The 57,147-nt window shown below is 41.7% G+C and overlaps 1 protein-coding gene, 1 long non-coding RNA gene and 1 other non-coding gene across 6 annotated transcripts; 1 reads left to right on the plus strand and 2 right to left on the minus strand.

Moving 5' to 3' along the window:
- The first annotated feature begins 6,361 nt into the window (after positions 1 to 6,361).
- Positions 6,362 to 25,568, plus strand: LOC117048709 (interleukin-20-like). Of its 4 annotated transcripts, none has more exons than XM_033152892.1 (8): positions 6,362 to 6,567; positions 10,466 to 10,547; positions 12,186 to 12,427; positions 14,014 to 14,196; positions 16,351 to 16,413; positions 17,600 to 17,752; positions 18,881 to 18,952; positions 19,147 to 20,660. In XM_033152892.1, the coding sequence occupies exons 4-8, from the start codon at positions 14,056 to 14,058 to the stop codon at positions 19,219 to 19,221; spliced, it is 504 nt and encodes a 167-aa protein (XP_033008783.1). In that variant the 5' UTR covers positions 6,362 to 6,567; positions 10,466 to 10,547; positions 12,186 to 12,427; positions 14,014 to 14,055; the 3' UTR covers positions 19,222 to 20,660. The 4 variants fall into 4 exon arrangements, with proteins under 4 accessions (XP_033008783.1, XP_033008784.1, XP_033008781.1 ...); XM_033152893.1 differs by lacking the exon at positions 19,147 to 20,660 and adding an exon at positions 25,444 to 25,568 and having other exon boundaries at positions 6,363 to 6,567; positions 18,878 to 18,952; XM_033152890.1 differs by having other exon boundaries at positions 6,366 to 6,567; positions 18,878 to 18,952.
- On the minus strand, positions 24,932 to 28,437 carry LOC117048710. The gene is made up of 3 exons (XR_004426868.1): positions 28,332 to 28,437; positions 27,087 to 27,239; positions 24,932 to 25,016 (listed from the first exon to the last, which is right to left on the minus strand). It is a non-coding gene; the product is annotated as an uncharacterized LOC117048710 (long non-coding RNA).
- LOC117049307 lies at positions 25,218 to 25,401 on the minus strand. The gene has a single exon (XR_004426937.1). It is a non-coding gene; the product is annotated as a U2 spliceosomal RNA (small nuclear RNA).
- Positions 28,438 to 57,147: the final 28,710 nt, after the last annotated feature.

Consider the following 57,147-nt stretch of genomic DNA (forward strand, 5'->3'; position numbering starts at 1 on the left):
GCCAGGCACGCCTTTCCTTCACTGCCTCTCGCAGTTTGGCCAAACTCATGTTAGTAGCTTCAAGAACACTGTCCAACCATCTCATCCTCTGTCGTCCCCTTCTCCTTGTGCCCTCCATCTTTCCCAACATCAGGGTCTTTTCTAGGGATTCTTCTCTTCTCATGGAGGTGGCCAAAGTACTGGAGCCTCAACTTCAGGATCTGTCCTTCTAGTGAGTACTCAGGGCTGATTTCTTTGAGAATGGATAGGTTTGATCTTCTTGCAGTCCACGGGACTCTCAAGAGTCTCCTCCAGCACCATAATTCAAAAGCATCAATTCTACGGCGATCAGCCTTCTTTATGGTCCTAAGATTTACTTAGATTTGCTGAAATAAGGTACTATATCATTAAATGATAGCTAAGGAGCTTCCTGATAAAACTTACTTCCTAACCATATTTAACTTAATTGCTAATTCCCTTTATTCCTTTTCCACTCTCCGTCGCCCCACTAGGTACTGTACACGTAGCTGGTTTCCTTTTAGCCACCTGGGTTCCACCTCAGCGACTGCATGAACAGTCCCTTCATTGCTGATGGTGTGTCTTCTAGAAAAGAAGTGTAGACTGCCAGGGTCCCAAGCAGAACTGGAAATACTACTGAGCAGGTAAAGGTATGACGTTATGGGATACTGCTCTCTACCCTGCAGCCCAGCCCACCTAAACAACAAAAGAGTTACGGTGTTGAATAGCAGAAAGACAGGCAGCAGTGGCTTCAGTAGTAGTAGGAATGATCAGATAGGTTCTTTCCATTGTCTACCCAGAAGCCCAGTTCACTGCACAGGCAGTTCATGCAGCAACCCTCCAGTCCAGTTCTTTCTTTCTTTCTCTTTCTTCTTTCTTTCTTTCTTTCTTTCTTTCTTTCTTTCTTTTTTCTTTTCTTTTCTTCTTCTTCTTCTTCTTCTTCTTCTTCTTCTTCTTCTTCTTCTTCTTCTTCTTCTTCCTTTCATGCACACTGCTCATGTATCTATTGCTAACCAAACAGTAACAAAGTAAAACAGGAAAGAGAAGAAGGTAAATGACGAATACAAAAAAGGAGAAGAGGTAGGGAAAAGAAGAGTAGGGAAGGAAAACAGAAAGAAAGAAAGAAAGAAAGAAAGAAAGAAAGAAAGAAAGAAAGAAAGAAGAAAAGTAGAGGTGCCTTGCATGGAATGGGGAGTAAGGAAAGGTTCTAGTGTATGAGAGCCAAATCAGATGTGTTCAGAATCAGGCCAAAGACCCCTTTGGTCCACCGTCTTGTTCTTACTGTGGCCAACCAGATGCCTATGAGAAGCCCCCAAGTGGGACCCGAATGCAACAGCTGTCTCCCCACTTGTGATTTCCAGTAACTGGTATTCAGGGCTATACTGCCTCTGAGAGTGGAGGCAGAACATAGCCATCATGACTAGTAGCTGTGGACAACCTTATCCTCCAACAATATCAGTGCATGATTCACACAAACCCTCTTCATGTGCTACTCACATATAGAAGGTATGTTGAACAGGGGCTTGGGGTCATGCATATAGCCCTACCCAAAAAATTATGCCACTCCTCCTTCCCCCATATTTGCTATATATGAAGGCTTCCCACGTGATTCACAATGCTGCAGCTTGGAGCCTCCATTCAACATATGTACCCTTTACATGCAAGTAGCACGTGAAGAGTGCTTTGGCAGTTTTATTTTCAGTACCTTTCCTAACGATTCCTAACATGGAATTCACCCTTTTCAGCTATAAAAGAGAGGGTAGGAGTTAATTCTAAGAGGAGCATATAGGGAAGCTCACTCTCATGACCCCACACTTTGCTTTCCCTTGCTTTAACACAATTTCCCCCATTTCCAGTACTGGAGCCAAGCTGGAGAAAAGAAGTCTTAAAGCAGCATAGTATTGGATGGCAAGAGTGAGAAAACTGGCAGCTTTAGTTTTGTTCTCTACTTTTGCATTATAAATGAACTGGCATTTGCTTATGGGTATCTGATTTGGCCCTTTAGGATGCAAAGATTGAAAGGAAACAGTTCTCATCTTTACGTTCAATTTCCCTTTATCTTCTCCCCAACCCCCATGCTATTTCATTTTAAGAGAAAGCAAAGTCCTTATTACACTCCATATAGACCCAGTGGCACCAAAACTTTGTTCCTATGGCATAAAACTCCCCCCTCCCCACTTTTCTAAGTATGTCCAGCTGCATGTTAGAACAGACCCCGGCACCAATAGAGTAATGCCAAGCAAATTGTAGCAAGTGTGGAGACAGCAGGCTGTGAAGTAGATTGCTTGCTTGATGACTGCCACTTCAGATGGCTTTTGGGGAGGCTCCTCCATGCAGCACACATTCCAGAGCAGTGGCTTGTCATGTTGATTAAGAAATTTTCCCATTGCCATTGCAATCTGCAAACCTAGACAAAAAACCAAAACAAACCACTGTGGGGTGTCATTGTTTTTCTTTTTGTTTAAAAGAAATCCCCACTGCATGGAAATAGCTTGTCACATAGAAAATACTGTCAAGGGTGTGTCTTGTCAACTGCCTAAGCTCCACACAGGTATTTGTAGCACAACCGCATTCTTAACAGAGTTAAGGGCTCTTAAACACAAGGCCACAGTGGTGTTTCTCATAAGACTACGGATGGGGCTCTCCGGGTGATGTTAGACTGCACCCCAAATCCTCCCTGATCACTGGCCATGGTGGCTGTGACTGAAGGGAGTTGTGGATCACTGTTACTTTCCCGTTAACAGCAACCTGATAAAGCAATAAGTGCTAGGATTGGATTAACTAATTGAAACAAATCACAATCAAGAAATTAAGCAGGGGGAAAAATACTTCATATCACTCTTTGTCGATGCTAAAAAAACAAAACCCGCTCCTGTTTAATTTCTTGCTGTTGATCTGCTGTTTGAGGCACAGGAGCAAGGCCAGGGGGGAAAAGGTAGCAATCCGGTAGCCATTGCATGAAATGTGAACACAAATACATGCTAGTCAGTAGCACTATTTACATAGTCAAGGAATGCCTGTGGAAAGAGGGCATGTGTGCTAGCTTGCCCTCTCCCCCCCCCCCCAGTCAACATCCGTATCCCTGCCAGCTCTACCTTGATGTTCCTTCATTGAGCAATAAGGTATGGTGGGGAATTATTGACACATTTGGCTTAGAATCTTCCTCATGAGCAGGATTCCTGATTGATTGGGATCATGAGGAGGATTCTAAGGGCATCCAGGAGATCATGCAAAGAATTCCCCTATAGTAGTGGCTGGTAAAGGGACGCGGGTGGCACTGTGGTCTAAACCACTGAGCCTCTTGGGCTTACCAATCAGAAGGTCAGCGGTTCAAATCCCCACAATGGGGTGAGCTCCCATTGCTCTGTCCCAGCTCCTGCCAACCTAGCAGTTTGAAAGCATGCCAAAAAAGTGCAAGTAGAAGGAGGGAAGGTAAACAGCATTTCTGTGTGCTGCTCCAGTTTCAGTGTTAGGTTGCGCCAGAAGCAGCTTAGTCATGCTGGCCACATGACCCGGAAAAACTGTCTGAGGACAAACGCCAGCTCCCTCGGCCCGTAAAGCGAGATGAGCGCCGCAACCCCAGAGTTGTCTGCGACTGGGCTTAACTTTCAGGGGTCCTTTACCTTTACCTTTTAGTGGCTGGTAAGGTGGGGCAACATTGCATACCTGGCTGCACACCTGATGGAGGTTGATGCAGGTAACTGAGAGACTGAAAGGCAAGGTGGTTGATGCAGTGCAGGCGCAGCAGTGGAAATAGCAGATTGACTATGTGCTGTGCCATTCATGACCTACAGACTTTTGGCTCCAGTGCATGAAGACTGGGGGGAGAGATGGGGGGGGGACATGGGCACTACAGAGTGATGTGTGCAGCCCCATACCCTGCGCTACTCTTTAGGAAGCTGCCTTATGCAAGTAAGACCACTGGTCCATCCAGCTCAGTACTGTCAGCTCCACTGACTGGCAGTGGAGAACATAAGAAGTGGCTGCTGGATCAGGCCAATGCCCCATCTAGCCCAGCTTCTTGTTCTCAAAGTGGCCAAATGGATGCCTGTGGGAAACCATCAAGCAGAATTAAATTTGGTGCCCCCAGAAGGGACCCAACACATTGACTCTACTTGGGCATTCAAAGAATGTACAACTAAACTACAGTCTTTGAATCCCCAAACAGAGTCAGTGGGTCCCTTCTGGGGGCAACAAATTTAATTCTGCACTGACAAAGACAGATACAGCTATTGTAAGAAGGTACAGCTATTGTAAGACCAATGACCACTAGCTGCTCTGGACAACTGGTAAAGGTAAAGGGATCCCTGACCGTTGGGTCCAGTCGCGGATGACTCTGGGGTTGTGGCGCTTTACTGGCCAAGGGAGCTGGCGTACAGCTTCCGGGTCATGTGGCCAGCATGACTAAGCCACTTCTGGTGAAACCAGAGCAGCACACGGAAATGCCATTTACCTTCCCGCTGGAGCGGTACCTATTTATCTACTTGCACTTCGTGCTTTCGAACTGCTAGGTTGGCAGGAGCAGGGACCGAGCAACGGGAGCTCACCCCATTGCAGGGATTTGAACCGCCGGCCTTCTGATTGGCAAGCCCTAGGCTCTGTGATTTAACTGGTATGAGGCTGCAAAGAGCAAGCTAGCAATAGACCTGAGCACATCTTTTCTACATTCCTGCCTATGATACTGGAATTTCCAGTAAGCACTTAACAGGTCCATAACCTAGGAGACCAGTTCAACAGCAGGAGTACAAACTTCTTCAGCTTTATATGTTATGTCATTTCTAGCACAAACTCTTGCGCCAAATAAATAACAGAGTTTGCTTCCCTCTAGTGTTACAAAATGGAGTTGGTAGTAGTAACAGAAGGAAAACTTTCTCACTCCCAGGCCTGCCTCTCTCTCTCTCTCTCTTTCTCTCTCTCTCTCTCTCTCTCTCTCTCTCTCTCTCTCTCTCTCTCTCTCTCTCTCACACACACACACACACACACACACACACACCTTTAAGTTTTGTCTCAGGCTATGATAATGTGTGTGTTTGTTGTTTGCTCTACTATTACAGCATAAAGGCCCTCAAGACAGGAAATTTGCAGGCATAGTAGCTCATTCAGAGGTGTTGAATCCTAACAAATTCCAAAAGGATAATGGCAGCATTTTTTGTTATATATTTTTTTTGGAAGAGCAGTTTTTGCAGCAGGAATAGAGAACTAGATCTGGATGGTTGGCTGGATTCTTACCCCCCCCCCCACCTCCTGTGGCCTCTTTGTCAGGTGGGTGGGTCAACAGGTATCCAAGGAGCTCCCTCAGCTACATCTTTACTTGCCCCACACCTGGCATCACATATGATGTCAGACATCAGACAGGTTTGGGGAAAACAACCTTATGGGCCTATTTAGGACTCCCACTGAGCCTGATTGGACCAGAGGTTATATGCCTCTATTTTACAGTTTGGGGTTGATTTTTTAAAAAGGATTTACTTAATATTCTTTATTGTTTTGTGGATAATTGGATAAAAATAGCACACAAGAATGGTCCTGCTAGCTAAGAAACTTGCTAATTACAAACAAATAGGTCTAGGGTCTTTTTCCTCTTCTTTTTATCTAGGCATGTTTAAAGTTGATTTTGTTTTTTAGAAGATGAGAAAGGTCTAAAGAATATTTGCTCCCATCCTTAGGGCTTTGTGGACAATGATTTTAGTAAAAGGATAACTGAGCTCACTGTTAAAAATCTATCTGCCCCCATTACAATAGTCATATATATTGCAACTTCCAGTTGATTGATTTTTACCAGTATTTTTTGCTGGACTTCAACCTTCTGCTTCTGTTCACATGTAGGTTATAAAAATAAGTGATTATAATGTCTGTTGTCATCATCATCTTCTTCTTCTTCTTCTTCAAAAACTGTAGGGGAATTTTGGGGAGATGGACAAATATAAAAATTCGGAGGGAAATGTACTGTATTTTGCTTCTTTTGGTGTTTCCCCAACATGCACCAGCTGGAAACTCAGGGAAATTTATGTTGCATTTACAATTATTTAAGGCCAAACATTGCTGAAGGCTTTTAGATAACTTTTCAGCAATGTATTGAGAACAAACCACACCCTGGCACTGTTAAAATGTACCAGTAGCTTCCTTGTTACAGTTGCTTTATAACTGCCCCACTGATCTAAGCAGTGCAAATTTCTGCACTATGCGAACTATTTATTAATTTTCCATTTTCCACATGCCCTCCTTAACTGAAGAAGTCCTGCCTTTGCCATCAAAAGTGTGGCAGAGGCTACCCAGATGTCTAGCACTTTCACTTGGGAAATCTTCACCGAGGGGGTGGGGTGTTCATTGGGCTGATTCTCTTTAGACCAGAGTTTTTCAAACTGTAGGCTGATACCCACCAGGAGCCCTAGGGCCACATTTGTGTGAGCCTTAATGCCACAGCTTACTCAATATTTCCTTACTTGCCTTCCCCAGCTACCTATGACATAGCCTTTTGGTTGCATCAATGCTAGCACCAGCACCCACAACTCTTTGCATGCTGAGGAAAGATGGTCAGGAGACAGAGAAGTTCAGAGCTGAGGGGGAAAGGTAGGTGTTCCTCCTCTGAGGTGAAAGTGCTAAAGGACCTATGCCTATGAGGCAGACTGCAGCAGCCACTTCAGGTAGTGGAATCCCATGGGGCAGCACCTCCATGAGTGTTGTGCCCATCCCTGCCACTGTTGGAGTTGTGTGGTGGCGGAAGCTTCTGGAGAAATTTTGCAGAACTCTTGCAAGATACAGCATTGCTTACTGGAAGTTACTGCCATAGCTGCACAACCCTGGTAAGCGGGGTGGGAGTGGGGCAGAGTGGTGAAACAGGACAGTCCATCCCAGGGATCTGTTGAAGGATATGAGAAAAGTGAGATTAAATGTTAATAATTAATTTCATACCTTACAAATAGCCTTACAAATAGCGGTGGAGAGAAGGCAAGCAAAATGCGAGAGAGATAGTGAAAGATACAGGAAATTGAATGCAGATTTCCAAAGAATAGCAAGGAGAGACAAGAGGGCCTTTCTAAACGAGCAATGCAAAGAAATAGAGGAAAATAACAGAATGGGAAAAACCAGAGATCTGTTCAAGAAAATTGGAGATATGAAAGGAACATTTTGTACAAAGATTACAACAATTAAGGACAAAAGTGGAAAGGACCTAACAGAAGCAGAAGACATCAAGAAGAGGTGGCAAGAATACACAGAGGAATTATACCAGAAAGATATGGAGGTTTCATACATCCCAGGTAGTGTGGTTGCTGACCTTGAGCCAGACATCCTGGAGAGTGAAGTCAAATGGGCCTTAGAAAGCCTTGCTAACAACAAGGCCAGTGGAAGTGATGATATTCCAGCTGAACTATTTAAAATCCTAAAAGATGATGCTGTTAAGGTGCTACACTCAATATGCCAGCAAGTTTGGAAAACTCAGCAGTGGCCAGAGGATTGGAGAAGATCAGTCTACATCCCAATCCCAAAGAAGGGCAGTGCCAAAGAATGCTCCAACTACCGCACAATTGCACTCATTTCACACGCTAGCAAGGTTATGCTTAAAATTCTACAAGGCAGGCTTAAGCAGTATGTGGATCGAGAACTCCCAGAAGTGCTAGCTGGATTTCGAAGGGGCAGAGGAACCAGAGGCCAAATTGCAAACATGCGCTGGATTATGGAGAAAGCTAGAGAGCTCCAGAAAAACATTTACTTCCGTTTCATTGACTACGCAAAAGCATTTGACTGTGTTGACCACAGCAAACTATGGCAAGTTCTTAAAGAAATGGGAGTGCCGGATCACCTCATCCATTTCTCTATGTGGGACAAGAAGCTACAGTTAGAAATGGATATGGAATAACTGATTGGTTCAAAATTGGGAAAGGAGTACGACAAGGCTGTATATTGTCTCCCTGCTTATTTAACTAATATGCAGAATTCATAATGCGAAAGGCTGGGCTGGATGAATCCCAAACTGGAATTAAGATTGCTGGGAAAAATATCAACAACCTCAGATATGCTGATGATACAACCTTGATGGCAGAAAGTGAGGAAGAATTAAAGAACCTTTTAATGAGGGTGAAAGAGGAGAGCACAAAATATGGTCTGAAGCTCAACATCGAAAAAACTAAGATCATGGCCACTGGTCCCATCACCTCCTGGCAAATAGAAGGGGAAGAAATGGAGGCAGTTAGAGATTTCACTTTCTTGGGTTCCATGATCACTGCAGATGGTGACAGCAGTCACGAAATTAGAAGACGCCTGCTTCTTGGGAGAAAAGCAATGACAAACCTAGACAGCATCTTAAAAAGCAAAGACATCACCTTGCCGACAAAGGTCCGTATAGTAAAAGCTATGGTTTCCCAGTAGTAATGTACGGAAGTGAGAGCTGGACCATAAAGAAGGCTGATCGCCGAAGAATTGATGCTTTTGAATTATGGTGCTGGAGGAGACTCTTGAGAGTCCCATGGACTGCAAGAAGATCAAACCTATCCATTCTTAAAGAAATCAGCCCTGAGTGCTCACTAGAAGGACAGATCCTGAAGTTGAGGCTCCAGTACTTTGGCCACCTCATGAGAAGAGAAGACTCTCTAGAAAAGACCCTGATGTTGGGAAAGATGGAGGGCACAAGGAGAAGGGGACGACAGAGGATGAGATGGTTGGACAGTGTTCTCGAAGCTACTAACATGAGTTAGGCCAAACTGTGAGAGGCAGTGAAGGATAGGCGTGCCTAGCGTGCTCTGGTCCATGGGGTCACGAAGAGTCGGACACGACTGAACAACTGAACAACAACAAAAATTTCATACGATGGTGATGACTAACTGGATAAGAGAGAGTGGGGGTATGGTACAAACTGAGTGTGAAGGGAGAGAAGGAGAAGAAATTACCAGAGACAAGTAAAAATAATTTGGGGTGCATGTAAGGGGGAAGTACAAAGGGGGGGAACCTTCTCCATGTACAGCCTATAAATGAGCAAATTCTGCTTCATTTGTCAGGAAAGAAAATGTATTTTCAAAAGTTGTTGGGAGATTCCACAGTTTAATATCACTTTCCCTTGCGGGTTTGATGTGTAGTGTCTGGCCATGCCTGAATGCATTTAGTCAACAGAAAAACCAAAGGAAGAGGTCCCTCCCTAATACAGTGGTGCCCCGCTAGACGAAAATAATTCGTTCTGCGAAAATTTTCGTCTAGCGGGTTTTTCGTCTTGCGGAGCGGCAATGGCAGCCGCGCTCCGCAAAACGAAAAAAGAAAAAAAAAGACGAAATTTTTTTGTCTTGCGAGGCAGCCCCATAGACTTTTTCGTCTAGCGGGGCAGCCTTCCGCTAGACGAATGCTTTCGTCTAGCGAGTTTTTCGTCTAGCGAGGCATTTGTCTAGCGGGGCACCACTGTATAAGAAAATGACCAAGTCATGGAACAATAAATGACAAGAATAAAAAAATATATCCTTCCAGTAGCAGCTTGGAGACCAACTAAGTTTGTTCTTGGTATGAGCTTTCGTGTGCATGTACACTTCTTCAGATACACTGAAACAGAAGCCACCAGACCCTTATATATAGTGAGAGGAATTTTTTATTTTTTTATTTTTATTTTGTTTCGACTACGGCAGACCAACACGGCTAGCTACCTGTAACAAGAATAATAAGTGAATTATAAGACACATATACAGCAGAGGACTCAACTCCCAATTATATATGTGGTTGAGTGAAAAATAATAAAAAATACTGACATATATGTGGTTGAGAAAAAGTGGACCAAACCGAATTAGGTGGTGCCATCTTTATTGTACAGCCTGACCATCCATAAGGGGCCTAGTTGTGTGGTAAAATACTCCTCAGACCACTGGTGTATAAAGCAGTCCCTACAAAAACAGAAGACAGTCATCCATGTATGGATTGATGGACCAAAGGACCCAACCCCACAAGTTTCAAATTCTATGGAACACATTGCAAATCTCAAAGCTCCAGAATTATCCTTAATCAGAACTATTAACTTTTGGGCACCCTGGGCTTCAACATGAGGCAAAAGACTTTTCAAGAAGGTCTTTAATGTTAGAATTCTAAATGAAGATTATTGGAACACCATACAGCAGAGACATTATGGAAGAAAGGGCAAGAATCCGATTTATATCCTCAAACTCTCCTTCCTGTGTTCCTTCATAAAATGCAAACATTCTCACTGTGTTTTAGTTCTTTAGGTGGCAAACATATTAGTTTGCCATGCAGTGGTTTGATTCTATTGAAAGGAAGAGAGCAGTTTGGTGTCCTGCTGAGTACCAGATAGTCTGATGTTCTCACTCATGGTGCTTCAAAAACCCATTTTTTTAAAAAATAAAATATTTGGATTAAAGATTTCTTAGTTTAAAAAAATACGTACATAGTCTCTTTTTTCAAATTGTTTTTTCTGCAGCATTTGCAAACAGCCTTCTTTGACATACAGTTGCCTCATGTTAATTTTCCATCTTCCTTGCAGGCAGAGCAGCAGCTGAAGTGATGAAAGAAGGAAATTCTCAGGTGGATCAATCAATATTTTAAGAGAAGGTCATTTCTAGCAGGTAGGCTGCCTAAGGAACAAAATGGGTGGCACAATCCAAAATAATGCCTCTTGTAGGAACCCCCTTTTCTCATGCACCTCTCTTCCTGGAGGTACCCGCCCTCTCCTCCACCTTAGCTCCACAATGCCAAATAGACCACGATGGGAAGTGCCAGCAGAACACAGCCTACTATGTTTGATATCATATACATGAAATGCTGTTTTGTACTAGACCAAGCAAAGTAAGCTAGAAGAGCTGAAAATTCCTAGTGGCCTAAGTATTTAAATGAGGGGTGTGTGTGGAAACCTCACATCCTAACAAGCTAATTGCTAAGAAAGAAAGAAAGAAAGAAAGAAAGAAAGAAAGAAAGAAAGAAAGAAAGAGAGAGAGAAAGAAGGAAAGAAAGAAAGAAAGAAAGAAAGAAAGAAAGAAAGAAAGAAAGAAAGAAAGAAAGAAGTAAGTAAGTCATGGCAAAAAGACTTGTAATTGAATATCAGAATGTAAAGCCTTGAAGATGAAAATGATTTTAGTTACAGCTAGCCTTCAGAAATGGTGTTTGCGGATAAAAATGTGGAAAGAATGGGTGGGGGGATAGAAATTATACTTAACATGAATTTTTGTTTGAAGAGTGGACTGGAAGGCATTCATTGAATAGGAGAGCCAGTCGTCCCTGTAGCCCCTACTGGTTGCTCTGTAAACTGAGACCTTGAAGCAGGTGGGAAGCACAGATAGGGAAGAAGGGGGAATTTTCCATTGCTCAAGTAAAAATATGTGCACTGATGGAATATCTTAGTTGATATAACCAACAATTAATTTGAAGAGAGTTTGTCTTGTCTCCAAATAAGAGCTAGGGTCTTCTGAAAATTCTGAGCTGCATAGTCATGGTAATCTATAGTTTGGATAAGAAACTATGTGAAACATGAGTATTGGGGCATGAAGGGTCATCCTTGGCATAAGGCAATGCTGCCTGGCCCCATCTCTATATGTCTATGTTTTACTGTGGGTGTCTACAAAGATAAAAGGTTGTGCAATGAAAGTTGATTTAGCGCTCTTGAGCAATTAAGGAAGAGATCTTTATTCAGGCATGTAACAGTACAGGCTCAGACACAGAATGAAGGAGTCATGGTTCAGCAACTCAGGAGCAGAAAAAGAAGTTCAGAGCTGGACACAGGCAATGAAGATGTCCCAGCAAGTTTCCACACCCTTCCTGTCCAGTTTTTAACAATGAGACACGATGTGGTTTAAGGCCTGGTTTAAGAAGAATGTTCTTGCCTGGCACCTAAAGATATATAATGAAGGCAGGCACTCTGGGGAGAACGTTCCACAAATGGGCTCTCTGGACTGCCCATGGAGTGGACACACAAAGAAGTGCCTCAGATGATGATTGCAGGGTCTACGTCTAGGTCTGTTCATATGCGGAGAGGCGGTTCTTGAGGTATTTGTGTCCTGAGCTGCAGAAGGTTTTATAGATCAAATCCAGCACTTCAAATTGACCTTGGAAACTAATTGGGAGCCAGTGCAGTTGGGCCAGGACTGGTGTCATATTGGGTGGGTAGAATTCTGTTTTGCCAGTGTTGGATACAACCCTCTGCTCCTGAGACAACAGCAATGACAGGTGTAGGATTTTGGAATTCACTGCAATGTATGCCTGCTAAATAGGTAAGACAAAAGGGACAGCTACGTGAAGCTCAACCTTTCATCTTGGAGGGAATCAATACAAGGAAACTCCAAAATTCCCACTCCCAAATACAGGAAAACTACATGGAAATGGAGTACTGAGAAAAGGACGCGTGGAAAAAACCTCAAAGACTTATTTCCGCTCTTCACCTCTATAAAACCATCAGACATTTTCAGATTCATCATCAAATCAAGAGGCAAGCACCTACATATCAAAGCCTAAGGTAAGACACTATCCAAGATGTATATCTATGCATTTGGCTTACTTTTCGGTAATTACAACATGCCTCCCTGCTTACATGCATATGCAGTTATACCATATTTGTATCTAGTTGATCTTGTTTGAAAGTAATATAGTACCAGCAGCAAAATGCTTCGAATGAGTGATCAGTATGCATGCAAAGATCCAAGTAGCTGCTGTAAACTTACACTGTTTTTTGACAGGCAAGAATCCAGAATTAGGATGCAACTAACTACATGAGAGCCAATCTCTGGGCCAGAAATGCTATGAGATTATGCTACAGTGGAATTGGTTTCTGTATCTAATTTCACAACTGATGGGTATAGAAGCCCCTCCAAAAGCTTATAAACCAGTTATATGTTATCTGAATGTGCACATCAAACTATAAAAATAGTTATCTCTATGCTCTAATATCTAAAATTTTACTTTTCGCTAAATAAGATTATGCTATACCTGGGTATTAATACAGTGGTACCTCTGGTTACGAGTCCCTAGAAGTTGGTGACATGGTCCTGGACGCAGGTTCTTCCTTCAAAGGAAGGGTGTGGCGGGAGCTTCAGGTGGCAAGATACTGGTTTTATCAAGTGACAGAAGTGGTTCTCTTTTGCCCAGTCTTCCTCTGTTTTTTCAATGGAAGATCACCTGTCTTCTTGATGATTTCCCATACCTTAAAGTGGACCAATCAGAATTGTAGTGGGTAATTATCAATTAATATAAAGGTGCTACAGTTCCCCCCCTCTAATCCTCTACTAATACAGTATTTCCTAACACTGAGTCCTGAAGCTGTGTTCAATACACACTCACCTGAAAGTAAGCCAGACTGAGAGCAGACATGCATTGGATTACTCTCTAAGACACTTATGCCACTGAGCTGCTGGCTCCAGGGACCTTTCTACAATGAACTTGGTTTTTTCTCTTGTAAGGTTAAAGTCAAGTTTGCAAGCTATTCTTGTATATATGTGTGGTAAGGCCAGTGATTCATAAAATCACAGAATCATAGACTTGGAAGGGATCCCAAGGATCATCTAGTCCAATCCCCTGCAATGCAGAAATCTCAACAAGGCATCCACAACAGCAAATATTTGTAAATATAAACTAACTAACCAACCCCAACAGGCTTCACTTTGCACTTACTTACTTACTTACTTAATAAAATGTATATACAGTACTGCTTGATTGTAGAAAGAAATCTCAAAGTGGTTATCAGCAGCGGTTGCATATTCATTGGTTTTCAACCTGCCCAGCCAGGTTTTTTCTGCTATTGGATATCTTATTTCTGCTCCAGAGTTCTGTCCAGAAAGCACTACTATCGCACTGTGAAATATAAAGGAAGAATATAAAGGGAGAAGTTGCAGATAGCATATGGTGAAAATAATAAAACAATACAAGAAGTTGCATGTCTGGATCAGATTAACATCTGACCCACTTGTGACCAGTCATGTTAAAATTATTATTATTATTATTATTATTATTATTATTATTATTATTATTATTATTAGCACTTCATAGATGATACATGAAGCATAATGCAGAGGCAAAATAATTCAAAAACATTTCCCCTCTTAACAGGAACACACTTTAGCCACCCAGAGGTTCTTCTTTCTCCAGACTATGCAAGTCTTTTTTAGCCTCTTTCTCTATCTACTGCTGGCGCCTGTTTTGGGGGACAGGTTTTTCCAGTTTGGACCTTGCAGCATTTCAATGAATATTAATGAAATCCGGGATGGCTTTGGTACAATTAAAAAGGTCATTGTAAGTATTGTTCTTCGATCCTTCTATCATAAGAGTTAATCCAGGGGTTATCAAACTTTTTCAGCAGGGGGCCGGTCTACTGTCCCTCAGACCTTGTGGGGGGCGGGACTATATTTTGAAGAAGAAAATATGAATGAATTCTTATGCCCCACAAATATCCCAGAGATGCATTTTAAATAAAAGGACACATTCTACTCATGTAAAAACACCAGGCAGGCCCCACAAATAACCCAGAGGTGCATTTTAAATAAAAGGACACATTTTACTCATGTAAAAACATGCTGATTCCCGGACTGTCCGCAGGCTGGATTTAGAAGGTGATTGGCCTGGATCCGGGCCCCGGGCCTTAGTTTGCCTACTCATGGGCTAATCTCTTGGAGACTCAGTGCAGAGGACATATGGAAGCCAACACGATAATGGTTTCCCTTCATTACTCCTTGAGTTGAGCATTTACAATTCACAAAGGTCCAAAAGTCTTGATAGCTGTGAGAGTGGGGATGACTTTTAAGAGCAAGAAATTGGAGGAAAGATTGACAGTTCTGAGTGTATTCAGTAGGTTTGTGTCAAATATTCTCTTTGTCAGTATTTATGTCAAATATAGCGCTCATGGCACAGTTAAATGGGTTGTGGCAAAATAAATCCCCACTTTGCCAAATACTAGAAGTATTTCATTGCTTCCTTGGCATTATTTTATTCACTTGGCACCTGCTTACAGTTCTTGGCAATATTTTCTTTCTTCCTCGTTTCTTTCACAGTTTTCATTGACCCACCTTACTATTAAATCCAATTGATTTTGTTTCCAAATGTCCACAATGGCATTGTATTACATATCATCATCAAATTCACATGGGCCACCACAACCAATAGGATTAAATGACAATGTATGTAAATGAGAGTGAGGACTGTGAGGGAAAAGAAGAAACTGTGGACATTAAGTGTAGCATTAATAGGGCTGTCATACGTCCCAGACATTACTAGGATTTCAAAGGTGGAAATGACGTGGGGGGGGGGATTTCTGAAAGGCTGTGCTAAACTTTCGGGGTGTCCTGGTTTTTACTTTTTGAAATATGACAACTCTAGCATTAAGAGAACATGGGTGTGTTTGCAAAAAATGCTGAAGCATGAGGAAAATAAGGGGTGCTTTTCAACCTTTGTGTAAAAGAAAACAAAGCATGATTGTTTTGGTATAGCCACAATTAATTCAGCATAGAGAGAACTTCTAAGTTGCGTGTAGGCTAATAATATCCATATATTTAAAAGACAACCACCAGGAAGATAACAAGTGCTTGTTCTATTTTGCCACTGAAGACAGGACAAGAAGCAACACCAGCTAACACAATTACTGCAAATGTTTAATTACTAAACTGATCCACGAGTTGATTTGGAAAACTGAATTGTGGGTGCAGGTTGAATGGGTTTAAACTAAATTAGATTGATCAAATAAATAAATAAAAAATAGCTTGCTGTCCTAAATTTACCTAGATGAAACTAATGGGACCTTCATATGAGTAAATGTGCTTAAAGTTATGTTGTAAGAAACATTTCCCCCTGCAGAATTTCTTCAAATTGCTTGAAGAAAACGGAGTCTCTCAACATTTAAAAAGAAAGTCAATGTAAGAAGTTTCAGTAGAATTACTCTCACTCTTGTGCAGTGTGGGGAAAGAAAAGGGTGTTGGATTTAGATGAACTTAAAGAATTGATTTGAAGTTTTTCATCTTTAAGCATACTACAGTAGTTTGAAATTTACAGCAAACCCAGATGACCGTTACCTCCATACATTCTTGGTTGGGTGCTTGTTTACTAGATCAGAAATGTTTCGTTTCAATCAATTCAGAAACTCAACTTTAACAATCACATTTTATCAGTTCCCATAAATCTTTCCACTCCAAAAGCTGTTTAACATTTTTAGCAATATTGTCCAATGCAGTCTTAGCACCAAGAAACGTACTTAGACCCTGTGACAATATAAATATGGCTGATCTGAAAGTACAATTGCTTTATCCTCCAGGTATCGTTTGATTTGTTACCTTTTTTTCAAGCTGAAGCCTACAGCTATATTAAACTATATTTATGTGCTGTTGGGCTGTAGTTGTTTAATGATCGGTGTAGCAAAAAGCACATAATCAGACTGGATCGTCTCTCTTCCCCATTTAGCAAGCCAGAGATCGTATCAGAACAGCAAGCATTTTGCACCCACATTCTCTGCATAACTTTCAAGTAAGTGCTACTAGTTAGAATATCTCTTTGCGATTTCTGTAACAAAATGATATCACTATTAATATATTTGAATCAACTTGTGGAAAGCAAGCAGATTTTGATTTAAATGGACATTAACAATCACAGAGTTCATCCTACTTTGAGCAGTTCATTCTACTTTTGTCTGAAACTACCTTGCCATCTCTTTTGCCCTTGGCTGGTTGATTTTAGATATCTGTTGTAATTCAGCATGAGCATCTTATTTAAAATGGAAAGGCAGGATATAAGGGATTTTAGAAAGAGAGTGGGCTGAGGAGACTACAAATGCTGTACATTTCTTGAATGGTATGGCTTTAGATGGGTTGAAATGCCTTGCTGAATGTTAAGTTGCTATTCTGTGCAGAGTGCTGCTGTATATCTCTTCTAAACAAATAATGCAGTTCTGTGCATCTACACTGACAAGTAGGCACTATTGTCTTTAGTTGGCTTTACTTCCAGGTAAATGTATTTGGAATGCTTGTAGCCCCAGGTCCATTTAATGGTACAAGACCTACTGCTGACGTGTACACTATGTTTAAGGCTATTTTAGCATTGGTCAGCTTTTGGAGGGTGGCAAAAAACCTTGTAAATGATGTAGGTGAGTTTTGTATTGCTGATATCCCAGCATTCCCAACCAAGAAATGCATCAATTGGAAAATGATGTGTTGCTGAAGGCACTGGTTTTGGAAAGTGGCCTTAGATGCAGATCTGAGCTGCTTCCCACAACAGCATGATTTTTTTTTAAACCTTTAATTAATTAGTTCAACCTGCATTAATATGGCAGTTCCAGTAGTACAGGACTCTCCACTGGCTGATGGGAAACACTGCATTAATGCAACAACAAATGCTTTGAAATAATGTTTGCATCCACTCAGAGTACACCCATTAAAAACAATGGACTTGACTAAGTTAAGTCTATTGGATTTATTGGGTCTACTCTGCAGATGACTAAGCTGAATACAACCCATTGTGATATGATACAAGTTCGCCTGCTGGGGGGGCTGGGGTGGTGGGAGCAGGATATAAGCTTTTATCAGTTTTCCTTGCTGGTGTGTGGGAAGCCTTTTCTCAATGCAAATTTGCCTAAAGGTTCTGAAAAATCTACAACTGCCATTGTCTGGAAGCTTTGTCTTACAGTGTTTAATAAACCCAAACTCTCTCCCTGGAGACTTTAGATAGCTGTTGCCTTGCTCTTAGCATCTTAAGATTTTACCTGGACAAAGTCTTCAGGCACTGTGAGACAGGAAGTCTTTACATCAATCGGAAAATCAGTGGCATAGCCAACTCCTTCCTCAGCATAGAGAAGAAATTCAGAGTCTGTGTAAGTCACATGCTGGTTTTGTGGAAATTATCATACTTTCATTGCCCTGAATGTTTATTAGGAAGGGATGTAAATTAATCTGACTAATCTTCAGATCTGTTCATTACGATACTGTTGCCTTCTTTAAGTTATAGAATGTGAACCACTTGAAAGGGTCAGTTTTCTTTGGAGGAGATACTGCCAGAGAACTGAGTGGCGTTTTGTGATATATTTTAAAGATATTATGCAATAGATAATGCCTAATGTAGAGAATTAGCAGGAATGTGCAGAGAAGTACACAAGCAGGCAGTTCTGGCCCCAATGTTGAACAACTACCACAGAGCATTACTGAAGTAAAGATAACAATTGAGGCCTGCCACAGAATATTTTAGCGTAACCTCCATACTCACAAGAGCTGTTCATTCAGGGTTGCAGCTGGCCATTACACACAAGCAGGGCAAACTCCTACCCTCTACCTCAGTTTTCTGTTTTTTTCTTTTCTGTTAAAAGGTGAATCTATCTAGCTTACATTTACAATATATGAACTAAAACACAGCCATCCTTTGAATTTTGCACTTCTCCAAAGTTTGCATTGTAGTTCTCCTGCCAAGTAATATGTATAAAAATGCACACAAAGTGGTAAAGTTTCCATTAAAATGCATGTATTATTAATAATAATTATTATAATAAATTTTATTTATATCCCACCCTCCCTGGCCAGGACTGGGCTCAATATGGTGAAAATATGGTACAAAATGCATTATTTTAGGGGTAAATGTTCTGTATAAATGTGCATATTAAGCAAAATTGCATATATATATATATATATATATATAGAGAGAGAGAGAGAGAGAGAGAGAGAGAGAGAGAGAGAGAGAAATTTGCACTATCTAATGAATTTTCACAAGGACTTCTTTAAAAAAATACAATCTGATATAGAGATCTGAATTTAAGAATAGAAAGATTTTTTCCATAGCTCCACTTTGGTTCTATTTCCACCAGCACTCACCACCCAAGTTCACTATTAGTGGTAGTGATGGATTCACTGTAGTACAGTCTGATAAAACGCAGCTGACGAAACTAGTATGTCCCAAACCTCTATTGAATTTTATTATACTAAGGGGCTTTCTTACTATAATTTCCCAGCAGGATGAAAATATGTGCAACTGTGGGGAAGAGGCAACAAACAAATATCAGCAGATCATCACCAACTATGAACAGGTAAACTGACTGGACTGCAACCTGAACTTTAAAGTGCAATAGAAATGGTTATTGATTATGATATTAATCTTAACAACAAAAATAAAGGCAGCAGGTGACTAAAGGGGAATGTTTATATCCCACCCCCAAATGCTAATGTACCACCCCAAAATGCTTTTGTTATTGACCAAGTTTTCATGTCAATTAACTTACAGATGGATGTTACACTTGCTGCTATGAAAGCCCTTGGAGAACTGGATATCCTGCTTAATTGGCTGGAGGCATATTAGAATCAGAATCAGTATTCTGTGTTACATAGTCCATTCTAGAGAATTAAGGAGATAAAAGTGGGCACTTCACTAGTGGGCACTAGCTGGGGGGCTTTGAAAAACACCTGGGTGCCCATTAGACTTCCACGTGGTTGAGCAGACACACGTCAATAGACCAATGTCCCCCAATGCTTTAAGGTGCAAAGCCCTCTTGTGCCTTAGAGAACTGCATAGGGCGCTGGGCTTGAACGATGCACACACACAGCCCCCGTACTTGAACAGGAAGGGTTTGACTTTAGCAGCAGGACTGCTATGGGTCTTCCAAGGTTCAGCTCTATGGAGTTAGCTTTGGGCACAGCACCTCTGCTCCAGTCAGGTAGCACTTTCCTACATTCTCTTTGCTCATCTGCGAGTCAATTGCACCACCTCCCGAATCATGCAAGACTTTCTACAATTAGATGAGAAGCAAAACCAAATCAAACCGCATCTTGTTGTAAAGCATATGTGCTCTTGTCTTGGACAGCTCCCATTTCTTTCCACAAGACCGACGCAGGAGTCGTACTGAGTAGATTGCCAGTGCACCCATCCATTGTTAAATGAGGAGGAGTCAGGCAAAACATATTGTTAAAAACAAAGCATTTCAAGCTACATTATGGATAGTTTTTCTCTTCCAGTGAGCTTACATCGAAAACAGCAACAAGAACCCAACCCTGAATAGGTGATTGCTGTCTACATATTCCCCCCCCCCACATGTTTATCTCTATCACAATTATTTAAAAACACTCTCATGGATATCAAAAGTATTATGCTGGAAGCACTTTCATTTCTGTTGAACTTTAACTATTCCTAAAGCAGGTTTCAAAATATCTATGATATGATGACAAAAGTTATGCATATGAAGGCAAGGTTCCAGAATAGAACACTCCCAACACAAAAGCAACCAGCTCATGTAGGGACCGCTCACATCCATTGTAGTGGCTTGTATGTGTAGAAGGGGCTTTGATTCAGAGAGCTGAAAAGGCAGTAACATCTCTTCCTTGAGATTTCATGAAATTCTTCTCCATACCCTTCCTTCTGCTGGAGAAGAATGCTATCCAGGAATCACATTTCTGCCGATTTGCAAAGGACAGTTGGGGGGGGGGGGGAATCAAGGCAATTGTTTGGATTTCAGGACTGTTCAAAAGTTCAGTTTGTTCAAAACATGTCTGCTCTTGAACACCTTTCACTCATTTCAAGAAGTTTGTATGTATGTTCTTGGAAGGCTGCATGTGTTCATGGTTAGACATGTCCAGGCCACAACTCCCTATCATTTTGTTTTTTATTAATTTGTGCATTATTGTCCCTTGCCATCCTGGAACTTGTATTTTTCACATGTTTGCTGTACATATAAATATCTTTCACTGGGCATTAGGACATGGGATTCTAAAACCCAAAAACAAATACAGCCATTAACCCCAATTGTTGTTGTTGTTGTTGTTCAGTCATTCAGTCGTGTCCGACTCTTCGTAACCCCATGGACCAGAGCAAGCCAGGCACGCCAATTACTTTGATATAATATGCAGCACAGGGCGGGAAAGGAAAGGAAAGGAAAGGAAAGACATATTTGTGGGATGGTGGCATAGCTCAGTTTATGGTAAGTCAGAAATAGAAGATTAGAGAAGTATCTATAGTGAATGGGTGGATATGTGCAAAATCAACTTAATTTTGTAAATGAGAACAACTCTGGCAAATAAAGGAGAAGAGGGACAATTATGTTTGATGAGGGGAATTGAAAGATACTTTTGTCCAATATGAAATAACTTCGGAAGGCTGCTACCAGTTCAATAACATACCAACTTTTATATGAAGAAATTTGGAAATGCTAATTGGGGCATGTCACATAATTAATTGCAGATAACACAAACTATCCATTGTCTCTCCACATGCAACACACTAAAAGAAATCATGTCCATAGAAAATGGAGCAAATAGGTAAACTGATTGTAGGAACCAAATATAAGCTATTACTGGTAAATCTTGAAATATTAATATTTAGATTAGACTAGTTCATCATGGAACAGGCTTTGATCCAGCAGATGCTCCCAGCAGAAGAAAAGAGGTGGTGATGTTCCCTCTTCCTGCCCACCACCATTTCCCAGCCTGTTTTGGAGAGTGCTCTAGTCCTCCAGAGCAGCTTTTCAGATGGCACAGGGGCTGAACTAGGAAGCAGGAAGCAGTGAAAATTGCCTGTATAACTTTCCTTCCTGCAGGAGTGTCCTATGAGCAGAGTTCTGTTCATGGGAGTTCTGGATCCCAAGCTTATAAATTTAAGGCTGCTATCACTAAGTGCTGCATACTTCATAGTAAATATGCTAGGGTTTGAATGTGAGGGATGTAGCCCTATCACCAAGAGCCTAGAGTAAGTTCCACTGAAGTAAGGCAGACTTGTTTTTGAGTAAACGTGCATAGGATTGTGCTGTAAATATATTAAAGACTGTGAGTTCTCATATACTACAAAGCTGAGACAAGGAAGTCTCTTAATAAGATCAACTTCAGTTGGGACAAAAACAAAACATCCGATGGACCAATTCCACCTGTAATTATACAGTATTTATACAGCACAATTTTCTGCATATAATTTATATAACTATACATTATATATTGTTTTACTACTGCCTTTCAAGGTCTACTTTGAAGTGCAGCTGTGCTCAGTAGGGCTTTCTCCCTAGTAAATGTGTTTAGGATTACAGCCATAATTACACAATGCATTTGATTTTAATGCAATTAAATGCTATACTTTGCTGTAATTGTCTTGAAATAATACCTTCTGTATTACTCTTTGTATTGCTAAATGGATGATTGTGTGTGAGAAACACATTTTTTGTGTAATCTACTCAAACAATATATTTCCAAAATGTTTCACATTCAGAAAACATTTAGTGTTGACCTGAGCTTCCCTGAATTCTCTTGTTGCAGCAGGAGATACAGCAATAAATTTGCATCTAGCACTAATGCTTTGGTGATATTTACTTTTTTTGTTTTGCAACTTAATACCATACATTTTACACAAATTTATCTGTTGCATCTTATGGGGGTCCATGTGATATTTGTTTAATGAAGTATACAAAAAGGGGAATCCTTTGCACTCCCAACACAGTTCTCCAAAGGTTTCCTTCATCAGGTTATGTCAGTTTGGGGCTCTGAGACAACACAGCTTTCTTAGAGCTGGGAAAGACAACTTCTCAGAATAACAAGCACTGGCAAAGACATCTTTTGTCAGTGACTGAAAGGAGCAGGTTTTGCAACCAACCCTACACTTCAAAGAATATGATCATACTAAACACCACATAGCCACACACAAAATGTATTCACTCACTTCAGAACACCTCACAACATGTTACAACTCTGTCCTACAGATGAGGTTAAATATGTGTATAAGAAATAAAATGAGGGAATGAAGATTTCACCCTAGCACCCCCCCCCTGCCTCGCAGCCTCACAGAACCAGAGACAAAATGTATAAAGATGAAACCAGCCTCTCCCCCAGTTCTCCGCATCAAAACCTGTCGCAAAACAACAACACAATGCTTTTTTAAAAAAACTTAGAAGTAAAAAGCGTGGGTGACACTGTGGTCTAAACCACTAGGGCTTGCCAAACAGAAGGTCAGCGGTTCAAATCCCCGAGATGGGATGAGCTCCCGTTGTTCGGTCCCAGCTCCTGCCCACCTAGCAGTTTGAAAGCATATCAAAGTGCAAGTAGATAAATAGGTACCGCTCCGGCGGGAAGGTAAACACCGTTTCCGTGCGCTGCTCTGGTTCGCCAGAAGCTGCTTAGTCATGCTGGCCACATGACCCGGAAGCTGTCTGTGGACAAAACGCTGGCTCCCTCGGCCAGTAAAGCGAGATGAGCACCACAACACCAGAGTCATCCGCGACTGGACTTAATGGTCAGGGGTCCTTTTACCTTTAAACCCTACTCTGTGCAATGGGGCTTACTCCTGGGTAAATGGATATCAGTATCAAGTCCTTTAAAAGATTGGGCACCATAATATCCCCCACAAGAAGCCCACCAAAAACTCCTTATAATGCAAGCTGTTTTTATGCTGAGGTGAAGCTACCTTGCTGATCCTTTTGGCTAGAAAGGCAGGAGGATATAAACATGCTCAATAAATAAATATTTATTAATAAATAATGTCAACACCAACACTACAACATATCATGAAATACTACAAACTGCAAGTGCAATAGCCATGAACACTGGCTGATAATTATTTAGTACTGTACTGGATCATTTATGGGGTTAGCAGTGGAATGTTCTGCTTGTAGAAATGTCAATTTTCATCCATTCCTTCTCCCCCATGCTGTCCCAAACATAAACCATGGAGAGTTGAGGGACTCTCTGGGAAATTTTTTAGTTAGTGATTTAACTGCGCTAGATCAAATGAACTTTGTACATATTTGGGTCCAACACATAAATAATGTCAAGAAGAATAAATGTTCGCTTGCACCAAGTAAATGTACCAACAGTGCAAGGATTTATGATTGCACAATGGGACTCCCCCCTCTTTCCCTTGCAAGTGCCTCAAGGCCTCAGAGCAGAGCAAATCTGCTCTGAAGGGCTGAGGGAAAACCCAGAAAAGATTTAGGGATGCATGAAACAAGGAAACGAGGGAAGTTGCATTGCACATGAGATGGTTACATAGTACTACAAGTTATTGCCAGGTGTCAAATATAGATATCCAGTATCAGATATTGGAGCTTTTGGCAGATATTCAACATCAATGCTAGTGGATGAAGCTTTTGAGGGTTCACAAAATTAAATTCATTTCATCTCCTCTGCATGGGCCATTCTTGTGTCCAGCCTTTTTCCTAGTCTGTCTTATCGATCCAATCCAGTAGGATGTCGAGCTCCCCAAGGGCTTTAACTGCTGCAGAGTGTGAGTCCATCTGAAAAGGAACAGGAAAAGATAAACTTTCCAAACAACCAATGTGAATACTGGATAACAAAGGACATATCTTTGGTGTATCCTGCATTACTTCTGTAGCTGATTGTACAGCAAGGTATAACAGAAAATTCTGTATGTATGGGTATCTTAACAGGGTAAACAGCAGCTTCTGCAGGATTATGGACAATTTATAGCAGTGCTAGGGGAAAATTTTACATTCTCAATCCAAAGTGCCCTCCTTCCCTGCCCACTTGTTTTTATTTTCTTTAAGAGACAGGAGATCCAATTATGGATCTTTTCATCTGGTTCTGCCATGATGATGCCATGGTTGGTTGAGCTTAGCATGAGCCAACAGTGTGATGCACCAGCAAAAGAAAAAGCTAGTGCTATTCTAGGCTGCATAAACAGAAGTATACTGTTCAGACAGATCCAAGGAAGTCAAAGTACTTCTCTATTCTGTCTTGCCCAGGCCACAGCTGGAATACTGTGTCCAGCTTTGAGTGCCAGTTTAAGAAGAATATTGACAAGCTGGAACGTGTGCAGAAGAGGGAGACCAAGATGATCAAGGGTCTGGAAACCTGGAAAAGAAGAGACTGAGATCCCTTCCAACTCTACAATTCTAGGTTGCCAGCTAGGCTTGGGAAATGCTGTGCTTGTTTTTCTCAACAAGCCATGAAGACAGCTTCTGGAGTGACAGGAGAAGGGTTGCAGCCAGGCTGGTCTCATGCCAACTGTCAGTTCAAAACCAGAATCCTGCAACCCGCTCAAGAGAGCTCCTGCATCCCATTAGCTAAATTGCAAAGTGAAAACACATTTACCCTCTGAAACTGATTCAGAATTTGTTCATATCTTTGATTGGCTTCTTTCCCACAGGAGCATGTTGTGACAGTATCCTGAAGGGGAAAAATCTATTAAATAAATTATGTTTAGACATATTTCTTCATGTATATTGTGTTCAAACATATATCTTCAAGTGGAACAAAATTCACGGTACTGCTGAACTGAATGCAAAAATAAATGCTGAATTACTAAATTGGTCATCCAGTGCCACGTCAGCCAAAGGAAGAAGAAAATGTAGCAATGAGAACATCAAAGAGAGATATACTGTATTACAGTATTTGACACTACTACAAAGGCTAATGAAGAAATGCAAGCTTTTGGCACTTTACTGAAGACCAATTTTAAATTACAAATCTGAATTTAGGTTTACTGAATGCATGTTATTAAGACACTACACACACACTACACTTGATCTTAGCCAAAAGGCTGAGAAGCGATACAAAACTGATTTTAATATATATCCTGGAATCATTCTTGCAGATGGAGTTGATATTTACCAGATGATATCCATGTAACTATGGGCAACATAACTGAAGTTGACAAGGGACTGGCATCTGACACGTTATCTGAAGTTTTTCAGAGTTAAAGCCATTTTATCAACTGTGCTACATCTGTGTATGTAATTATTTAGTTTTTGCTTGATACATCCACTACTTATGACAATTCTATGAGGGTGGCAATTTTTCTGCATGCAGCTTGCACTTATTTCAACATTTCTCTAACATTTTGAAAGCAGGGTTTCCTTGTAAACATACTTTTTCCCCTGCCCCAGAACCAAGCTCAACCCATTTGTTCAAACTTGCAGAGATACTCATGTGCAGCCATTTGTGGCCTCATGTCAAGACCTGTATATTGGGGTGGAGGAATATTAGAGGGCTTTATAATGTAGGAACACTCCCCTTTCCTCCCCCCCCCCATTCATGTATAGGGTTGACATATGTCCAGAATTTCCCGGACATATCCGGAATACTGTAGGCAGCAGCAGTGTCTGGGCAGAAATCGTTAAAATGTCTGGGAAAATTTGGACGTGTGGCAACCCAGTGGTTTGTTTTTTGTTTTTTGCTTATTTTCCATAAAAATAGCTCAAAAACTTCATTATTATTTTTTGCAAATTTCCAGAAAAAGCGCAACAACTTTTCCATCCGGATTTTCCCTGTTTGAAATATGGCAACCCTATGCATGCAATTTTGCCCATTCATGTCTTTTGTTAGCTTACTCTGGAATAAGTTCCACTGAGTTCAGTATTCCGTGAATACTGCTCACTTCTGAAGGGTCTGTCATTTACCCTCTTCTCTCAAGGGCCCTCCCTACAGTTTGAAAACCAAAGCCTTAACCCAAGTGATTGCTCTGGGTGGAGAGAGAGAAATCTAGTAACCCACTAGGTCTGATGTACTTGTGAAAAGCTCTCTGATTACTTCTGTTTGTACAGATCTGCCATGTTTTTCTTCCTTCCTTTTAAAAACCATGCATCATTGCTGATTTCAGGCCCACAAAATGCATCTGAGATGCACTGAAAACCTCAAGGAAGCTTTGTAGCAGTGGTACTGCCATAATGAAAACATCCACCAATTTGGAGTTATATATTTAACACTGAGCTGAAATGGAGAGAGAGAGAGAGAGAGAGAGAGAGAGAGAGAGAGAGAGAGAGAGAGATTTCACGAACATTTTCCTCACTCCAAAAACACATGCTGCCTTGTTGACAATTTTTGCACCCCTTTGTGGAAAAAAAATATGGAGCTGTACATAAGAGGAAACTATGAGCCCATTGATTCATTTTCACTCTGATCCAGTTGTGCATGATTGGAGCAGAATGTGGATTGTCTACTCAGATTGTTAGTTCCCATAAAAACAACAACAAAAACCACAGGGAATTTACAAGATATGCATTTAAAAGCAGGCACCAATGTTCTGGGCACTTTCCTTGTCTTGGCTGACCCCAGAGGGGGAGAACTGAAACCCATTATGACCAATTTGAAATACCTGGCCCATAGACTCATTCCAAGGTTGTACTGTATGAGGTGTTATCTGTTTTCAGTGCATGCATGATTTTACTGGTATTATGTACTAAAGCTACTATAGGTGTGCCCATTGCTGCTATAGGATTGCTCATTGCTGCAACTTACACAGAGTGTCAGTTCCTTCTTAATACTGAGGAAGTTGTTGGCAATCCTGCTGACTCTCCTTTGATGAAAGTTGCTTCCTTCCGTGCATTGATTGAAGACATTCACCAGGTAGAATTTCAACAAGTAATGAAAAAAGCAACACCTGTCTTCAGACTAAAGCAAATCAGGATAACTTATTAGAATAGGCAACATTTCATTGAATAATGCATTACAGTTCAAATCAGAGGCTTTTTGACAATTCACAGTCATTTTGATTTTCTCAGTTATCATATATGAAACATCTTAGTTATCTCCTTAAATTCCATGTCACCTCTCAAATACTGCATATATATCAAGTAACAAATACTACTAATACTAAACTCCATTGAATGTCAGCCATGACCTGTCAAAAATCTAATGCTGAAATCTAATTTTATATTAAATAAAATACCAAGTATTAAATAAAATACCAATATAAAAAAGCAAATATTGGAATGCATATATTCAGAGCATGTATGCAACTAATAATCAGTGTTAAAATCACAGGACAGAATCTTAGAAATCAAACCCTCTTTGGAGTCTGATCAAGCAGTATTCCTTGAGTCCCTGATTACATACAAGACCTTGTTAGCTTTGATTACAGAACTATTGCCAACTTTGGCACTATTGTGTAAACGGAACAACGATATATTAGAATCCATATATGTGAACATATGAGATGCATATACGTGAACACCAACAAAAGACATAGATATTAGGGCACACAAAGAGGAGCACAAAGGAGACACATTCTGAATAAAGAAAGATTTTCAGCCCAATTGTATCCATCTACAGTGGTACCTCGGGTTACATACGCTTCAGGTTACAGACTCCGCTAACCCAGAAATAACGCTTCAGGTTAAGAACTTTGCTTCAGGATAAGAACAGAAATCGTGCTCTGGTGGCGCAACGGCAGTGGGAGGTCCCATTAGCTAAAGTGGTGCTTCAGGTTAAGAACGGACCTCCAGAACGAATTACGTACGTCACCAGAGGTACCACTGTACTGAGCTCAACAAGACTTTAAGATTAATATTTTGTTGGAATATGAGCCCTTCTCTAAATAAGAGAACAGAATGTGCAAGGGACAGAAAGCTTATACCAACAAGTTTCCAAGGACAAAGATTTACAAGAAAATCTGAAAAGTCTGCCAAATCACTCACTCACTCACACTCACACACACAGTCCTCCCACCCCCAGTTTAATCACTGAATGGCTTAGGGGAGATACCTTTGTATTTTGAAGAGAATGTGATCCATTTAAGAGGCGGATGCTTGTGTGCTGATCTTGAGACTGCTGAAGAAGAAGAAGCCCAAAGGGTTCAGTAATACAAATTGATGCATCAAGATTTGTCTCTGTGACTAAGCTCCCCGTACGAAATTCACTGCAATTCCAAACACATATGAAGCCTCCTTTCACCAATACTCACAGTCATTTCCTTGATGTCTCCAAATCCCTTCCGCATTTCATACATATCCACAGATACCATGCAGTGCCCAAAGTGGAGTTTTTTGAGGCTGCTGGTAGGGATCAAACACAGCAGCAAGGCTGTGTGCAGAAGAAAGAGGATGCAGACACCCTCCATTTCAGCACTGGGTAGAAAACATTCACTATTCAGCCAGGAGAGCTATTAATGGGAAATAAAAGACCTGTGAGACAGCCCTACTTTGTACAGGTACATGCTGGTCTTTTAACAGGTCTGCAAGATGCTTGTTGGACAATGGGGCTCATCTACATAATTCTGTTCAGTAGTATGCATACACCAACCTTTTCTATATGATGAGCCAGAATGTATGGTAAATAGCTTGCAACGCCTATATATTTCCCCATCTCTTGTTCCAGTACATGCATCTCTCTCACTTGAAAGCCATTCAGACCCAAGCCCTGCTCAGCCACAGAGCTCAGTCACCATCTCTCAGTCTAGCCTACCTCTCAGGGTTGTTGTGAGGATAAGAAGTGGCTTGTGCTTAAGTGAATCAGAGGAGTCTGGAAGGTGCCTCTGGGTAAGGAATGATTCAGCAATAAGAGAAGCCACATGGCTTCCTTTTTACAGAGATTCCTCATTCTGTAAACAGTTAATAAAGTCTAACTTATGTTTAAGGACCTCCAGGATTCTGCAAGTTATTACAGCACAACCTCCTCTGAGCTGCTTGCAATAAGGGTTTCAGGTCTCAAAAGTAGAAAGAAGTACAAACAGGAAACGTGAAAAACAGTATCAAGTTTTTTTCTGAGGTAAAGAAAATGAAAGATAATAGAAAAACAGCAACGGGAATCTTTGATTCAAAAAGGGTCCCACTGAAATGAATCAGTTGGTAGTTCTCAATAAACATATTAATGTTTAGCGTCTTCATGCAACATCAATGACCATTTTCCAGTCAAATTTGGATGAAGCCCTCAACATGCACCGCAACGCCACACTTTTCATGGTGATTACGTTTGCCTCAGGTACCCTGGTTTCCTATGAAGGCAGCCCTGTTTAGGGAAGCTTTTAAAGTTTAATAGATTATTGCATTTTAATATTCTGTTGGAAGCCACCCAGAGTGGCTGGGGAAACCCAGCCAGATGGGCGGGTATAAATAATAAATTATTATTATTATTATTATTATTATTATTATTATTATTATTATTATTATTATTATTATTATTATGGCAAGTTTGTCCGCTTTGAAAGACAAGTGAACAACTTATACAAGTTAAGATACGTGTCAGGGAGCTGCAGCCTAAATAGGGGTCCCTAATGTACATAATAGTGTTCATTGCATGGAACTTCTCTTCACCTTTTTAGTATCTGATATTTTTTGAAACTATACAAAAGAAAAGACAAAAATGGACATAGAAGATCAGAAATGAATTTCTTTTTTTCCTTTTTTGGCGGGGGAAGAATGCTCTTAAATTTTGAAGAATTAAAATCACTTTATAAAATGGCCCTTTACAGTGAATTATCTAATTAACATACAACAAGATGCATATATTTTACCTACAAACTACCTACCAGCATCTATCTATCTATCTATCTATCTATCTATCTATCTATCTATCTATCTATCTATATGCTGTATTGGATACTGCCTTTCTATCTGATATATCTATTATCTTGTAGAGTGGATAAGTTCACACTTACAAGTATTGTGAAAGTGCAAACAGATCATTGAAATATCTTACCGTGTTTTGAGATGCCTTCCCTGTTTATTGGTAATCATTGTATACCTGCCCTTGAGACCGTCTTCCACTTATATACTGATAAGTGAAGATAATGAAATGCTTAGTAATCCCCTTTGGATTTCTCGCCTGATTATGTACAAGTTTACTCAGCCAAAACAGATTTCCTAGAACAGTGCACACATTTATCACTGAGATAACTGGCATATAGTAAAGATGCCACCCCCACACAGGTGTAGAAAATACATCAAGTACTCTTGATACATGCCATTCAGCAGAATATTTGTTTGCACTGCCAACTTTATTTCCAGGTTAGCTCGACACAGGACTACTAGCCTTATATATCTCCATGACAAATGTGTGCCGAAATGGCAATTTCAGTGGGCCCATCTGCAAATGCTACATATTTTATGGAGTAACCTCTCATCTATATCTCATGGGGTTTTGGGGGGGGGGGAAGAGATATGAGGTTAGAGAATACACCTAATATGAAGTCAGCCCTGTGGGGAAACAATCTGCTTTCTGTTCTGTGAAAATGGTCCAGGAGTTCAGAACATCTAACTCAGGAACGGGGAACCTGAGGTCCTCCAAATGTTGAGCTCCAACTCCCATCAGCCCCAGCCAGCATGGCCAATGGTCAGGTGTGAATAATGTCTGCAGGGCCACAGGTTCCCCATCCCTGATCTAAGTGATAGATTTAGATATTCACTCACAACATGGTGCTATTGGCAAAGATGTCAGAAACTTGAGGTTTTTAAAAAACAAATTCTGAAAATACTCTGGTGGTTAGGAATCATGGTAGAGTGTTCTTCAGAGGATCTGAATGCTTTTCACCCATATTTAGTCCTGTTTGGATAGCATATTTAGTCCTGTTTGTGTTGACTGAGCGCAGATCCACACCATATATTTAATGTGCACATCCACTGCACATTAAAAGCACATTTACTTTCCCCAAAGAATCTGGGAAACTATAGTTCCCTAAGGGTGATGCGAATTATAACTCTGGAGGGGGGGGACTATAGTTCCTAACTTTCTTTGAGGGAAGTTGTGTGCTTTAAATGTATGGTGTATATCTGCCCTGAGTGTGCATGGGGTATCATAGCTTCTAAACAGGATCTGTGCATATGCACATTCCCTTTGAATATTATGGAGGAAGAGCCCACCAAGTGCATTCCAGATTGCCTTATTTCTTTCCTTCTCTTTCAGTCAAAACAAATATGTTGTCTGAACAGGACTGAACACCTATGTGTGTTTGATATGTTTATGCCCATGCTTTCATGTTATCATTGTATCTCTGCCCTGTGATCATAAAGTCCTCAGTAGTGATATATTTATATTATAAAGTTTTACAGCATCCGGAATTAGTAACACCCTGATTTGATTTGTGTTACCTTTATCTTGTAACGAGATTTTTGGTCGAACCCTCCAGTTGCCTCCCAGCAATATGCTGCAGGCTGTAATAAAGAAATGAACTACCAAGAAAAGAAATTAAGTATTTGGCTGTACAGTACTCAGCCTTCTTGCAACGAGACACACAGATAGAATGAGAAGTTCTTGGCTTGAGATGTCACCGACTTTTGGTACTGTTCCTAATGCTGTATGTCTTTAAGAAATGCATGGGAGGCAGAAATTTAATAGAAGGGGGTCCAGCCCCCCCCCCCAAAGCTATTGGGAAAGCTTCACCAACTAAATTTCTGCCTGTCATGCAGCCGGAAAAGGGGAGGGGGTTAACTTAGTCTTGGAAAATCTTTTGACTAATATTATATCAATCAGTGCCAATGGTGTACAAACACAACAGCAGCAATAATAAGTCATTGATAAGCCCTTCACTCCCTGCTTAGTGGTATTGAGTACTTTGAAAATGAATCAATAGAACAGCAAACTCAGCGCCCCAATCCTGATCGAAACAGAACCAATATGGTGCTACTGAGAAACAAGAGCAAGTTATCAGCCTGCTTGGGAAAATCCCAGGGTTTGCAGAAGAAGAAATATTATTTTAAAGCTACCAACCCACAAAAAAACAAAACAAAAAAGCCCATGGAATGTTGAATATCGGTTGGGGAGGAAGGATATAAGAAATGCAGGAAGGAAAGAGGAGCGTGAGTTGACCTCCTTAAGCACCTGACATTTTATATTACTGACCGGGTGGATAGATAGATAGATGGCACAGCCTGTTGCAGGTCCCACTTTTTAATATATGTTTTAAAAAAGTATTGTTCCAGACTTATCATTGTGAAGTCACCAAATCTTTATCCAATGGATTGGTTTTGAAAAATCCACTGACAGGCTTTAGTAGACAGTACTAGCAAGAGTGGGAACCTTGGATTTTGTGGCTCACTGCAGCCCCCCCCCCCAGGCCTCTGTCTCCAATCCTCAGGACTCTCACTAGGTCAGTGTTTTTCAACCTTTTTTGAGCAAAGGCACACTTGTTTCATGAAAAAAATCACGAGGCACGCCACCATTAGAAAATGTTAAAAAAATTAACTCTGTGCCTATATTGACTATATATAAAGTAATTTTTCAATTTTTCCCACGGCACACCAGGCAACATCTCGTGGCACACTAGTGTGCCGCGGAACAGTGGTTGAAAAACACTGCACTAGGTCATGCCCCTTATCAGACTACAACCCATCTCTCCAGGCCCCACCCCTCCCTAGTTATGCTCCATGTCCTCCATGAGTGTTTTTGACTGAATGGAATGTGCCCTTGACTGAGATAATGTCTCTTCCTTGCCTGCCTGAATAAAGGATGGAGAGATGTGAGTGTGCATTGTGGGAAGATGTGGGGAAAAAAGAGAAAAAGCCTTGACTTTTGCATGACTGGAATGCAGCATACAGCATACATAAGAGCCACAGCTTTTTCTCTACACACTTTTGTCTCTGGCCCAGCCAACAAGTGGTGTGTGGCCCATGGCAGCGTCTCTATGAATGAATGTGGCCCTTAGGGTGGGAAATGTTCTCTATCCCTTTCTGTAGCATGTTTCTTTCCTTGACCCCGGACATGAAAGGAAACCAAGGCTCTTTAGGCACATGAGAAAACCATTCCCAAATAAACCATTTGCAGGAATGGCTGCACATTCTGGGATATGTGTTTTCTCGGATGTGCGGCTCAAACTGCTGATACAGTTTTAATTGCTTAATCATCTTTCTTTTAACTAATGACCCAATGAATTAATTGACTAAATTTAAATACTTTTGCAAATACCAAAACCTCAGGTTTGACTAGACTGTAGAGAGACAACTTTGTCTAGCAATTAAGAGCTTTGCTCTCACAGAATGACAAATCGTCATCTCACAAAGAAGGAGATGGTGAAAGCATAATGGAGCTTCCACTTAGGAAACGAGAATCTGAATTTTATGACATGACTCTTACCTTCCCACCTTTGACAAATGAAAATAATTGCTATGTTAGGTAAAAATTTTACTGGATTATTATTATTATTTATTCAACTTATACACTGCCCTATACCCGGAGGTCTCAGGGCAGTTCACAACAAGACCACAACATATAAAAGCAAACCAAAAACAGAAACCCAATAACCTCCCCCCCACACAAAAAAGCTACATTCTAAAAGGGTGTTGGATGTCAATATGATCAACCAAAGGCCAGGTTAAAAAGGAACATTTTTGCCTGGCGCCTAAAGGTGTAAGATGGAATTAATTATACCTGCTTGCCATCACAGTAACAGCATACAAGTGACTGGCAATCTGGGTGGCAGTCTGAGGGGGTTGGAGGATTGTTGGTGGGTCAGAGTTTGTTGGTGGGGTGGGTAGGAAAGGGAAAGAATCTGGCCATTGCAATGCTCATTTTGTATTGGAGGTGCGCATTACAAGCTCCCAGGGCTCAGAGATCCAAACCTGGAAATACAAGTCCTCACGATATTTCTGGCTTTATGATGTAGGAACTGGCAGCTGACTCCACGGGGAGGAATACCATTTCTCTTTCCTTTTATTTCTGGCCCTCTTTCTCACAGCAACTGGGGATGCAGACACTTCAGATGCCACTCTGCCAACTGTGATCTCAAAGTCAGGAACAGCTTCACGTGCTAAATGTTTTTGGCAGGCAGCAATTGAAGGCAACACAGCCAAGTCAGAAAAGTTTGCAACCCTTAGCAGAAATCGAGACAAATTTACTGGTGAAGCAGATTTCAGGCTTGGAAGGGGGGGGGGGGAGCCGTCGTGGTGAAATCATAATCCCATTAAGTTTTTGTTCTGACAGTTTACATAATGGCACATCCAGACTGAACAGTAGCAGAGTGAAACTTCAAATTGCTCTAAATGTGATTGATTGAGGCTTTGCAATATACTTTAATTGTGCTGGCTCTGAGAGCTAGGGACAACTGCACCCCATGTAATATGTAGCAGATGAAATCAGTACACTATTGCTTTGTGCTATTTATTTGTACTGCCATGAGAGTAAGTGTAGGAGTTTATAGCTGCAGGGTTTAAGCAGTACTGGGAAATGTATGTGGCTTTGGATCATGTAGTTTATTTATTGCTGCTTTGCAGAATTCCTGTGAAACTCTGCCTTACGCATTCTCACATACACATAATCATAAGGTTTGAACATATTGATGGTATCAGATTCACTTCAGAGTCACTCTAGCTATAGTCTCTGCATACAACCCAGGCCTTCAGGGACGAGGGGACTTTTTGGGTGTGGGTTGGTGTTGTCGTGAGTGCTTATAAGCCTTTCATGGTAAAAACTTCCAGAGGGGACAACTGTCATAGGAAATTGTCCAAGGGTCTCATAGCACCTTCAAGACTAAAGCTGCAGTCCTAATCCCATATAACCTACTTATGAGAAGACACAGTTAGAATTGCATCCTATCACATTTGTTGTAGCTTACTGCTTTCATGAACTAGAATCCACTTCCTTATATAATGCTTCATGCATCAGAAGAAAGGGATTCCAGCCCACAAAAGCTGGTGCCATAATTTATGACATAATAAGTGTGTTAGCATTGAATGTGCTGCAGGACTCTTTGTTGTTTTTTGCTCACATCAACATTCAAAGAGCTCCTTTGGTATACACAAGGGGGAAAGTGGAAAATGGGGTGCCCATTGTTGTTCAACATCTTTATAAATGACTTGGACAAAGGAATTGAAGGGGTGCTCATCAAATTAGCAGATGACACCAAACTTGGAGGGGGAGCTAAAGCCACAGAAGAGAGAATTGGGATTCAAAATGACGTAAGCAGATTGGAGAGCTGAGCCCAAACTAACAAAATGAATTTGAATAGGGACCAACATAAGGTCCTACACTTAGGCGGGATTAACCAGCTGTACAAATATAGGATGGGGAACACCTGGCTTGTCAGTAGTACATGTGAAAAAGATCTGGGGGTCTTAGTAGACTACAAGTTAAACCTGATTCAACAGTGTGACACAGCAGCAAGAAAAGAATAAAAGGGGGGAAGCTAATACTGTTTTAGGCTGCATGAACAGAAGGATAGTGTCCAGTTCAAGGGAAGTAATAGTCCTGCTCTATTCTGCCTTGGTCAGACCACACCTGGAATATTGTGTCCAGTTCTGGGTGTCACAATGTAAGAGGGATATGTAAAGCTAGAACATGTTCAGAGGAAGGCTACCATGATGGTCTAGGGCAGTGGTGGCGAACCTATGGCACGCGTGCCAGAGGCGGCACTCGGAGCCCTCTCTGTGGGCACGCGTGCTGTCGCCTCAGCACTGAGTGAAATGGCGATCCCAGCCCCTGCGCTATCTTGAAACGGAGCTGGAGGAGGCTGCTGGAGGAGCACTTGCGCCCGTGCACACTGCAAAAGTGTGTGTGTGTTTGTGTGCAGGGGACCGTCAGCCGGAAGAGAAGCGTCTGACAAGGACAGGCAGTTGAGATTTTGTGCTGCGCATAACATGAGGGAACGCGAGAGGGTGGCTCTCTGTATGTGTGCGTGTGAGAGGGAAGAAGGGAGTGTGCGAGCCCATGTGTTCAAAGTGGCGGTATGGAGGAGGGTGCTGGAGTTCCTAAGTCCCTTTCTTATTTTATATTTATTTTTATAGATTTTTATTGGACTGGGAGGGCAGCTGCCCCTCCCTGCCCTCCCTTGGCTACGCCCATGCAGCCAGCCCTTTATTTGAGCAGCTTGGATAACGAACGGAAGCTTGCACACCCGTAACTTATTTTGGGGTGCAAATCCCAGCTCCCGATTTCCCTGCCGCGGGAGCGTCATGCGTCAGAGCCAGTTTGCAAACCACAAAACAACGCACATTCCAAGCGCTCCTGGAGGCTCAAAACTTCCTCCGGAGCGCCACGGGAGAGTGCGCGCGCAGGATCCCTCCTGCAATCTCTGCTCTAAGGACCTGAGATCTAAAGACCCTTGAGCTACACGGCGTTGGATCCTCCTTGCTTTTCTCTGCCAACGATCAGGAACAGCCCGGTCCTGTGCAGGTCTACTCGGGAGAAAACCCCACGGGGAGCTTCCCTGCCTTAAATGACTGGTGTTCCCTTTTTTTCTAGCCGGGAGGCGCTTGTGCCTTGTGAGATAGATACGGCCGGGTAAAGGACAGAAAGAAAGCATAACTGATCATGGTGGGTGGGGATTTCTTAAGCCCACTCCCAACTCGGCGGCACCCACCCCGTGAAAATACAGGGATACACGTGGGTCTCTCTCTTCCCGTACCTGACACTACAATTGCCTCAGATCTGCCTAGCAGAGCCTCTTCCCGAGAGGGCATCCGTACATCACCAGGCATGGCGTCGGAGTTCAACAACGGGGGGACCCACCGCTACCCACGTCCCTAAGTCCCTTTCTTAAAATGATTGTGTTGTCGCTGCTGCTGCTGCTGCTGTGTGCCTGCCTGTCAGCTACTCCCTGTGCACATGCGTGGCAATCTCCCCCCATTATCTTAATCAGGAGTCCCCCCAAACAGGAAGTGTGTTATACCCAGAAAAATACAGTAAATTGCGGTGTTGGCACTTTGCAATAAATAAGTGGGTTTTGCATTGCAGTTCAGGCACTCGGTCTCTAAAAGGTTCGCCACCACTGGTCTAGGGTCTGGAAACCAAACCTTATGAGGAACGATTGAGGGAGTTGAGTTTACTTTGCCTGGAAAAGAGACATGATAGTCATCTTCAAATATCTAAAGGGCTGCCACACAAGAGATGGAACAAGCTTGTTTTTTCCTGCTCTGGAGGGTAGGACTTGAACCAATGGATTCAAGTTACAAGAAATGAGATTCCAACTAACTTTCTGACAGTAAGACTGTTTGATAGTGGAACAGTCTCCCTCGGGAGGTTGCAGACTCTCCTTCCTTGAAGGTTTTAAAGCAGAGGTTGGATGCCCACTTGTGATGGATGCTTTAGTTGAGATTCATACATTGCAGAAGGTTGGACTAGATGACCCTCAGGATCCCTTCCAAACTCTACAATTCCATGATTCTTTGATTCTAAGGGGGTTTTACCCAGTGGGAATGTTGAGCATACACACATCAGCTGACCCTCATGCTATGCTAGAAATTGCTTTTCAAACTTTCCTCAGTTACAAAAATTGTTTTTGCATAGTTCTTTGAATACAAACAGTTGTCTTTAACAAAAAATGCCAGTACTGAAGCCTTCCAAGAAACCATATTTGAGCAGTCAAGGGACAGGATGCAAAGACTACTTTATTGGGTTTTTTAATAGTGCTACACACTATGCCAATTTCTGTTATGTGAAATTCCAGTGGTACCAGGCATGCTTATCAGAGTCTGTGTTTCTTTTTGGACAATGAGGCACAGCAGAGACTGTGGTGTCTTTATAATATATGGTTTATTTACACATATATACCACCTGAGTCTACATCAGTGTTTCCCGAACTTGGGTCTCCAGCTGTTTTTGATCCACAACTCCCATCATGCCTAGCTAGCAGGACCAGTGGTCAGGGATGGTGGGAATTGTAGTCCAAAAACAGCTGGAAACCCAAGTTTGGGAAACACTGGTCTAGATGGATTGGTTCTGCAGCATCACTTCCTGTCCTCCTCATGACTGCAGCCTTGCAACCCAGCAGCAAATCAGTTTTGTCACTCTGACCCCTAACTTCCTCCTGCCAGCTTGCAGCACACTGTTCCCTCAGCTTTCATTGTCTCAGGAAGAGGCCCCTCCCTTTTGATGTGCCAATGGCTCATTATTCCCAGACCATTACTTCAAAGGAAATCTGACTCCATTACCTTTCAATTCATATTGATTTCCTAGGATTAAGAGGTACCTAATATACAATTTAAGAAGTTTGTCCAGAATAATTAGCTTTCATGCCTGCTAATTAAATGACTAGAAGTATCTGGTGCACAGGTCAAAAAAAATGCATGGATCTATCTTAAACACATATAAGTTTGGCTGTTTCCCGGTTCGAACACACAAACTCTAATTAAATTCTAACCTTGACCAAACCCAGGTATGTAGCACCCACAAACAATATACTGTGCTGCTGAAAGTGAGAATTCAAATCATGAGGGGTTTTCACAAATACTTTGGCCCCTGATGGCACTGCACTTACACTGAAATTAGAAATGGTTGAACGTTCAGCACAGTCCAATTCACGCATGACAGTGTAAGCTCCCAGTGTATTCAAGGTGTAGCTAGCAAGATGGGAGAGAGAAAACTCTTCAGCTTTAACAGAAATGTTATCCTTAAATTGAAAATCAACCGTGTGTCGCAGTGACCTATGGCAGATGATAAGCATCTCCCAAATGGAATAGACCTATTCATTCCTGAATTTCACAAAGGTACTGTTTTGAGTAATGGCTCTCTCATGTCCCAGAATATGCAGTAGTGACAGGTGTCTATTTGGGTTGGTGGGGTTCTGGGTAGGGCAGCTAGTGAAAAGTGGAGCCCAAGGGGTGTCAAAAATTTGCTAAAATTTTAATAGCCAAATTTGCAGAAGCACATTTTTGATAGCCTATTAAGAAAGACAAACTGTATGTAGCAGCCCAACAGAAAAAATACACATTTCAGAGCAACCAATGGCATAAATAGTGAGCCAGAATGAAGAAGAAATCAGATTTTGTTTGCATTTAAATGAGAAACCACTTAATTCACACTTTTCAAACCAATATGCAAACCAGAATGCAGCTATCATTAAAAATTCACAGTTCTCTGAATTTTGTGAAGAAATTCTCTGACCAAATGCATATACTGGGGAGAAATGTGCATATTAATACAAATTAGTGAAAATTGCACTCTAGAGTTTTGATTAATTTTCTTGAGGATCCATGCCCCCCATCACAAATTGGAAATGTGAAGAATTAAATTTAAGACTGGGGAATGTGAACATGAGAGAAAGCACAATTGTCAGCTTCATCTATCCCTAGTACCGGTAGTAAGTCAATGGGACTTACACTCAGACAGGTGAAACCTGGCAAAACAGTTTGCTGACTAAATTCATATGTGTACAGACTTGCATCCGATTGACAAGAAGAGATAGAGGACTTGTCCTCATTTGAGTATTATCATCATCATTATTTATGAAATCTGTATACCACTCTTCGTCCAAAGATCACAGCTTGGTTCACAACATAAAAATACAAACTGAGAACACAAAATACATAATAAAACAAAAATGAACCAATAACTCTCCTCCCACAAACACATTTAAAAGGCCATCAAATGTTAATCAGCCCATGAGAGGTAATGTTAACCAAAAATTTATTCAAAAAGGGGACATGTTCAAGAACTACTTAAAGAAATATAACCGTGGGGTGGCTTCTTTGACAGCATTTGAATGATTTCTGTATATATGAATGAAAAGGTTCTAAAAATTACTAGGAAACTTTAAGATAGTATAATTAGTATAATATTAAGTTTTGTACAACAGGAAAATTGAAAAGGCAAAGGCACTGCGGGGGTGGGAAGTCTTATGTGTATATATGTAGGAGTGTACGGTGAATTGAATTGACATTGTTTTGTAATCTTTTTTTCAAAAGACCATATATAATTATGTTATGATATTAAGTAAATTCAATAAAAAAATTAAAAGCAAAATAAATAAATAAAAATTAATCAGCCCAAGGCCTGGTTATAGAGATACATTTTCACCTGAAACCTAAAGGTATATTATGAAAGGTGCCAGGTGAGCCTCCCTGGGGAGAGCATGCCACAAGTAGGGAGCCACCACATGCAGTGGAAGTGCCCAATTCACCAAGGGCTTTAGACCCCTCTGCTGCTCCCACCTGGTTTAGCCGGCCAGCTAAAGCCATTCCTGGGGTGTGGCTGCTGTTGCTTGTTGACAGCTTCTTGGAGCCACAGGTGAGAGCTGAGTGAAGGGTGGGGTCCAAAGGTGGAGAAACTACCCCAGAAGCAGCACAGTGTGTCCCCCACCAGAAGTCCTACCCCTCCCCTAACACTCCATACATCCCAGGGATGTAGCAGAAAGTGATAATTGATCCACCAGCCAAAAACAAATCATCTGTGATTGGGAATCGTTCATCTGCACAAACCAATGCCTCAGGCAGGTGTCTTCTGGGGTGATTCTAGTGAGCCTTTGCTAATCATCTGAACATAGCTGTCGACTTTCCCTTTTTTTGTGGGAAATTCCCTTATTCCAGTGCCGTTTCCCATTGCAAAAAAAGGGTAAGTTGACAGCTATGGCCATTTCCCAATGCAAAAAAAAAGGAAGGTTGCATCTGCATCTGAATAAAACTCTATAGGCATGTCTAGCACAGAGTTGCAACATACCTGCTGGAAGAGAGCGTCTGTTCACAGCCATTTCTTCACATCACCCCGCAATTGTAACTAATTTCCTGTCTGTGTTTTCTTGGAAGCAGGTATGATTTAGCTGAGAACACCAGAGCATTAGAGAACCTCTGCAGTGAATGAAAGGGAGTGTTTTTCTGGCAAGCTCTTAGAAAAACAAAGGCAGGAGAGCCAATCATCTTTCTTTTCAGCAAATGGGAGGAAAGTCCACAGCCCACCAGAGAATTTTCAATTACCACTGGACCAGTGGGCACATTTTGAATATTGAGAAAGTGCTGTGGGCACCAATCACAAAATGACTGCCACAGGGGGTGGCATAACACAAAATTAAAATACTTGTTACTTCCCCCCCCCCACCTGGACAACCTCAGGCTTACCACGGGAAGTCAGCTGATGGTCCTGATCATGGAGATCTCACAATATATTTTTAAATATATATATATGTATTTATTCAGTTTCAGTATTAACATAGATACAGACTTATATCTGAAGGAGAAGAAAGCAAATTATAAGAATAAACACACACACAACACACACAACTAGCAGTGAAAGGTGTCTGGGTGTCAGTTTCTTTCAGGAAATTATCATTTTGCAGCAATCTATATTCTTAGAAATTAAAAGTAGAATCTGCAGTACTCCTAGAGTAATTGATAAAGACTGGGGTCATAAATTTGTATATTATATATGCTGCCCAATGTGGAAAGGATTGGTTGCAAAACATATAATGGCAACTTGGAAATAGGGGGGGGGGGAGAGAGAGAGACAAGTATGTCACAGCCCATTTCTCCCTTTAAGTCTTGGGAACACTTTGCCTGTCAAAATTGGTAATGTAAATATATTAGAAGTAGGTAAAGGCAACACAAATCAGATTAAAAAAAAAAAAACAGTCGGCAAACATAGAAAATGCTAGTGTGGAACAGGCTAGCAACATAAACACCCCAATGCACTATACCAAGTGAGTGATAAATACCGGTACTCTAGGGGAAAGAGTTAGTGTGGAAGCAAACCATTCACTCCTTGGCTACTATTTGGTTTATCTATGACTGTATTCACACCATACATTTAAAAATCACCCCCCTTGAAAACCTGGAAAATGTAGTTTGTTAATATTGCTGGAATTGTAGCTCTGTGGTAGGGTAAACTACAGTTCCCAGCTATCTCAGGCTGGCTATGACTGTTAAATTATAATTGATACAACATTGACTGTTATGTATTGGTTTAATATGCATACATGAGTTTCACTGCTGGTTCTGTAACTACCTTTCCCGCTCCAGGGTGATTCAAACGGGTGCGGTGACAGTTGCTATTGGTTAACTTGTTGGCACAATTTGGATCCTTACTGTGATTGGGTCCTGCCAAAATCTAAATGTATCCTTTCCCCAACTCCTGTTCCTGAGAGTATAAAAGGAGCTCGCCCTTTCCCTCCAGTCAGTCAAGTTCCTACTGCAATAAAGGAGATTGTTCTTGTTTGACTTGACTCCTAGCATATCCTTGCTAGCATGCTGAATTACGTGAAGAGCTGAAATCGTATAGACACTGCACTCGTGACATAACATTGACTATGTAGCAAGAAGTATCTTTAACAACAAACCACAACCTCCTTATGATCCTTCTTCCACCTGATGGACAACACACATGCATGATCCACAATAGAAACTGAACTAGGTGTTTTACTTTCATTTTTTTCAGAGTTAGCAGGGCCTCTGAAAACATTCTCAACACATTATGACATATTCAGTAGAACTAAGAAATTAGCTTCAGTTTCTTGACTTCTATTCATGTAAAGTTTACATAATTAGCAGCATATTCCTTGGTTCACATACTGGATCATTCAATGAGTGGTTTTTAATAGCAAAAACCATTTTAAAAAACTAGCTGGTTTTCTAATAGAATATATTGTTGTATTTGCTATATCAGAGCTTTGGAGAAAGAAAGAAAGAAAGAAAGAAAGAAAGAAAGAAAGAAAGAAAGAAAGAAAGAAAGAAAGAAAGCCTAATTTGTACTGGTTTCAAATTTAACTGTGATTTCAGTTTTTTCCAGAGCCAGTTGGACTCTTATGGTGAGAATATTGGGAGAGGGAGTATCACAGGCTGCAGAGAGCATGTTGCAAGAGCACTTGTCTTTGATGTTTCTGGTAACTGTCCAGTTGTAATGTTCATGGGATTAAAAAATCTTCACGCTTTTCTTATTCGGGATGGAATTGTGCCAGAGAGCTTCAACGTGAATGCAAAAGCAAACATGGCTAATGGTGACTCCAAACTAGGAAGGCTTTCGTTTGGTTGCTTTCTAGATTGTTACTGACAGGAATAGTATGCACAAACACAGAATCTGTCACTGTTTAGCACAGGAATAAGGAACTCGTGGCACCTCAAAAATACTGAAAGAGAAGGGAGTCCAAAATGGATGGGGGTTTAAAAATATGTTTCTTTGGCTATGTTCAAAGCGAGAGGAAGAAGAACAAGCAAGTAGTAGGTCCTCTGCATGGACAAGATGGAGAAATGCTGTTGGGTGACAGAGAGAAGGCAGAACTGCTTAACACCTACTTTGCCTCTCTCTTCACCCCAAAGAAAAGCCCAACTGGAGATAACAGAATAAATGGAGGGAGCTGCAATCCAAGATAGGGAAAGAGATGGTAAGAAAAGACCTAGCTACTTTAAATGAATTCAAATCTCCAGAGCCTGGTGAGCTGCACCCAAGGGTACTAAAAGAGCTGAGGATGTAACCTCATAACTTCTGCCTATAATCTTCGAGAATTCTTGGAGAACAAGTGAGGTCCCTGCAGGCTGGATGTGGGCAAATGGTCTCCCCATCTTCAAAAAGGGAGGGGGGAAGAAAACCCAAGTAACTACCAACCAGTCAACTTGACTATGATACCAGGAGAGGTCCTAGAACAGAAACAGTCAGCTCCTCAGTTCCTGCTTGCTTTCCCCAGTAATTGTTTCAAAAGCTGCTGTGTAACCTTCTTGAAAGTACCAACAGTCTGGCTCCATTCTGGTTTAAGTGGAGCCCCTCTCATTTGTAAAGGTCCAGTGTGTCCAAAACATTCCCCAGCATGGTTGGAAATCAGATGCACAGCAGACCAAGCAGCTTTGCACACGTAGCAAAGACCAAACGGCTTACAATGTGAATGTATGTAAAAATGCATCCTGAAAGACAGTACCAGCATTGTGCGTGCTGTTAACAAATAGTCAAACAAGTTTCAGCGAAAGGGACAAAGAATGCATAAAGGAAATTGCACTACAATGAGAAGCAATCATTCCCAAGATGCTTGTTGACTTCGCCAATTATTAAGAAAGGAATTAAGAGTTTTGTTTTCCTTCAACAACATTCACTTATTCCCCCTTGCACGACAGGTGGGCAACTCCAGATTTTCGCTTCAGGCTTCCTGAATAATAAGGTGTTTGCCAGTTGCCTTGAAAAGTGGTTTTCAGAGTCTTCTCCCTGCAGGAAGAATAGGTGGGAAAAGATCTTTTCGATAACAGTCTATTGCTCCAAGATTGTGTAAGTCAAGGCCATGGTAGAAAACATATTGAACAAGGAAGTGTCAAATGTTTCCAAATGGAAAATTGCTCAATGCCCAAGATTTCATCACTGTGAGTACGCCTTAAAGGGATACAGACTGCCTGCATCTCACCAACTCTGAAATTATAACTGGAAGCACCTGAGAGAGAAAGCTGCTTTGGGGGGAAATGATCAGTGGGGAAGAACTATCCATTTTACTCCTTCTGCTCAAAATTGCAGCCTCCTGGGGCCCCTATTTATAAAAACACCGCTAGGGCTTTATTACATGCATTGGTGTGCAACATCTAATTTCCCCTATGGAACGATGGTCTGGGTCATTTCATGTATTTTTGTTAAAGTTTGTTAATATGAATAAAGTTCATTGTAAAACTTTCATGGCTCCCAACTGACATACCTTTAGGATGTCCTGTAGCAAATGTTGTGATTCCTTTGAAATCCCAACTCTTGGAGTTCTGTGAAAGGAGGAAACAGTTTGATAACCAGGGAAAATCTGTATGCTCATTAGGATGCTGTCCACTCCACACACACACACACACACACACACACACACACCAGTGCTGTGTCTACTTTAATTTGTTTCCCCTTTTTGCTGCCACTGCAAAAAATTGTGAGGGGAGGAGTCTTGGGAGGGCTAGAAAAAATTACGGGGTGAGGGTGTAGATTAGTCACTGCTGGGGGTTAGCCACTGCTGCTATGGTGTTACTGGAACTAATTGGCTGAGTCGAAGGCTTCACAGAAAAGACAGGTTCTGAGGAGAGATTAATATGTACAAGCATATAGTATGTTCTCATCATTTGGCAAAACATTGTTTAAGAGGTTGCCATTTACAGGAGGGGGGGACCCACAAGACAGAAAACTCAAGAGAAGAAGGGAGGATTCTTCCAGATGTAGGAAAGCATACTATTTATTTATTTATTTATTTATTTAACTAACTAACTAACTAACTAACTAACTAACTAACTTTCAGTGGTGTGCTAAAGAGTAAATAAATAAATACAATGCATAATAAACCAATTCAAAAACAGCACCAGAAACAACTGCACAGCTTCGTAATGACCAGCAACATATATGATCGTTATCTCTGCTCTGAATATACTTGGGTAACAAAAGGCATTTTGCATATGCCAAAGCATTAAAATCATTGGTGTGTGCCTTATTTCCAAATGGGGAAAATTCCATGTGGCAAGTTCTGCCATATTAAAGGCCCTACTCCAAGAGGGATTTCAGGAGAATGCAGCACCCCTAGGAGGTGCTCTTCAACTGATGTCAGCGACAGGACACGGCATGTTCGTAAAGGAGAAAATGCTCTCTTTAGTAACCTTGTCCCCAGTTTAGGGCTTTATATACTCAGTGCTTTTTTCTGGGGGGATGCAGGAGGGTGCATCCCCCTAAACATTTTGTGAATCTAAGTTTGGCCTCATTGAGGGGCAGTATTTCAATATGAGTAAGAAAATGAGAGTACTCCTAAACATTTTTTTTTTTTTTAGAAAAAAGCACTGTATATACTAATAACCAGGCCATTTTCCCCAGCCAGAAATGGCCGGAACTCAATTCAGGCACCTCTCAGGTGGGCTCCATTGCCATTATAAGAGAACAAGGGTGAGTTCTGGCACCTCTTTTTCTAGAAAAAATAGCACTACTAATAAAAAAAATTAAACCTGGCTCAGTGGTATATCAGTAGCCAATGCATGTCCTTTAACAGGGATGTTACATGGTGGCAATAGGTTGCTTTGCTCAAAAACTTACATTCTGCACCAGCTGCAGCTTGCAGACCAGCATTAAAGGATGTCCCACATAAACATTGCAGTAATCAATTTCAAGGGCTCAAGAGGGTAGCAACTGTGGCCAAGTTAACCCTGTCCTGGAACAGCTGAAGCTGACATACCTGCTGAAGCTGGTAAAAATGCCCCCCAGCAGCTAATACCAGTTGGATCTCCAAGGACAAAGATGGATCCAGGACTACTCCTGGACTATGAACCTATTTGTTCAGAGGGAGTACAATTCCATCTAGAACAAGGAACTGTTCTAGATCCTAGGTTCAGGAACCAGTCACACAGGACTTGACCTCAGTTTTTTTGGCTACTTATTAAGACCAGCACATTTGAATGTAAACTCTTCTTCAGGGGCACTCTTAAATACAACCAACTTGAGCCATTGGTCTTCAATTCTGTTTACAGAAAATTTACAGAAAGCCTGACATGCTGGAGTTTCAGAGAAGAGAATGCACTTTTAAAAGGAATGTAAAAACTTGTTCTAGTTGTTGTCATGAACTGCAAAGCACTTTGAGAAGAAAAATATTCTGGCGCTGATCTTGTCAGAATAAAATATTAACTACAACCGATTTTATTTTATGTAAGTAATAATGTGTTTTTTATGTTAAGCACATTAAACACTCAACAGATAATACAGAAAACCACATACAAAGAACAATTTTTAAAATTATAGCTTTTTTGTCTGAATATGTTTGGACCAGCTGTATTAAAAAGCAGTCTTGAGGATAAATATATTCATTTAAAAATTATAATAAAGTGCCGTATTCATAAATTGCCAATTGCAATTCGTAATTGCAAGACAGGCAGGGTGGAACACCTATTGGGGCATGCTGCCACCTAGTGGCCATTGCCACTGCTACAAGCATTACTCTCAAAGCGTTGTTTAATGTTGTTGGCATCTGTCTTGAGAGATGATGGACTGCGCCCAGGGGTGAAGGCAGGCTACTGCATTAGCAGCACCAAAGCGACCTCCCCAGGGTACAAATCTGGGCAGTGTGTATGGAGGTCTTAGGCTGCCCAGACAAGAAGACACCCCCCTTGGCCTCACCAATGTGGCCCAAAGGAAAGCAGAGCAATATGTTTGGCACCAGCTTGGCTGCAGGAGTTGCTGGGAGGAGGCGTACAAGGCACCATCCAACCATCTTAGGGACTCCACTCCTGATTTGTGTAGGGTTTACTCCTTAAAGGCCCTTTATTTTCCTGAAGATATCCGACAAGGCAGTGAAGGTTTAGGATCAGAGCTTTCCTTCTCCTAGATAAGCCACCTTCCCAGGTTGATGAGCCCCATCATGCAGAAACCGCCTTCTTGACCTGTGAAGCCACTATTGGTCTCATCCACTCAATCCACTGAATCCTGTCTTCTTATGCAGGGGAAGTCCCTGACACATTGAGGTTTTGAGACAAACCCACACCTGGTTTAGCGGGCCAGCCGAAACCGCTTCCATGAGACCACTGCCGCATGCTGACAGCTTCTAGGAGCCACAGGTAAGAGCTGAGTGCAGGGTGGGGATCAAAAGTGTGCCCCACCAGAGGTGCAATCCTCCCCTAACACCCCCATACACCCCTCCCGCAAAAAAGTGGTATATAAATAAATAAAACCTGGTGTCAGCACTGCTGATGGGACAGCAACCACCGCCACATCTGAGACCGCTGGTGGCATTTTTTGCCTGATTTTGGCCGTCCAGCTTTTCCGAATGGTAGCTCTGGGCTGGAAACCTGAAAAGAGAACAGATTGTGGAAGTGACTGTTCTCTCTGCCAGCCGCCGCCTTCTTTTTCTGACTTCACAGGATTTCTGGCAGAGGTGAAGTAATGGACTTGAGAAGCTTATTTAGAAACCCCTTAAGTTCTCCAAGACAGAAGCTTGGAAAATTTGTTGCCACCGCTGAAAAAAAAGTGCCACCAGAATACTAGTAGGACAAGATAAGCTTGTACATGTATGGTGTCAAAGTTTCAGTATTTAAGTATTTTGGATTCAAAAATTATTTCTAAAATAAACGCTATCAATTTGTTTAATAATAGTGGCAGGGCTTTTCTGAGACAGTACTCACTGGCATGCAGTACAAACAACTCCTCTGCTGCTGCCCATGGCAGCCATTTTGTGCCACAACACTTTAATCAATATATGAGTACCAGCACCATCTTTTTACCAAAAGAAAAGACACTGAATAGTGGTGTTAGGTTACATCAGCCTTCACCAACCTGGTGCCCCCCAGATATTTTGGACTACAACTCACATCAGCCCAAACCAGTGTGGCTCAAGTTTTCTGGGTTGAGGAGAGTTGTTGTCCAAAATGTCTGGAGGATACTAGTATGGCAAAGGTTGTGACCATACCTGGATTGAAATATGGAAAGGAGATATATACTAATCTATTACCAGCAGTTAGGATATTAATTACACAATTGTGGAAAACAAGGGAAATTCTGGCTGTGAATAGCAATGGAAAAACACCATCAGGGGAAATTAGTAATCTGAAATTAACACATATGCTTCACTGTAGAAGAGGGAAAATGAGATCCTGCACGTAACTGAAAATGTCTTGCAATAATTAAATCGTGAACAGAATCTACTTAACAAACCTTTATTAGACATTTTACAAGAAAAACCGCGAGACAAAGAATCACATACAAGAACCTTAGATTATATATATATATATATATATATATATATATATATATATATACACACACATACATACACACACACAAGGATATATATATATATATATACAAGGAAACAACAATTAAACTCGTAGACTGATTGTATGTGTATATATGTAAAATCTAGACTTTCCTCCTGTTAAAGTACTCCTTGAAGTACTCCTTGAACAGAATCATGACTGATGGTGATATTTGAGTATTTGTATTCTACAGTATTTGATGAAATGTCAATGTGTTACAAAAGGTCTCAGCTTTGAAGATGCAACTGTTTGTAAAGGCATTCCCTCAATCAGGGCTGATATCCAATTAAACAATGGAATGATGGCAATAAACCTGCTATCATATTTGCTAAGCAGGGTCCGGTATGGTTTCAAATAGAACTCCCCCCTCCGTAGTAGTGACAGGGGGAAAAATGGATACACAGACGGGGCAAAGTATATTTTTAGGTGGGTGAGTTTTGTTCCACTAGAGAATGACCAGGGAGCTCGAGAGGAACTTTCACGAGGGCCACTACCACTGTCCCTTGCCCAGCACCTGCAGCCTGAGGCAGCTGGCTCACTCTGCCCAAGAATAGGGAAAGCCCTGCAATGGGACCATGGCCACTAGACACAGCAGAAAATAGTTAACATCATTTGGATACATGAGGAGGTTGCCTGAATCCCCTCTTGAGTCACACAGCTCCTGCATCTCCTAATGTTGAAATAGGGCCCTCAATGGATGTGACATGGAAGACCCATGACTATGTTCTCCCAACATCTTTCCTTAGCTGAAAGGAAGCCATAGGAGCAGGGCTGGCCCAATAGATTTTGGCACCTGAGGCAAACCACAAAATGGTGCCTCTCCACCGCCATGGAAGAATGGGTGAGTGAAGATGTACATCAGGAACAAGAAGGGAATAAACACCTACATCGGGGGGAAATGGGGATATAAAGATCTGCACTGGGAACAAGCAGCGCCTCCTACTCACCAAGAGGTTGTTGTATAGGTAGAGGCAGCATAGGGGTGGGGCTGCCGAGGAGGTGGCAGCCTCCAAGGAGTGTGCCACAGCTGCCACTGCTACTACAAGCAGTGGCAGCAAGCAGTGTATTGCTTGGAGGCTGGATCTGCTGCCCCCATAGATTCTGCCACTTGAAGTGATTGCCTCATCTTGCTTGATAGGTGGGCTGGCGCCACACAGGAGAAGGGGATGTTTTGACCAGGGTTGTGATACTGGGAGAAATGTCAGGAGATCCAGAAATATGTGGGCAGACCTGATCTCCCACATCACATCTAGTTTAGCCCTAAGATCAGAATCGCTATTTCCAGCTCTGTTCAGGATAACTTACCGGTATATTTTTATCTTCCCATATTCATTTCCTTGAAGGAAAATGCATCTCTAACAAATTATCAAATCACTAACATGACTAAATTAATTTACCTCGAGACAAACAACTCAAAACAGAAGGATTTCTAGGGGTTAAATGTTTAATAGATAATTTCATTATTAAATGTTAATAGATAGTTTTGCAATTGCCTCTGCTTTTATTTTTATGTTGTAGTGTGCATTGTTTATTTTATATCATTTTTATGAGAGTCACTTTACATGTCTATAGTATTCTGTCTTATGAAAGGAAAAGTGCACTGAAAATTCCTACGGAACCACACTGCTGAGTAATTGTGAATATGCTGAGTAATTTTACTTGCTGAGTGTGCTGACTCCGCAGCCCTTTGTTTCCATGCAGAAAAGGTAAAGGAACGTGAAGCAAGATTTGCAACTTCATGGGTAATTCTGCACTGAGGCAGCTAGCACTCTTTGAGTCAAGGTGCTTGCGGTTCAGTGATGCAATATACAGTGATGTGAAAGTTAATGGCTTGACAAAGCACTGTGGGGTGGAGGCAATTTATTACCCACAACCTTCCCCAGCCCTGGAGGCTCAGAGCTTTACAACATTCTAAAAACTACTTCCCCAACAGTTTTCCATGTCTAAAATTAGAGGTGTCAGGGTACAATACTTCCTGGCCTCTGACGGTGAAGGCTGCTCCCTTTACTCATTACATTCTAGGGATGGTTATAGTTGCACAAGGACAAGGGAAGCATGACCTTACTACACACTACTTCCAACATTGCAGAGATTAAAATAGGCATGCTTGGGACTCCCCTATTCTCATGCAAAACTGCTGGCAGCTGCTACACTGGGGAGAGGAAATCTCATCCATGCCTTAAAGCACCATCCATTCATATGGCTCTTGCCTGGATAGTTGCCCCAGTCAGTGGCAAAGGAAGGGGGGCCGCCTTGCCCCGGGTGTCAGCCTGGGGGGTAACATCGCCATGGGCAAGTGCCTCCCCCTTGGGATGCTCGCGTGGGTGGGTGCTGCCCCATTGGGACGATGCTCTCGTGGGCGGGCACCTCCCTCTTGGGACACTTGCACGTGCGGCGTGCCACTCCCCCACATGCAGCATGCCAATCGCCCACATGCAGCGTGCCACGCCCCACGCCCCGGGTACCGAAGCCCCTTCCTCCGCGACTGGCCCCAGCCAAACCCAAGGTTCTCCTGTGATGCTGAAGTGTGGAAATTCAGGGCAGACAAGAAGAAATACTTCATACAGTACACAGTTCAACTATGGAATTTGCTACCCCTAAAATGCGATGAGGTGTGCCTTTAAGAGGGAATTAGATGAAAGTTGTGGAGAGTAAGACAGCCAATGGCTCCTTATATTACCGGATCAGAGGCAGTATGCTCAATAAGACTGTTTGCTGGGGGACATAAGCAGGAGTGCTGTTCCTCTTACGTCCTGCCTGTAGGTTCAGTGGTGTAGTGGGGGATGCCAGCACCCGGGGCAAGGCAAGTAACCATAACCTGACGCTGTGCAGGCTGGGGCATGAGACATGAGAATAAATGAAAATAAGACAGATTCACAGGTTTGTCTCAGCGTGTTCAGTGGAAGTGAATGAAACAAGTGCATTGTTCCTAAGGGATGCGAAATGATAGGCAGTGGAACTTCTCTGTGTAATGTGAATGCACGAGCCAGTCACCTCAGTCTTACCCAAGCTTGTGCCCAGCCAACCCTTTTAACTTAAAAAAATAAGAAAGAAGAAACCCGCCTTGTGGAAGAAAAGCTGAGGAAACACCCCCCCCCCCATTTTCACCTCAGCCATCATCACGTTTATGCATTGCCTCCAGAATCTGCACCGAGTAGATGTTATGAGCCCTCACCCAGCCTGACTGTGGCTGAGTAAGTGGCTAAGGAGGCACATTTGTCCCTTTTGCCTGGGTGGGAAATAGGGTGGCTCTGTCGGTGCTGCTGCTGCTGCTGCTGCTGCTGGTGGTGGTGGTCATTCCATTTGACCACCCTGAGGAAGGAGCCAGCTCCATTGCTTGGAGGATTAGAGTGGGGGGGCAACAGTGTGGGGAGCCCTTCCTCTCTGCCAGGGCCCTTACCTGGCAGAGAACGGAGGGTACCCTTGTGCTTGTGCCCCCCTGATCTCTCTGCCTAGCCCCAGCAGCCCAGCATGGCCACAACCTCGGCTTTGAAACTTTGCACCCAGCTGCACAGATTTTTTGGCCCAGAGATAGAATGAAGATAAAGTCCCAACCAGAGAAGAATGGCAGATTAAGTTGATGGATTATGCAAAAATGGGAAAAATAACCGGAAGATTCAGAAACCCTGAAGACCAGGATTTTAATAAGGAATGGAGAAAATTTATAATTTATCTTAAAAATCTTTGTAAACAGTTAAAATTGTTAGATTGGAGTAACACTGGTAGTTTAATGGTGAATTTCGGATATAATGGAGATGTAAAAGATTTGGATTATTATAAAAGATGCAGGAGGAAATGACTAACAACAGGACCCATAAAGGGGAGGAAGGAAGTCCAGGAAATTCTCTGGAATCTTGATTTTATGATGTATGTTGGATATGTGAGTGTAAAATGTTAATTTGAAAAACCATATAAATAAATTTATGAAAAGAAAAGAAAAGAAACTTTTCACCCAGGGCAATTGCTCCTGTGCCCCTCCCCACACCATAATTTAAAACATACAAAAAGTTAAAAGCACAATAGAATAGACTGAAACAAATAAAAACTCATAATTGAATTAAAACACTAAACTCTAGGTATCCAGCAATGTGTCTGGACATTTCCTCCTATAAGAGGCCTGTGCATGTCTCCCATATATAGACATAGCTATTGTGTGCTATTCCTTTAATACTGTGCATTCAAGTTACTCATGCTGGATTTATAATCCAAAATTTCACATTATTGTACATTCTGGAACAAATTCCTATCAGCTTAAATTTGATAAGGGAACGCTTTCAAAACAATGGCGGTACCAACTATATTGGGACATTTTGTTTAGTTTGTACTGGTTTCAAAGGAAGTTCATTGTGACTCCTTTAGGACCCTGGTTGTATTTAACTAAGTGCTGGGAGATAAAAGAGCTTCTCTTTGTATGTGTGTGTGGGGGGGTGGATTCTGTACTCTGAAATTGTCCTTACTTGACTCATCACTTTGTACTCCTCTACAAAATGCTATATGGCCCCCATGCTTGGCTAGCAGTAAGAGTGAATGCCAAGTAGGACATGTCTGCTCCTGCACACAGTTGCTGGAAGCGAGCAGGTAGTCAGTTGGTGGTGCAATGGGAAAAGGTGTGTTCATGGAAAGAGTCCTAAAGGGACAGGAAGGTCAGGAGTGTAGCATTTTCAGAAAAAGAAAGAAAAGGGAAATTCTGTTTCATCACAGCATTCTTGGGTGTGTTTTTTTTGCAAGGAGGGCACGTGTTGCGGTGAGACCTGGCAACCAAACCCAGTGTTGTGGGTGGGCACAATTGGATAGCCACAACACCCTATTGGTAGGTCCCTTGATGCTGGGTTTAATCAGGCCAATGGGACGCTAGCCAAACGGATCAAGGGACCTACTTAAGCCCATGCACTTGACCCAGAGCTTCCTCTTTTGGCCAGTGCATTGGAACACCCACCCACCTCTCCCTACATTTAGGGTTCGCGCTTGACCTTGCTATGCCGTTGTGTGTCATCTGTTGTTGGGACAGGGGCATGGCAGGAATTTTCCTCATTTGGCTGATTGGCTGTTGCCATTTGGGTTTTGCCTGCCGCGTAGCAAACCGTCACAATGTGTAAGGTTGCAAATAGGCTCTGGTTCAGGTGATAGGAACAGGAGAACGCTCTCGCCATCCCTATGTGAAGGGTATTCCGTTAAAGGAATCCAGGGACTCAATGGTTTGGTCAACCCTGAGAGGGGTTGTGCCCGTGCCTGAGTCCAGGGGGACATCTGGGTGGTGGACTAGCATGGCCCCTGCTTTCCACTATACCAGGTGTTCACCCTAGGCTGACCTATGCTGGTGCCCTGGGTCTGCGCTACCGGCAAGGCTGCAGGGAGCTAGTCGAACCAGAGCCTATGCAACCACTCACTTACTGTAATCAATAAAGTTGTGACCTAAATTCTGCCAAAAACCAAACCAAAATTTGAGTCTTGACTGAATTTATTTAAGGGGGAGGTTTAAAGGTCTAAACACGCAAAACACAGTTCAGTGCTTGAAAAACTGAATTTAAGGGGTCTCAGATTTATCGCATAAAAGAACCTTAAAAGTGCATCTTATTCGACTTGCAGTGTTGAAATTAATCTGGGCCTAGTATTGAAAGCCAATGCACAGAAGTACACCCGAAGCTGGCCATTTTTACTGCCTTTTTTTTTTTTAAAGGCAAGATTCAACGTCTTCCCTTCCAATGTAATGGAAAATAGAATCTCTAATGGACAGATATCTCTTTTATGTGACTGTAACTGTGGATCACCTGAATCGCTGCACCACATACTCCTTAGCTGTCATTATTCTTTGCTCAGGAGTAAGTTTCTTGCTCCATATTTAATGGGATGCACGGGTGATGCCAAAGAAACCAAACTGAGATTTCTATTGAACGGCGAAGATCCATCTAGATCACGCACCGTTGCCAAATACTTGAACAGAGTCTTAGCTCTAAAGAAGAAAAAAGGGCTCTGATACGGTCAGGAGAACCCCGCTAATCCAGGAGCCAAAATGCGAAAATAGATAGTCGGACAGTCTGTGCTTTTATTTAGTAACGAGCAGAGGGTTCAGCCTCTGTCGAAGGTTTTAAATATTATATGTGTTTTGGAATTGTATTTTTATGTGTTGGGCCAATGGGCGTAAATAAAACTTACTTACTTTTAAGTGATTTCATTTCTAGATCAGTTGCATATCAGTATGATATTCTGAAATTCTGGAAAAACTCTGCTCCATTTATATAATAATGCAACTAGTATGAGCAACTGCTGACACTGTAAGTAAACTAGCAGCCAACTGTTATAGGCAATATTGAAATCCTGTTCTTATATAACAGGCATGTCCAACAGGTAGATCATGATCTACCAGTAGACCACTGGACTGGACGTCTGCGGTAGATCTCTGGTAGATAATTGGCTCCCTCCAAAGAAGCTGAACAACTGTGACTCCCCTAAAAGAAGCTCAACATTTTACCTCCTCCCTGATAAAATCTCAACAACTTTGACCCGAACCCCCCCCCCAAAACGGGCCTTCCTCCTTCCTAAAAAAAGTTCAGTAACTTTGACCTGAACCCCCAAAAAGGGGGTAGATCACTGCCAGTTTTTAACTCTGTGAGTAGATCACAGTCTCTTGGGAGTTGGCCACCCCTGTTATATAACATAACGACATAAGGCTGTAATATGAGCTCTACTGGATCAGACAAAAGACCTTTCTAGTCCAGCATCCTGTTTACACTGTGGCCAACCAGGTGCCTCTGAAAAGTTCAGTGTAGCCTCCATAGTTCTCCACCCCGCCTTTTATCCTGACAACTACCCAGTGAAGGAGGTGAGGCTGAGAAATAGCGATTGGCCAGAAGTCCTCCATTGGACTTCTTTGCTGATTGGGGTCTCCATGGCCTTAGCCCAACACCCTTCAGTACTCTACCACATTGGCTGTCCTCATGGCTTGTAATGTTCCAGCCTTGCCTCAGGGCAGGGGGAAAATTCATTTATTGGGGATTAGAATGGCATATTTCAACATGTCTTTCATCGTTCTTTCCTTTTGTCCTGATATACTTTATGCTTCCCTCTACGTCAAAGTCATGATGTAAATGAAGCTGGAGATTCCACAGAGGTATTTTAAAAATAAGCAACCTTCCTGAAATAAGGAATCTTCTGCAACTACCTTTGGATGACACAGGATGAGATGTGATGTAATGTGCAAAGGGGAAAAATAATGCAAGTCAGATATGAAAGGAAGGGTAGGAAGACTCTTACTTCAGAGAGGAAATTACACATCGTCTCTTTTATTTGGTGGAATAAGTACCATTGGGAATTCAGTCCAGGTGTCAAGCAAACTGAATTTCTCAAAATCTGACCTTGCTTCCTTCTTCCCTCAAAATGGATACTAGGATATGATATCAATATTATCCAGAAATGGAGAATTATTTATTTAAATTATCATACTATGTTTTGAAATTAATTAGCATTTAGACTGTTATTGTAATGATGTATTGATTTGTGGTTTTTCTTATCATGTTATCATGTTATGGACACATTTCTGTGGAAAAACACCATACAGACTGAAATAATTAATAAAGGAAGGAAGCCAGGATTTAGACATTGCAATAGCCTGTCATGCTGATTCAGCAATGGTGGCATATGCTCAACACCAGGCTTCTATGCAAATTAACTTCTAAATCAAGGTATATGTTTCATTAGTCAGATGCTACACACTGTTTCAATTGCTGCACTCATTCATACAGCATATTATTTTATCTATTTTCAGCAGTGCTTTTTTCTAAAAAATATATATTTAGGGGTACTCTCATTTTGACTCAAGAAAATCACCATTCTTTGGTTCAAATGGGGAAAAATAAATACAGCAAATGGACAAAAGTACAAAGAACATGCATTACCTCATATTACACAGTTGACAGCTCACACTAACTTCCGCATCGGCATGAGGCTGTATGCACTAACATCTTCACGATTCTTTTGCTTGCTGTTGGTATCCGTTGCCAGATGTCATCCTTTCAAAAACTATGGATTTACATACACTGAAGGCTTACTTACTAGCTTACTAACATTAAACAATTGCCTCTGTCTGAGACTCAGGAAACACCGTGACAGGAAATGAGGCCGCCATCGGGGGTAGCAATGGAACTGACAATTCACCGTGTTAGAGAAGAAACTAACTTAAAAAAAAAAAAATCTTCTCCTGTTAGAATCACAAAATGTTTAGGGGTGTGTGTACT

Source organism: Lacerta agilis, chromosome 6, assembly GCF_009819535.1.
Source record: "Lacerta agilis isolate rLacAgi1 chromosome 6, rLacAgi1.pri, whole genome shotgun sequence".
Taxonomy (NCBI): Eukaryota; Metazoa; Chordata; class Lepidosauria; order Squamata; family Lacertidae; genus Lacerta; species Lacerta agilis.

Coding starts and splice junctions, on each gene's coding strand:
- LOC117048709 (XM_033152890.1), top strand. CDS start 14,056: ATGCAAGTCTTTTTTAGCCTCTTTCTCTATCTACTGCTGGCGCCTGTT. Junction 14,197..16,350: donor GTACAATTAAAAAGGTCATT/GTAAGTATTGTT, acceptor TTCCCCATTTAG/CAAGCCAGAGATCGTATCAG. Junction 16,414..17,599: donor ATTCTCTGCATAACTTTCAA/GTAAGTGCTACT, acceptor CTCTCCCTGGAG/ACTTTAGATAGCTGTTGCCT.